Source organism: Camellia sinensis, chromosome 9 (assembly GCF_055761805.1).
Source record: "Camellia sinensis isolate YWXY chromosome 9, ASM5576180v1, whole genome shotgun sequence".
NCBI classification, from domain to species: domain Eukaryota; kingdom Viridiplantae; phylum Streptophyta; class Magnoliopsida; order Ericales; family Theaceae; genus Camellia; species Camellia sinensis.
In genome coordinates, this window is record NC_138969.1 from 106,768,659 (window position 1) to 106,840,747 (window position 72,089).

The window sequence follows — 72,089 nt, forward strand, 5'->3', positions numbered from 1 at the left end:
CAAAGGTTATCTAAAAGACACTGTTGAACTGGGTCTAGCTCAATTCCTGTTAAGGGTCTGAACTTGGTTCTGCCTTCATGAATGGGAAGAGAAAATCCCCCAAAGTTCATGGTCTTGCTGTTCTCCATTATCTGCACAAAAATTAAACTGGTTATCTTCTTTTTCTAAATAAATTTTTCTACTTAACCAGTCCGTTAGTTTATTATCGCTTCCTTTAATATGCTCAAATTCTACTTTATATCCCTGTCCTACTATACAATCTAAAAATTTTGCCCATCTTCTAGTACTTAATTTACGCTCGTTTAGTTTATTATGAAATCTAACTATGGCTTCACAATCTGTCCTTATTGTAAAGGGTTTGTGCAAAAATAATCTAAATTTATTTATTGCGTATACTACTCCTAGTATTTCAAAATCTAGGCTGGTCATAGTTGTATCTTTTTCTTTAAATTTTCCAAAACTGTATCTACAAATGCGTTCTTTATTTTTACTGTCATATTTACTGGGTTTAGCTAATAATATTGTTCCCCATCCTAATTGACTTGCGTCTGTTTCTACAACTACGTATTCAGATTCTAAGGGAAGTTGTAGGTCTGGTAAGTTTTTACAAATGTCTTTTATTTTTCTGACTAGAGGTATATCTTGTTGATTGAAATATTTCTGTCCAGTAGGTGTGGTCTTACTATAAAGGGGTCCTATTATTTTACTGAGGTTAGGAATATACATTCGTGCATAATTTAAAATTCTTAAAAAGGATTGCAGTTGCTTTGTATCTTCTAATTTATCTGGATAGTCTAAGATTTTCTTGACTATATGAGGTTGTAACCTAATTTTTCCATCTCCTAGCTCCATTCCTAAGAATTCTATGTAGGGTTTATTTAATACCATCTTTTTCTTACTGATTATTATTCCATTATTTATGAATTCTTCTAATGTTATATACAAATGATCTATGTGACTACTTTTATCTGGACTGAACACTAATATGTCATCTATATATACCAGTATAAAACTATATTTATTAAATATACTATACATTTTGCGCTGAAATATGGAAGGTGCATTTTTTAATCCAAAGGGCATAACTAGCCACTCATAATGTCCTTGAGGGCAACAGAAGGCTGTCCATGGTATGCTTTCCTTTTCCATTTTTATCTGCCAAAATCCTGACTTACAATCAAATTTGCTAAATATCTTTGCTGTCTATATTCTATTTATGAGTTGGTCTTTATCTGGTATATTATATTTATCATCTTCTGTATTATCATTTAATCTTTTATAATTTATCACCATTCTAGCTTTTCCTCTTTTTATCTCTGCATGATTTCTAACCATAAATGCTGCACTCCTATGCGGGCTATTGCTGGGTCTAATTACTCCTAGATCTAGTAATTCCTTAATCTGTGTTCTAAATTCTTCTATGTCTGCTGGTGTATGATCTATTTGTGCTAAGGTAATCCTATAATCTTTGTTTTTTATATCTAGACTAGCTAAAATTTTATTTCTCTCCCAATATTTCATGGGCTGTTCTCCTAAAATTTCTGTTGTTTCAGCTAATCTTATTATCTCATCTAAATCATTTTCGGTTCTCTTGTATATTGGTTTTTTCTTTATTTGTCCTATTTTTGCAAAAATTAATTCTAAATTAGCTGGTAGCTTAAAATCTTCTAGGTTCCAATAATCTTCCTTATTTTCAAAATCAAATTCTTCTAAATCATAATTTTCTGTATCTAAGTTGTCTAAAGACGTCTTTGCTATCTCATTAGGTATGTATTTTTGGGCTAGGTCGGGAAAAATATTTCTACTTGGAAATAAAAAACTAGCTGGAACGGAATCTACTCCTATGGTACCATTAATTAATAATTAATTAATATTAATTTATACTAATTAATAATTTTAGTATCAATTGATACTAATTAAACCATTAATTGATACTAATTAATATATAATGGAAAAAAATTATAACAAAAATACTTCCATTACATTTTTATCAAATGTAGCAATTTTTATATTAATTGATACTAATTAATACTAATTATATTAACTTTTATTAATGACATAATTTTTTTAAAATTAAAACTGAAAAAATAAAATAAAATAATCATTTTTATATGATATAAAGACAAATAGAATAATCATACAATAAAAAACTACTTTACAACTAACAGCCATCGGCTCAAATCAAATAGAATCCATTTCCCCCACAACCCACATCGTGCTCATCGACAGGCACACATCTCTCCTCTCTCTCGCTCGCTCGCAACACTTTTGAGCAGCAGCGTCATGCAAGCTTTCCAATTCTCCTCCTCGATCCTCAGAGCATCCCCGCTAGACCCATTTCGCAAACATTCCCCACAAATCAGCACCAATGCCAAACCATCCATCACCATCACCACCACCACCACCAAGAAGAAGAAGAAAAAGAAGATCTCATTCATCTCAGCCACCACAGCTTCAGCCCCGAAACGCGAGAAGGATCCGAAGAAGAGGGTAGTAATTACGGGGATGGGATTGGTTTCCGTGTTCGGAAACGACGTTGACACCTACTACAACAAGCTTCTTGGTGGAGAGAGTGGCATCACTCACATTGACCGCTTCGATGCTTCCAAATTCCCCACTCGATTCGGCGGCCAGATCCGTGGTTTCAACTCCCAGGGTTACATTGATGGAAAGAACGATCGACGTCTCGATGATTGCCTTCGCTACTGCATTGTTGCTGGCAAGAAGGCACTTGAACATGCTCATCTCGGCGCTCACTTTCTTGGAGAGGTCTCTTGTCTTTCTCTTCAAATTTTACTTACTGTTCAATTGTTTTCTTCTTTTATATGTCTTTGTTGATTTTCAGCTTCTGGGCATTCATGGATTTGATGGGTTTGGTTTGGGGTTTTACTGGTTGCTTTCAATCTTAGATCTCTATAGCTGGTCATGCATTACCAAATTAAACTTATTTTATTTTGTGTTTTTCCCTCTTCTTCTTGTTTTTTAAAACTAGGAAATTTTTTATTCTCTAATTTGTTTCATGTACATGGAATTCATTTGCAAAGCGTCATTAGTGAATCATGATCTTGAAATGTATAAAAAATAAAGAAAGAAAGAAAGAAAGAAAAGGAAAGAAAAGAAATCAGGATGTATAAATAAAGGTTAAACCTTTTATACTCGAATTATGATATACTGATTAAATTATTTATAAGTTAACTGGTGATTGAGCTTGTGTGTGGTTTCTGCTTGTCTAACTCTTTAGGCTTCCATTGTTGCAAAAATAAAAAAAATGTTTGTATTTGTATGAATTATAATGACTAAAAAGATTTACTTTTATGTACTATAAATTCATTTACATTAACGTAAAAAACTTATATCTGAAACAAAGCCCATAACATATGACCAAGTAATTTAGGTGAAGTATTTATGATAGTTTTGTATATATTGTTTTTAGTAAATAATTTACGTAATCCTTGTTCTATGTACTATGTTTGCTTCTTGCATATGTGTATTAGAAGTTAGATGACATTTTAAAGTTAGAATATTGTATGTTTATGGTATACAAATAATATGAGCTGTTGTTGTTGTTTGATTTTTGTGCAAACAATTAATTTAAATTTATTTTTTTGATACAATTTGTGGAAAAAAAGTTGAACTTGTAAAGCTTCTCGAAGGATTAACCTTATCAAAACTTGAAGAAGGGAGTTGAAGTGTATGAGATGACAAAAAGGTACTAGAAAAATTGGTTGTCACACGGGAAATTTCTTAGTGGTGGTATGATTGCTAATGTTTGAGTACCAGAGATCCGAGTCATATTTAGCACTTTTGCCTCATGCAGACACTTTGAATGGAAAATTTACACTGCTAGACCAGTAACTTGTAACTGGAGACTGCAAAAGATGGACCTATTTCACTTTTGTGGACAAATTGAAATTGCCTTTTGGTGTACTTTTTACAGTTTCACTTTGACCTCTTATTTCCGATATTTAATGTTGAAAATTTATTTCAATGTTAGGACCTATAAGGTAGATTCCTTAGTCGTAGGGGTACCTTATTTACTGAGGTTTCGATTCTACAGCTAGCTCTACTTTTCTAGGTAACTATGAAACCTTTAACTTCTATTCCATTTTTGGTACATGGTAAACTTCTGAACATTGGAATATAGGTATTTGCCTTGGGCTAAGCAGTGGAACTTTGTGGCCGATCTTAAGTTTGGCCATGGTACATTAGATTTTTATGGTCTTTTATTATATTGTGCCTTTCATCTTGGCAATGGCCAATTTGGCAGCATGTCATATTGTGGGTTGGTCCAATTGTTTTAAACACAGATGTACATCAAACTGGGAAATGGTTGCGCTCCTTGTTCCAATGGTTTGACCTTTGGAATCAATGTTCTTTCCTTGATGGAACAAGTGTAATTAACAACCTTAACATAATTAAAAATTGATGTAGAAATCCATGATAAACAATTGAGGTGTTTAGGTTCAATTGCAATTGTGGAAGGTAGGAGCTTGAGGTGGCCGAAGAGGAGGATCTAAGAAGATGATAGGCACTTAGCTAGCAAGAGACCGCTAGAGGTTGTGTCTATAAGCTTGCCAAAGGAGATGGATTTGGCTGGTTTTTGTGTGCACAGTAATATCCTTTGTTATAGAAGGGTTGAATCAAGGGAACTAACTTAGCTATGAACGGGTGGCTTAACCCCCTTGGTTTGACCACCCAATGATTTCCAACTATCCACTGTTCAGTCTGTGCCCATGGTCGAACTTTAAGTAAGTATCATGGGGCTGCGGTGGTTAGCTATGATAAGCCTTAGAGATTTTATTGTAATCCTGAAGTGGTAGGTATAAGATGATGTTTGAGATGTTAAGAGTCTTAGTTAAACTCTCTCTCTCTCTCTCTCAAATTAGTCAAGGTGGACCCCAATGGGTGGGTTGAGCGACCTTGATGATCCCATGACACTAACCCCCTTCAGTGGTCTTGATTGGAGATTGTAGACCTTGTTTCCAATCTAGGTTAATTTGGTAGCATTGTCCGAAATCAAGTATAAGCTGGAAGTTGTGATCATGATGGATCTCTCTTATAGACTGTACATTCAATTAATAGATGCTGAGTTGGGTAGTCAAAGAGTTGTTTGATTGATAGGTGGAAATTTAGTGAAAAAGTTGAATTCTTTCAATCGGTTGTTGAACATTGAGTGGGGGATACTGAGCGGTCACTTGATCGATTTTTGGAGGTCAAGTGATGAAGCTGAACTCGATTGACCAGAGGATCGCTACAGTGGAAATCTCTTGGCCAGACCAAGGACTGTTCCAAGCAAATACCAAGTGTACCTTACTCTTCTGAGACTGTTGGCTTGTCCCAAAGTTGGGCACATGGAAGTATACTATTGGCCCACGAGTTGCCTCACCAGACTGACTCATGGCACCGGTTAACCCATGCATGGATTAGATGGCCTTGTCACCTAATGGGGATGGACGCTTTACCTGCATCCATCTAGTGAAGAAACATTAGAATTATACTTGGTCATCTCTAAGATTTTAAACAATGCTAAGATTTTACTATTCTAATGAAATTAGAAACATGATTACATTGAGAACGTGGGTCTCAACATCAGGTCTGTGATAAGTGTTCAGAAAATTTGTTTGTTTTATTTGTGTTACTTATGTGCTTAGTAAGTAGCAACTTTGAGGTGATGTTGCAGCTGCCTACTAATTTCACATTTTCTTGGTATCTATTTATCGAGCAATTTATCCTGGTGTTCCAGTTTTAGTTACTAAACTAGTAATTGAAGATATTTCTTTTTGTAACATGTCCAAGATGTGCATACAATAAAAAAAGCTATTGCATTTAGAAGAAGTATAAAAAATGGCTTGGTCTAGTAATGCAATTGTAAATCTGAAGAAATTTCTTTTTTGGAGTGATCTCTTTTATATATTCCCTTGTTTCAAGATTGAAACGCTATCTAGACCTAGACAAAGTGTATTGCAAAGTTGTTAATGTCATACTATACCAGCCGCTAAGGTCAGAAGCTTACTGTTTTGACAAAAAAATACAAAATAATAAACAGAAACAAATCTACTTCTGTTTCATCTTGGTCTTTTTTTCCACTTGCTTCGGTCATTCCGTCCATTTCCTGCTTTGAGCATTCCGTTTCTTTCCTGCTGCTATAGATGAAATAAACGCATTATGTTATGTACAGATTTTGACATGAAGCTGATGGTAACAGATCATAGTAATAATATATTGTGGCGGTGGAGATGGGTGACATGGGTCAGATGTGGGGTGTGTGTTGTATACTTGTATGCTTTTTATTAAATTAAAAAATGGTTTGTAGATTACTTTAGTGTGCAAACTATATCACACTCAACACTTTACAATTCATTTTTTAATTTAAAATCTATTATAAGATCTCTACTGATTCTTGATTGTTTAAATTACACCTAAAATTAAAAAAAAAAAAAAAAACCCTAGGTTTGAGCCTGCCAAAGTTTTTAAAGGCAAATGCGTAATGCAAGACGTTTTACCCGTCATGAGGCAAGGCGTAAGCATTTCAAATTCTGAAATTTTATATTTAGTAAATAATTCAAATATTTTAAAACAATAAATAGATACATCAAAATTAAATATAAATGTGTAAATACTTTTCTGCTCAAGGTTCACTGCAAAGAAGGAAGCTTTGCTCTTTTGAAAGTGTAATTGGTATTCTTAGCCTTAGTGATTAAGTTTCTCACTGAGCATTAACTTTGTGTTTTTTCTTAATTGGTCATTTACTTATTTTTTCCTATAGAATATAGTTGCAAAAGGATTTTTTATTTTTTATTTTTTTAATGTTTAAACCATCTACTAGACTAAGTTTAACAAGAACCTAATACAAATTCTTCATATGCGTACTCCTCACATGCTTGTGCGTAAAAGGCGTACAAGATGTACCTAAGGCGCATGTCTCGGACTGTGTGCAAGCCTTTGGGGAGTAAAGCCTAAAAATCAAAACCTTGAGGCGTTTTGCCTTAGCCTTGCCTCAAGGCGAGCATCAAGGTGAGCCTTAGTAAAGCCATTTAAAACTTTGGAACCTGGTAAATAAACCCTGAGTTTTTAATTTTGTCAACTTAAACCCTAATCTTTTAATTTTTTTTAATCTAAACCATTTGCCTATTTTGTTAAGTAAAATTGATGGAAAACTGGTATTTTAGTCGTTAAGCTCAATTAACAAAAATAAACAAATGGTTTAGATTGAAAACAAATCAAAAGATTTGAGTTTAAATTGATGAAATTAACAATTCAAGGTTTATTTTGTTACCAGGCTCAAATCCTGGGTTTTGTTTTGCTTTGTTCTTTTTTTTTTTCTTTTTGTAATTTCCCCTTAAAATTAAAAGGATAAATTAGACCTAAATATTTTAATAAAAGAATGCCATACTACTAAACAAAAGCAAACCAAGTCTTGTGTCCCAATTAAGTGTAGTCGGCTACATGAGTAGATTAAATTTTTTGGAGTAAATATAAATATTATGAATAAATATGTAATGTTTATAGCAATAACTCTGAAATTGTACGCCATAATGCACTGGTATTGATATGTAACATACCAATGAATAAAACTGTACACTGTCTGGTGCGTTATTAACAACATTAGGTATACTGGAATCATTTTACACAATTTTTTCTTTCGTATCTTTTGCTCCATGATTTTTTAGACCATGAGGTCAGATGTCTTTAACAGGTGTAGGAGCAGTCAAGCCAAGCTTAATTGGGAGAAAAACACACACACACGTCTCACCACCAGATCTTGTCCAATTGAGTCCAAACCTGTAAGTATAATCTAGACTTCCCTAGATATTGTCAAATGATTTGTCTAGCTGTCCCCAACTAATTACGGCTTTGTTTATTTGAGATTTATTGTAAATGTAGGCACCAAGTTATTGAGAGTTCATAGCAAAGTAGACAAAGCATGAAGTATTTTGGGCAAAAAATAGGTTTAACTGGATTTCCTTTGTTAAAATTTACCATCACCTACCACCACCTACTCCTCACCTACTACACTCACCCTCTCCTATATAATGAGCCACTCACCATTTGTAATACACAATATCAATATATCAATCAATAATACATCAATTTTAACATGATATCAGAGCTAGATTAAGAAGCTAGTAATTTTGCTTCACCGGCGGGCGGCCGCCCGCCCGCCGGACCTCTCCAAACCTTCCATCTGAAGTTGTCTGCATAAGCTCTAACCTTCAACAGTGGCGTCTGGTGCTTCTTAACCGTGAATTCCCAACCATGTTTCTCAGCAAATGCTTTGGCAGCTTCTTCACTGTCAAAACTAAGTGCAGCATCGCCAACATTGGCATATGGGTCCCCTGTGGATGTCCAACCCATCAATGGATTTTCCCATTTCTGTGTTACATAAAATTGATCTTCCAGCTTCCAACTTTTCCTGAACCCTGTTGTGTGGCAGTCCGAGCAGGAGAAAGGATTACAACCCTCCTCCACGGTGTCCTAACCTTAAGGTCATCGACAATGGCGAACTCTCTGCAACGTCTCTTGAATCCAGCTCGTCGTGTATATGGATCCACTTTGGCTCCATTATCTAGACCGTTCTCTACAGACTCCTTGGTTGAGATCAAACCAGGAGAGATCGGCATCAGCTGCGACCCTACGACCGGCCGAGTCGTCGAGATCTCCCTCCGCGGCGAGTCCGAAGACCCCATCTTCGAAAAAGCCGGCCGGACAGGGTTCATGACCGGTTCAAGCTCCTCTTCCATCTGCGCTCTCGACCGCCTCACCACCCTCATCGTCGCCGACTGGAAAGGCATCACTGGCGAGATTCCGAAGTGCATCACTTCTCTCTCCCATCTCCGGATCCTTGACGTCATTGGAAACAAAATCTCCGGCAAACTTCCGGCCGATATCGGTCGACTGAGTCGACTCACTGTTCTCAACGTCGCCGACAATGTCATCTCCAGAGCCTTATGCACCTCGACCTCCATGTCTCCAGAGCCATATTCATCTCTCCCGAAGGGCTGAATGTGGTGAGAGAGAGAGCACCACTTTTTCTTTTACTACTTTGTTTATTTATTTATTTATTTATTTTATCTCTTTTTTTTAAAAAAAAAAAAAAAAAAAAAAACATAATCATCTCTCCCACATGCACTTTATGATCCAAACTTTTTCTTAATCAACCCACTCCCTCTCTCTCAGGTTACTTTTTCTCTCCACCAGACCCACGTTAATCATATCTACCACCATTCTTTTCTTTATCACACCTATCTTTATCTCTTTTCTATAACTCTCACCCACGCCTATGCTTTCTACCTTAATATATTTTTATTTAAAATTATTATTATTATTATTATTAAAAAAAAAAAAAAAAAAAAAAAACCAAACCGATTGCAGGTTTTCACACAACCGTGGGCCATGAAACTTTTTTTTATTATTATTATTTCTTTGCACAAAAAAAAAAAAAAAAAAAGAAAGAAGAAGACAAACTGCACACCAAACTCATTTTATTCATGTCGGGGCTCACCCCGATCACCATTTTACACCACAAAAAAAAAAAAAAAAAAAAAAAAAAAAAAAAAAAAAAAAACCAAACAACCACACCCACAGTGGGATTTTTCTTCTCTACTCTGCCGCTGGTCTTTTCTTCTTGCCTCCGTCCTGAGCGGCCCTTGACGGTGTTGCCTCCGTGTTTCCTAGACCACCAAGCACGTTCACTCCCCCATACTCCTCCACTGCCGCATATGGCGGACCTCCGAATCGGAACATCACGGTGGCCTTCCGCTTCAGCTCCTTGTTTTCTGCCTTTAGCACACTTATCTCTGCTCGCGCATCCTTATACATGCGTTGGAGCAGAGCCAGCTGGGAGTTTAACTGTTGCACCTCATTTGTCCTGCTCTGCAGCCGGTGCGACAAATTTGTGACCGCAGTCATGGTTTCCACGCATGACTTCAGAGTATACTGATTGGCCTCAATATCAGTTTGCACCGCCATTTTTTGCTCCACCGACCGCATCGGAAAGTTCAACGGAGCAAACACAGAGGTGTTTGGTTGAGGTTCACTGGCCACCGCACTAGTTATTTCTCTTGTGGACTCGTTCAGTTCTGGAAAGAGCGTGAGCAGACCACGGGAAGAGGAGGCCATGTTCTGGGTAGCTGGACGGGAAGAAGAGGCCATGTTGCTGAGTGTTTCAGAGACGGGTTGGTTACAGAGTATTACAGAGTTTCTCTCTCAGAAAACGCAGAGTTTTTCAGAGGTCTCTCTCAGTTTTTTTGTCTCAGCTTCTGCCTCAGCCTCAGCATCAACCTTGGTTAAATAGCCAAGGCAGACACGCGCATCGCGCGCCTCTTGACGCCAGATGACAAAACGGGTGCGCCAGCCAAGGCGCTCACGTGCCTCGCCATCATGTCCGGCACACCTTTTGATGAATTGGGCACGCCTTTTGATGGCACGCCTTTTGAAAAATTGGGCACCTTTTGAGGGTGCAACTTTTCCAGGGGTCCGACAAGACTCTGTAAACTGTCCCGACATTGATTCCGGTTAGCTCCTTCATCGGTCCGACATGACCCTATAAACTGTCTCGACATTTGATTCCGATTAGTCTTTTACAACGGTCCGACATGACCCTATAAACTGTCCCGACATTTGATTCCGGTTAGCATACAGTGTCCTCTACAACGTTATGACACCACCATACAGTGTCCTCTACCACGTTATGACACCCCCATACAGTGTCCTCTACAACGTTATGACACCACCATACAGTGTCCTCTACCACGTTATGACACCCCCATACAGTGTCCTCTACAACGTTATGACACCACCATCCAGTGTCTTCACCAACGGTCTGACACAACCATACAGTGTCTCCTATCCTCTTTTATTTTTATGTATTTTCTTGTTTTGTTACTCTCTCCAAACTCAAGTTGGTTAGTTTCTATCCTCCTTGAGTTTGCGGGGGCTGTTAAAATTTACCATCACCTACCACCACCTACTCCTCACCTACTCCTCACCTACTACACTCACCCTCTCCTATATAATGAGCCACTCACCATTTGTAATACACAATATCAATATATCAATCAATAATACATCAATTTTAACATCCTTTCTTCCTGACGCTTCCAGAAAGCCAAATTGCAATGTGAACACAGGGAAACCTCAGCATTACTCAATAAGTTTGACAGGTAGAGTTAAATAGAATAGGAAAACTGACTGCAGAGGATCAGTACTAGAGATGAAATTTATATGGTGGGCACACATTAAAACTACTAAAAGTTTCAATGTTTTCAAGACCCCTCCTGTCACGACGTCATCCCGCCCCAAACAGGATAGTAGCCATGACCGGCTAGTAGTGTTTGACTACCCAAGGCCTGACAAGATGAGACGAGACTGAACTATAATCTTGGGGCTTATGTGGAATAATCTGTTCATTATATTATTCAAATTCCATTCAGAGCATGTGCATAAGTAAGATGGAAACAAAACAAGCATCCTTCTTATTTATTTACTTTAGTATTTACATGTCTAAATAACAAAAGAAAAGGATACAACGTCAAAAGATGTCCTTACAAAAATACAAACCGTATAGGCAACATCTAGTTCCACAGTTACAACTTTTCAAAAGACAAAACAAAAGAAAAAGGGTTCTAGGGTGACTACTCTTCGTGTCTTTGTTCCTCATCTTCACCTACATACATATATGGGAGAGGGGTGAGTCATTGCCTAGTGAATAGTAATAAAGTAAGGCGGTAAATGAATGAACATTGAAAACTTTAAACATTCTTTCAAAATAAGTTTGAACAAGACAAAACATAGCTTGGCTTGCAAACAAGATACATAATAACCGGCCCGGGTACCGCCTAAATGTAACAAGATGAGTTCGGCCATAATACATGATTGGATATTCCGTCAATTGTGGGACATGATCCAAGAATGCCATCTAAGTACATGATAAAAAAGTATAAATTCATGACAAGATATATCAAGTTTGTAAACATAATCAAGATTTGTATCGAAAGCATATTTAATTAAACATAGAGTTATTAAATTACTATTCACAAATAGCTCGGTTTGGCAAGGGTTGTCTTCTTCCAAGGCTTAACTTATACAAAACAATAATAAAACATTGAAGTACGGAAAATCTTTAAGCTTCTTGTAGTAATTTATCATGCAATAGGTCTTTAATCTTCTTTTCTATTAAACATGTTTCAAATGATATCTAATTGTACTACTCTTGTATCTAGGTCTAAACCATACCTAAAAGTGTCCAAGTAAAGGAAGAAATAAGAGCAAAAATCAAGTTTTCAACTTTCTAAAACTGGTCAGTCCGCTCGAGCGGTTTCTTCACCGCTCGAGCGGTGAATAGGTACCTCCCAGAAGTTTAGGCTTGCAAAAGAGATGCTGAGAGTGTCCAAAGTGCGCTCGAGTGATTCTTTAACTGCTCGAGCGGTGATCTGCAGAACAGAATTCTGTAGTTCACGAATCTGCTCTTTTCTTGGCTGTTCTAAGGGCTGCCAAACTCATTTTTCAAGCTTTCAAATCCCAAAACTTGATCTATAACATCCTAATATGCATATGAATGATAGAAGACTAATAAAAACTTATGACTATGCATTGATTTGAAGGTTAAACAAGTAACAGATAGTTTAATCCAAGTTCTCAAACTTTTCCAACTCCTCTTTTGTCCAAAGCTTCCAATCCTTCAAAACCAAGTTCTAATGCTTCCTAGTCACAAATAAATGGCATTAGTTTATAGCATAACAATTGTCTTGCTCAAATTTTACATAAAATTAATTCAAAACGTGGTTTCCTATGAATTCCTCAAACTCTTTTCTAGTTTCTGAACTTTCTTATTTTCTTTCTATTTCAATCTCCAAAAACTTATTCCTAATCAATTTTTGGCTAAGTTTTAATATGAAATAATGGAAGAAGATTGAGTTTCTTACCTCGTAGAGTTTTTCTTAGAATTTCTAGGCTCGAATCCTTAGCTCTTTCGAATTTTCTTTCCTTTTCTCCCTTTTCCTCTCTTTTTCCTATTTTCTTCTTCTTTTCTTCCTCTTCTCCCGATTGTCCTTGAATTCCTCTAGCAACTCTCTTTTTGTGGTTTTGGGAAACATGAGATTTTATAAGGTGTGATTGGGGCAAAAGTATAAGTTTTCTTTGATTAGCTAAACTCCTTGCTTTGGCTTAATTAACTAAGTTTGAAACTAAATAATCTAATATTATCCTAATCATACTTATCCTAATTAATCCTGTTTAACAATTTGGCAAATAGCATGACATGTACAAGTACATCAGACCAAGGTCCTTAAGCTCTTCAATTAAGGTTAAAGCATTTCCTATGGTTTTGAAATCAAGTTCTAAGGTATCCCCTAAAGCATAGAACATGCATTATTTTCTAACTTAGGTTTTCGAGCTAACTTCTCCTTCTCGTATGCTCTCATCAAGTTCTAATTTAAACAAGTGAGCACTTGACATGAGATTAACATACATGAATGACATGATATGCATATGCATGAAGTGTTGGTTGTCACACCTCCCCACCCCCAACCTTAAAAAGAAAAGCCATCTATTGTCTAGTAGCGTTGTTCATGGGTTGAGTTGATTCAGTTTTGTTGCCGAACCGTCACTTGACCAGACCACTTCAGGTATATTAAAATGTCACCTAATTTTGACCAATCACTCATCGAAACTGTGAAGCATCGGTTCTCTTTTAATCGTGATTTTCGGCTCAGATGAGCAATATCCATCATCAATCTAATCTTCATTCTTTACCAACCATAACCAAAAAAAATAAAAAAATTGCATAGGCAAGGGGATTAAGAGACATAGTTTCAGGGAGTAAGGGAGGCTAAGGAGGGTGAGGGGGTGAAGGACGTTGAGGATTGAGGAAAGGGGGCTTCGGGATGTTGGGTATAAGATTATATTGTCAAAGATATTAGAAGATATGAAAGATATCATAATACAAGGAAATCCCATGATTTGTGCTTATTATGATTGTTTGGCCATCCACCTGATAGAGTGACTGTCGGGTGAACCAGGGCATTTGGCCTAGTGGTTGTGTAGCACTGTTTGTGGTGTGAGGACTCGGGTTCAGCTCCTATGGAGAGAGTGAGAATGTAAAATGGAGAAATTAGGGTTGAAAGTTAGGAGGAAGAAGAAGAAGAGAGAACTTTGTATATATTAAAAACCAATTAATTCCCTTAACTGTACATCACTCAAATATATATAAAAAACCTAAAGTAGCAATATGACCATCGTACCCCAACTTAAGTAAATATTAACAAGAGAACAAAAATAACTAAAAGAACTATTCTAACACTCCCCCTCAAGCTGGAGCATAGAGATCGAACATGCCCAGCTTGGCAGACAAACGAAGAAATGAAGGCCGAGCCAAAGGTTTGGTGAGAGTATCACCCAATTGATCCTCAGAACGAACATAAGGAGTCACCAGTTGCTTGCGGAGTAAGAGATCACGAATAAAATGGCAATCAACTTCGATATGTTTGGTGCGTTCATGAAACACAGGGTTATTGGCAATGAAGATAGCAGCCTGATTGTCACAAAACATGCGCATAGGAGTGGAAACAGAAAAGCCAAAATCTTGGAGAAGAGACTGAACCCAGAGCATCTCAGAAGCAGTATGAGCCATGGCGCGATATTCAGCCTCGGCACTAGAACGAGCAACGACGGTCTGTTTCTTGCTACGCCAAGTGACAAGATTACCACCAACAAAAGTACAATAGCCTGAGGTGGAACGGCGGTCAGTCGTATTACCAGCCCAATCAGCATCACTGAAGCCAGCGACAGACAAGGAGGAAGAGGGGCGATAGAGCAACCCCCGACCTGGAGCACGCTTTAAGTATTGCAAGATACGACATACAGCCACAAAATGGGGTTGGCGGGGAGCATGCATAAACTGACTGACCACACCCACAGCATAGGTAATATCTGGACGAGTGACAGTGAGATATATTAACTTGCCAACCAACCGACGATAACGACCAACATCAGGAAAGAAGTCGCCAGTGTCACCAGCAAGCTTGACACTAGAATCCATGGGAGTATCACTGGGGCGAGTGCCTAAGAGACCAGTCTCAGTAAGAAGATCAAGAACATACTTCCGTTGAGAAAGAAACAAGCCCTGAGAAGAACGGGCAACTTCAATCCCAAGAAAATACCGAAGATGGCCCAAGTCTTTGGTGTGAAATTGTTGTCCCAAATACTGCTTTAAAGCAGCAATAACATTGGAGTCACTCCCTGAAATGATGATGTCATCCACATAGACAATAAGAACAATACTCCCAGTAGACGAGTGGCGAACAAAAACAGAGTGATCAAAAGTGGAACGGTGAAAGCCATAGGCAAGCACAACAGCACTGAAGCGATCAAACCAGGCACGAGGGGACTGCTTAAGACCATACAAGGCCTTCCTCAATCGACAAACAAGATGCTCTTGGCCGGGAACAACATAGCCAGGGGGCTGATCCATATAGACCTCCTCGTGGAGATCACCATGGAGAAAAACATTCTTGATATCCAGTTGATATAAAGGCCAAGACTGATTAACTGCAACAGAGAGAAGAATCCGAACAGAGTTAAGACGGGCCACAGGAGAAAAAGTCTCCAAGTAATCAACACCATAGGTTTGGGTGTAGCCTTTAGCTACCAGGCGAGCCTTAAGGCGCTCAACAGTTTCATCAGGAAGATACTTAACAGTATAAATCCAACGACAACCCACAATAGATTTGCCAGAGGGCAGAGGGGTAAGGTCCCAGGTCTGATTTTGATGAAGAGCATGCATTTCCTCATCCATGGCAAACTTCCAACTAGAGATGGACATAGCCTCAAGATAGGTGCGAGGAATGGAAATACTCGACAAGCTACAAGCAAAAGAGTGAAGACCAGGAGAGAGGCGATCATAAGAAACGAAATGAGCAATAGGATGTTGAGTGCAAGTGCGTTTACCTTTGCGGAGGGCAATAGGAAGGTCATCAGATGGTAGAGCAGCAGGTGGAACAGGGGCCTCAGACGAAGGAGATGAACTGGCCGGGCCATAAGACACAATGCGACGAGCTTGAGACCGTTGATAAACCTGCAAAGGAGGGGTAGAAGTGAGAGGAGAGAGAGAGGACAGAGGAGTGGATGTGGAAGGAGCATAAGAGGGAAGAGTAGGAGCGAGAGAGGCTGGCTCCCCCTCACGAGAAGAGAGAAGATCAGGAGATAACTGTTGCCCAGAGGAAGAAAAAAACGGAGTAGACTCAAAAAACGTTACATCAGCACTGACAAAGTAGCGACGAGACTCAAGATGATAACACCGGTACCCTTTTTGAGTGCGAGAATAACCTAAGAACACACACTTGCGTGCACGAGGAGATAACTTATCCAACCCAGGGTCAAGAACATGGACAAAGGCCACACACCCGAAAATGCGAGGAGGCAAGGGAAAAGGAGATGTGGTGGGATATAGCAGAGAATAAGGAGATGTGTGTACAACACTAGAGGGCATGCGATTGATAAGCAAACAAGCAGTGAGAACAGCATCGCCCCAAAACTGTTTGGGGACATGCATATTAAACATCAGGGTGCGAGCAACATCTAGCAAATGGCGGTGTTTCCGTTCTGCAACACCATTTTGTGGGGATGTATGAGGACAACTAGTTTGATGAATAATACCATGAGCATCACAAAAGGTAGTTACAATAGATTGCACATATTCTAAGGCATTATCAGGCCGAAATATCTTAATACATTTGCCAAATTGAGTAAAGATTTCATTATAAAACTTAGAGATGATGGAAGGCAAATCAGATCTTTGTTTCATTAAAAACAACCAAGTCATCCGAGAGTAATCATCCACAAAAATAACAAAATAAAAGAACCCATTAACAGTAGGAGTTCTAGAAGGACCCCAAATATCTGTATGGACAAGAGCAAAAGACTCAGACACACGACTAACACTACGACGAGGAAAAGAACTACGATGATGCTTCCCAAATTGACAGGCTTCACACTCAATCTGAGAAACATGACTCAAACCCGGAACAGCTAACTTGAGCTTGGCCAAGGAGGGATGACCCAAGCGAAAATGCCACTGAAGAGGAGATACACTAGCACTCAACACAGCAGATGAAGGAGGAGACGTCTCAGCGTCCAAAAAGTATAAGCCATCCTTCTCATGCCCCGAACCAATCATCCTCTTGGTCTGGAGGTCCTGCAAAACACATGAAGTAGGAGAAAAGGTTATTGAACAATGGAGAGCTTGAGTCAATTGGCTAACAGAAAGCAAATTAAATGGAAATTTAGGAACATAAAGACCAGAAGGTAAGGACATGGATGGAGTGGGATGAAGAGGACCTTGACCACAGACAGGCCGAGAAGATCCATCAGCAAGTATAATGGTATGATCAACAGGTCTAAGAGTATCAAAAAGAGAGGAATTACCAGAGACATGAGAACTAGCACCAGAGTCTAGGAGCCAAGGCTGAGAGGACTTAGCCACACATGCAATATTACCTGAACTAGCCATGGTAGTAGAGGAAGAAGGTAGACTAGGCCGGAGAGACTGGACAAGGGCAGTAAGCTCACTAATTTGAGTAGTGAGTGTCTCATGCGAAGTAACAGGAGAAGCATCCGAGCCAGTGGACAACAAGGAAGACTGTGAGGAGGGGACATCCATAACCTGATGGACATGATCAGGTCTGCCATGCTTTGGCCAACACCAAGGTTCAGTATGACCTTGGGAACCACAATGAGTACACTTGCGATCACCACGTGTACGAGAACCAAGTCCACTACTACTGCCACCACGGAAACCACCACGTGAGCCACCACTACGAGAACCACCTCCACGAGAGCCCCGGAAACCAGAAGAAGAGCTCCGGGAACCAAAAGAACTATGAAAATCCCCGCGAGTAGACCCATGATCACTACTACTGGAAACCAATGCAGAAGATGATAAAGAAGACCCAACAGTGGATTGTGCTTGTCCCAATGAAGAGCGCAACAGCCTAGAATAGGCATTGGCAGCCGAAGGTAGAGTGTCACTGGCAAGAATCTGATCTTTGAACCCTCGCAACTCAGGATCTAAGCCAGAAAGTAAAGAAGCCATCATAAACTCCTCCCAATGTTGTTTCTGGGTGGTCACATCACTTGTGAAAGGTCGATGCTGCAGTAACTGATCCCACAAAGTCTTGAGACTACTATAATAATCAGGAAGAGACCAGCCAGATTGACGCATAGCAAAAATCTGTTCATATAACTCGTAGACTCGAGAGACATTACTTTGAGTTGAAAAAGACTCAGCAAGGGAGTCCCAAATGGCCTTAGAGGTATCACAAAATTCCACGGTAGTAGCAACCTGTGGTTCCAGACTATGCCAAATCCAACCCATCACACAAGAATCCTCACAACACCAATCATCATAATCCTTATCCTCAGTAGAAGGAGGGAGTTCACTAAGATAGCGGGACTTCTTCTTACCTCGTAAGAAAATCTTGACAGCATGGGCCCAAGCCAAATAATTAGCACCATTCAATTTCTTTGTAGTGATAGATTTAGGCATATCATCATCTTTACCCATAGTTATAGCCTTAGCCTCAATCTCAACCATAATGATCAACCAGACTTGCAAACAGTCAATACCCACAATCACACCTATAAACACAGAACTAGCTCAACAACCAAGTTTGGACCCAAATGAGACCAACACATCAACTCAACAGTAGCAATCAATAAAGAGAGGACAAATATCCCTTGCTAGAAGGGTGTCAGCCCTTAGAGGGGTGATTTTCGTCTCCAGAAACAGCCACAAATTGAACAGAATATCAACCCCACAGGAGTAAAACAACAAATTAAGATCACGGACCCTTAGAGGGGTGATTTTCGGCTCCTAGGGAAGTGAGCCCAGCAAGAAAAACCAGAAAAAAATAGTCCCAAAGGCAGATTCAAAAAAACAGTCCCAAAAACACGAAATAGTTTCAAAAATCGAAAACTCACATCAGGGATGATCAAAAAATTTCACAAAAATCACCATAAATCTCAGGAGGCAATTTCGAATCTAGGGGTGAAGGACCCGTCCGTACACTGCTGACGTCATGCTGACGTTATCGTACGGCTGATGACATCAGCACGTCTCGGTCACCTCAGATCGATCTTTAGAATCTGTAGAACCCTTTCTAATGAAGAAGAGATAGCTCTGATACCAAGTGAGAATGTAAAATGGAGAAATTAGGGTTGAAAGTTAGGAGGAAGAAGAAGAAGAGAGAACTTTGTATATATTAAAAACCAATTAATTCCCTTAACTGTACATCACTCAAATATATATAAAAAACCTAAAGTAGCAATATGACCATCGTACCCTCAACTTAAGTAAATATTAACAAGAGAACAAAAATAACTAAAAGAACTATTCTAACAGAGAGGAGTTTGATACCTTTTGGGGTGTTTAGTTTATTTCTCTTCCATTATGGAGTTGTACTTAGTGGTGTTAGGGAATTGGAGAGCCCACAAGCATGCAACAATACCGGTCCAATCCATCGAGGAGAAACTCTTGATCCACACACCTAACACCAGGGCTCAATATACATTGTTTGGGACTCATACGCACTTAAAATCTTAAGTTAAGCCTATAAGTGGAGAGTCCATCTAATGTATATTAAGACTCATCACTTTTACTCTTTATGTGATGTGGGACTCTACCCCTTCACATATGCTCTAACAATCTCCCCCTCATGTGTTAACCAAACATCGGGCCTCGCCTTGCTCCTCAAGTATGATCTATCATTAGCAGGTTCATCATAGATCGTATGTGCCCCTCTCTTGATCTATAAGACTTCAACATCGAGTCCAACTTGAGCCACCCACACACACATCGTGATACTCCATTGAGAGTCACCTTGCTGCGGTCCAACCTTGGCACATGCACCAGGAATTGGCTCTGATACTAGTTGTTAGGGAATTGGTGAGCCCACAAGCACGCATCAATTGGCTCTGATACCAGTTGTTAGGGAATTGGTGAGCTCACAAGCACGCAGCAACACCGGTCCAATCCGTCAGGGAGAAACTCTAGATCCACATACCTAACAGTAGGGCCCAATATACATTGTTTGGAACTCATACCCACTTAAAAGCTTAAGTCTATAAGTGGAGAGTCCATCTAATGTATATTAAGACTCATCTCGTTTACTCTTTGTCCGATGTGAGACTCTACCTTCACATATGCTCTAACAAATGGTTGTTAGGTTATTTCTCCCCCATTGAAAAAAAAAAAAAATGTTAAGAATTAATCCCACATCACCAATCTAAGCCACCCAAGCTTGGTTAATATAATGTAAGGGCGTCTCCACTCATTGCCAATTGATTTTGAGTTGGATGCTTTAACATGGGAAGGGAGGCAAATCAGATAAGGAGATGAAGAAGGGGTTTTGTGGAGTAGAGGAAGGGGATTACGAGGAGGGTGATGTGATCAGAGACAGAGAGGAAGAGTTGGATGCCATTATGGCTTATCTTGTTCACCTTGAAACTGTTTGTAGAGAGACAGAGGAAGGGTTGGAGAGAGAGAGAGAGAAGGTGGAGGGTTGATAGTTTGAAACTTAGTTGTAGGAATCGTGCAACTAGGTGGCGATTCTGCGAAAGAATCGCGATTCCGCGTTTCCTAGAAAGAAACGTGTAAGAATTGCGTTTTTGTGGAGAGAGAAACGCGATTCAGTCCAAGATGGGATCGTAAAGGAGAGCGAGAGAGAGAGAGAGAGAGAGAGAGAGAGAAACCCTAGCCTTCAACGTCGACATGAGAGGAGAAAGAAGAAGGGTTGTTGAGAGAAACTTACAGTGGACCAGTGGTAGCAGCTTTGTAGTTGGATTAGATTAGGGCTGAGATTAGGGCTTTGATTACTTTCGTCACTCTCTTCTCTCACTATCGATCACGATCGTCTTCGTCTCTGAGGGCTTCGATCATCTTCGTCACTCTCTCGATCGTCTTCGTCTCTCTCGCTTCGTCTTTGTGCTTCTCTCTCTCTCCCTCTTCGTCTCTGCTTCTCTCCCTCTTCATCTCTCAATTTGTTTGTTGTTCTCTCTCTATCTTCATCTCTATGTTTTAATTGATCATATATATTATATATAATATATCATATATAATATATGTAATAAAATTTATAAATTATAATTTTTATCATATATAATAAAATTTCTAATTGTTATTTCTTAAAATTTCATATATAATAATAATTTTTGTAAATTATTATTTCTTAACTTTTTAACATATAATAAATAAAACAAATCATCTAATTATTTTTAAAAAAATCTAATTAAATCATATATAATAAAAAAAATTATACAATAAAATATCTAACATTTCTTTTTATTTATTTTAACATAATTTATTATTCCTTATTTATTATAATTTTTTATTTGTAATATATATATCAATTAAAATAAAAAAAAATAAATTAACAATAACACATTATTTAAAAAATATGATAAATAAACAAAATAATTAATGTGTATTAAAATGAAAATATTTATAAAAAAAATTCTAATGTGTATTAAAATATATATATATATATATATTACCGCTCTCTAAGGCGCTCCCAACCTAAAAAATGCTCACGCTTCCTTGCTTCCGCTCCCGCTCCCGCCCCCGCTTCGTGTAACTAAGGTTTGAACTTGGTTCTGTTTGTGAAGAGAGGCATGGATGATTTGATTGATATGATAGGATCACGAGGGTTGTTTTAGATTCTTACTAACTTCTACATGGAATGATAAGGATATAGTACAAGTGTAGACCAATAGAAAAGTGCCAGCTATGTTAAGTGATAAGGTTCAATAATATGGCACTATTTATTCAAATATATACCTTGGTCGGTTTGGTTTACGTGATTTTTTTTCTTGGATCTGTTGACCAACTAACAATCAATAATTTCAAAGAGTTCGGAGCCATTGCCGACTGTATATGGTGATGAAGCCCATCGTGACAAATCAGTTCAATTCGGATCGGATGGGTTGATTTGGCAAATTGGTTTTTTGAACATCCCTACTGTCTAGGCAATACATTTGTGGTGATGTTGATTACTCTATGCAAATCTATTGAGGATGAATGGGGGACTTCACTAAGATAGAAATAAATACCTGTTGTTGTCATTGACTATGTTTAAATGTATTATCATTGATTCTTTTTTGATGTGATTCTATGAACTTTTATGTCAATTTGTTTGGCTTCAGTATTGAAGAATTGTCCTTCAGAAAATTCTACTTACACCACAATTTTATCTCTTTACATATTTTCTCATTACACCATTAAGAAAAAATTGAAATTCTCATTACACCCTTTATAATACAAAAACTAACTCTAAATTAAACATTTCCCAAAACCCCTATAGATATGTCTCATTACACTTATTGCTTTTGAATTACTTTGGTGTCATGTTACCGAACAAACTATATTTATCCAACCATCTGTTGCCACACGTTTACAAATTCACTTTCCTTAAAACATCATTTTTTTTTCCTTCTAAATTTATGATGGGTCTGTTCGGTTATACATTGCCAAACAATTTGGATTATTCTGGTGTCATGTTGCTGAACAAACTAGATTTGTTCAGCCATCTGTTGCCACACATTTACAGATATACTTTCCTTAAAACATCAAGCATCCATAAAATCATCCATAAAATATGTCAATACAAATATCTTCAAACTTGTGAATACAAACATCTATATAAACATGCTGAGCTATTATCACAATCCATTTATGTCGATAGTTTCAATAGTTACTACATTAGGACTGACAAGCGTACATAATTGATCAATATGGGTAGTATATGCTTTCTCCCATCTATTAACACACAGGTGATGCAAGCAAATCAAATTACTTTCTATCAGAAGTACTAGATGACTAGGAAGCAGATAAATCTAACAAACATCATCTGTAATGAATTCATGACTATATTCCATTAACAATGCACTACTAGCCTGATTACAATGAGTTGAAGTATAATCCTTCAAAGCAAAAAAAAAAAAAAAAAAAAATGAAACTGAAAATGTTTGGTAGTGAATTACTGGATATGTACTTTTTGTTCTGCAGTAGGTTACTGAACAAGTATTTCTTGTTCAACAATGGATTACCAGATATGTATTTTTTATTCGGCAGTGTGATTCCAAGCTATTTGATTTTGTTTGGTTTTGGTACACTGAACAAAAGTCGAACAACCCTTTTAAAAAATGAAACAAAAACGCAAAAAAAAAAAAAAAAAAAATCACCATTTCATTTTTTTGTTGGTTCTTCACTACCATTTATTCGTTCATTGCTTTCTTTTATGATCAAAACATTATGATTCTCACTTTTGAAAGTAGATGTATAGTAGACAAGAAAAAAATGAGAAAGGAAGAAAAGAAATAGAGATTGAAGTGTAATGGGTGTAAAGAGATAATCAAATCTATTTAATTTTTGTCTTTTGTCCTTAAAGGTAATTTCACTCATGAGTAAAATTGGGAAAGAAAACATCTCAAATAGAGGGTGTAAAGAGGTAAATGTGTTGTGTAGGTAGAATTTCCCTTGTCCTTCTTGGAACTTCTTTTGTTTTGTTTTTTATTTTTCCCCTCCAAGTGTTCCTTGAAGTTTGTGTTGCCATTAGTTATATGATAATTTTGGTGTTCTTTTATTATTTTGAACCAAGAAACATATCTCATTGAGTTAATTGCTTTTATATTCTTTGCAGATTGACAAGGAGCGAGCTGGTGTGCTTGTTGGAACAGGGATGGGTGGTCTTACAGTGTTTTCTGACGGTGTTCAGGCTCTCATAGAGAGAGGTTACAGGAAAATCACCCCATTTTTCATACCTTATGCTATAACAAATATGGGCTCAGCCTTGCTTGCAATTGAGCTTGGTTTTATGGGACCAAATTATTCAATATCAACCGCTTGTGCTACCTCCAATTATTGCTTCTATGCTGCTGCCAATCACATTCGTCGAGGTGAAGCCGACTTAATGATTGCTGGTGGAACTGAAGCTGCCATTATTCCCATTGGCCTGGGTGGTTTTGTTGCATGTAGAGCTTTGTCTCAGAGAAATGATGATCCACAAACTGCTTCTAGGCCATGGGATAAAGATCGAGATGGCTTTGTCATGGGTGAAGGTGCTGGTGTATTGGTAAGTTTGCTAGTCATATGCTAGGTGAAGAATTACTCTTACATTATTGTATTTGTTTGTTGGTTTTTAGTTTATGTAGGCTCTTCCTTTTCCAGTTCATGGGACAAAAACAAAAGACATGCACAATGAGTTCCGAAAAGTTCCATTGTCATGCCTAAAAGCATGATTTTATACTTTCTGAAGGGAAGTGCTTGCAGAACCTGTACATGGATTTTGTCTATATGACCTTTGGACTAAGAAGCAGAGACATTTCTAAGAAGGTGGTGTATCCGTGTCGTGTCCATCGTTGGACACTTTCTGACACGTGTCCGACACTCGTTAAAACGTGTCCTATTTTTTAAAAAGTTATTTTAGATCCGGACACTCTTCATACACTATGTCCATTGCTTGAATACACATGTCCACTAATTAGACATGCATGATGAAACTAATTATAAGTTTAAACTAATTAACTTAGCATACAATAATGGAAGAAAAAACAATTTAAATTTATAAAATAAGTGTTATGTTACATTTTTTTTATTATCTTTGAATGATATATTCATATATATGATATATAATAAATATATAAAATTATATATTTTGTGCATGTCTCCTACAAGTCGTGTCCTGCAATTTTTTAAAATTGGCGTGTCGGCGTGTCCGTGTCCGTGTCTTGTTGTGTGTCTGTGTCCATGCTTCTTAGCTTTTGGAGCTGAGATTTGCTATCAATTACAGTTACTTGGAAGTAGCACAAAGTGCTCCCTTTAAAATTTATTTGTTGACTCATTTGTTCCTGGATTACTTTTGAATCTCATAACCTTGCTTTGACTTTAGCTAATATCGGAGGATGCATACACAGAATACACTACTTTCCTCCTTTCCCTCCTCCCCGTCACTAGATTTTCAACTAGATAAACTATTTCTGGTTCTAATCGCATATGTTTCTATTGACTGGTTCGTAGGATATGTGTTTGTATACAATGCTTTAAGTTTGTGATGATTTACTATGTCCTTGGTAGGTGATGGAGAGCTTGGAACATGCAATGAAACGAGGTGCACCAATTATTGCAGAATACTTGGGAGGTGCAGTAAATTGTGATGCTCATCATATGACTGATCCAAGAGCTGATGGACTAGGTGTCTCTTCATGCATTGAGAGAAGCCTTGAAGACGCTGGTGTGTCACCAGAAGAGGTATTTATGTGTTTTCCTCAAGTCAGGTTGCTTGAACTATATGCTGGATGATTTATTTTTTACTTTTGAATGAGGATACTTTCCAATTAGTTCAGTCCACTTCAAAATTTACTCTCATGGTTTCCCGTTCTTCGTAAATTAGCATATTATCTGTCAAGCACTTTTACTCATTATTGTGTACATGATGACGCATTACATTTCATCTCAAATCTGAAGGTCAATATTCATTATTATCCTCATTTATTACTATATCAGATTAAAATCTTCTTTGTACAAATGTATGAGCAGTGAGCGGTGCTCAAGATTTATAAAGTTCAATGGTTATTAAAATTATTGTTCTGATTGTAGCATATAATACACAATAAAATATTTTATTTAAATTAAGTATACAAATTTGGTGTATGGAAGATAGAGAAACTGTGTAAAGAAATTGGAAAGGATTCCTTTATGGTAAGTAAATTTCTAATTCAAAAGTTTCTGTTTCCAAATTTTGATTTTAAAAATCGAGGGTGAGATTTAAGATAACAAAAACTTTTGTTATTCTTTTCTGTTATATGGTAATCAAAATGAATTGCATTTGACTCTAGCTACATCTAAAAAAAAAGATTAGTCATATTACAAAATCAGAAAATGAGAATAAAGAGGGCTGTGGGTTGGGGAAGGGAGGAGTGCCATGTACGAGGGAGAACGCTAACTATTTATGAGATTTTAGGATTGATTGTTTGGAGGCTTTTAGAAGACTGTTACATTGCTATATATAGATATGAGTTGGATTTAGGAGTACTGAAAGGAGAGAAGAAAATAGAGGAAAAGGAAGACAACTTCGTTGTGCGATAATGAAAAGAGATAATATAAGATAAACGTTCTCCAAAATTATTGTAACATTTATATAAAACAAGTCCAAATGATGTGTCCAAATTAGGAAATGGATTTCATTAGAGAGAGAAAATGCCTAAAATGGGATACAAGAGCACTAAGCTCTAAAATATAATCTTTAGATATCATAGAAATGAATACTAGAGGGGCCTAACCACCTATTTATAGGATAAAAGACAACTAACTCTTATGGTTACTAAAAACATAACAACCATGGTAATTCTAACTACATCATATTCGCCCTCTAAAGAAAACAAATTTTCCTCAAGGTGGGACTACAACAAAATGACTCGAGACTGCAAAATGACTCATGGAAGCATAATGGATTCCACCGATGAATAAGACCTATGTGGTTGTAAGTCCTTATTCCAAAATGCACCATAACAAATACCCCTCATTGAAAGTGAGTTTTCGTTTATGCGCATCCACCAAAGCCATATTCAAATGTGAGTAGACCACCCATATAGCATGCCACTTGTGAAGCAAAACATCACCAAAGTAGCTCTTCACACATGCTATCAAAAGGTGCCAAGCACCATGCTTATTAAACAAAGTGGGTTTGAGTATCAAGTCTACACCAACTAGACTAACTTGCGTTGAACGTAGTATGAGAGGCACTTCTTGAAAGCAAACATTATCAAATCCCCATGGAACTTCAATAACTTTGTGACTCTCCTCCATAATTTCCTTGGCATCTAGAAAAGGGATGGAAGGTTGAGTTTTAACCACTTCTTCCCTAAGAAGCAATGTAAAAGAAAAGTCAATATTGCCCCCACCATATTCAACAAGCTCATCATCATCATAGTGATCAAAGATTCGAACACTGTCAAAATCACAACCATCAACTTCTTCACAATTCAATTCCCACTCCTCACTTGTTGGTTCATCGAAAATGGAAACTTCGTGTTCATCACCTTGTTCCATGTCTTCATCAAAGATGGGAATATCTTCATAAAAGATGGGAAGATCTTGATCACAATCTCGTTTTTTGTCACAACTTTCTTTCACATCTTCTTCATCAAAGATATAAAATTGACCATCATCTTAGCTTGGTGCTAAAACCTCCTGACTAAAGAGTTCTAGATGACGTCCATCTTCAAAACACTTGATCTTTTCAACACTAGTTGAGTAATCCTCTTGGATATAGGTGTAGAATGGATGTCTAGCTTCAAAGATGCCTTGGTGATGATGCTCAGATTTGAAAGCACACTTCTTTTGTTGCTTGTCTCCCAACAAAGATTGTTAAGAATGAAAGGTAAGAATTACTTGAAGAGCTTCTTTCTCATCTTCTTCCACACAACTTTTTCTTTGCCTTTTCTTTGTCTACGAAACTGTATTTATTTTCACCAATTGAAGGCATGACTTTTTAGGCTTTGAGAGACCAATTTCACCTTCTTTTCTTTTGACACCTCATAACATGCCAAAAGACTCTCAATTATTGTTTAACCATTAACACATTCGGGATATAGCTTCTATGAAATTCGGGAAGCACAAAATCCTTGACAGTACTCTCTCGTGTATAATCGAAACCATGTGAACACGCTCTATGCCAACGCGGAGCACCGAAAGAATCATGAAGTTGATGATCCTTGGAACCATTTCTACCTACGAAAAGAAGTTGCAACCATTGCACTCACCCAATCAAGGTAGAAACTTATTCACTCAACTCTTCAATCTTACTCCTTTGATTTTGGTTCTCATTATTTCTTTCAATTGAGAAACTCATCTTGGTTTCTTCACCCAAATTCGCTGCATAAGCTCTTCCTCGGCTGACAAGCACCTCTTTGAGCCCCTCCCTCTTTGAGCCATGAAATTCTAATCAACTTCAAACCGTGCCAACTTCTACTCTGAGGTACAACAAAAAGAAAAGAAAAAGAGAAGGAAGTGAATATGTGGCATAGTACTATACAAACCCTCTTGAATATAGGTCGACAGTTCAGACTCCTTCAAAAATCATTCCAAATCCACATCGAAGATGCCATCACTTATGAAACTCAGATCTACATAGTACGATCTCAAAACAACTACCAAGCTCGACCAAGTCAAACACAAATCACAGATGCTGTAAATTGAAATCAAGAAGCTGGATGAAGGTTGATTGCAATGCAAGAGAACTAATTGAAGCAAAAACTCAGCAATCCAAAATCATTCAACAGGTTCACACTTAAGAGGGTTCAAGTCAGTTTTTGACCCAAGGCGCTACAAGTTTCTTCAATTTTTCTTTGCAATTCAACAAGGTGGTGGAGTTATTTTAGGCACACTCTAATCCCATGGCTAGAATGCTTCAACAAATGTGCCTTGGACCCTAAAGTATGACCCCTTATACTCATTTTGACAATAATCGCATTTAAATTTTGTATTGCCACCTCCTTCACCCATTTTTTCAACTTCTATAACATAACTCCACAGAGGAGCATGATCATCTTCATTCATTGGTGTACCACTTCCACTTGTTGAACCAAAACTTCTCAAACCAGAACTCATTTTCCTAAAATTATAAATTTGATAAAGAAATACTAACATTAAATTTCATGCCTTCTACTTAAAATTAAACTTTCATCACACAAGACAACCACACTTTGAAAAGTAAAATTAATATAATATTACTATTTCTATTTGGGAACAAAGTGCATTTATGTAAAATCCAAAGGCTTCAACTTCACTTAAAAAATATAGAAAGTTAAAATTTAGGAAAATACGTCAAAGAGTCTATTGCCAACATAAGCATGGAGCTTGTAGATGAAAGAGAGTCGAAAAAAAGAGAGGAGAAATATTGAAACCAAAAAATAAATAGAAACCAAAGAGAGAAAGGAGGGAAAAAAAAAAAACGAAATCAGAAAAGAAAGAGAAACCAAAAAGTGAGAGAGAAACTTGTTGTTGAGTGGTCGATTGAGAGAGTGAGCGAGCGAGCAAGTCCTATTGCTAAACAAGACAAAGTGAGTGAATTGTTTGTTCAATCGTTGAATTTAGGTTCCTTGCCTTTGCTTCAATGCTTTGCCAATTTGTAAATTTGAGATTTTTTTTTTTTTTTTTGTCCTTACGTCGTATGATTTTAGAAGGGTAATGGAAGTGTGAGTTGTCTGATTTCTATTATTTTCCATTCAATTTTACTATTTTTACAGTTTGACTCGAAAAAGGTTTTAAAAATTGTGTTTATGCCCCACAGCATCCCAAAAGTATTATGTACGTGTTCTACATGTATCCATGTGTACCCGAAATGTATTTGAAATTCACAAAAAAAAAAAAAAATAATAATAAAAAATAAATAAAGCGGATACTCTTTTGCTGCATTTGATTTGTATCTTGCCCTATCGGACTCGTATTCGTATATAATACGTATTCGATATTCGTATCCGAGCTATTTTGGAATAAGAATAGAAAAAGAGTTGAAATTGTGTCTAATTTAAACATTCAGAGTTTTATTTGAAAAAATTAAAATTCAAGGTTATTTTTTACAAGGGGCAAACTTTGGGGTTATTTTTGTTAGTATTTGACCAATTTGGGTACCATTCATCAAACTTCATGTACTGATACACTTGCCCAAAATGGTCAAGCTGAGCATAAACTCCATCATTTCCTTGAGACAGTTAGGTCTCTTATTCTCTCTGCCTCTATTCCGGCTCTGTTGTGGGGTGAGGCAATTCTGACTGCTACTTTTCTTCTCAACTATATGCCTACTCTCCTCTCTGGTTGGTCTTCTTATGAGGCTCTACTTTCTCAACTTTCCAATTACTGTCTCCTTCGTGTGTTTAGGTTTGCTTGTTTTGTAGTGCTCGGTCTGTCCTGTGTGCCTTTTTGTGTTACAGTCTTACTTAGAAAGGCTATCGTTGTTACGACTCTGTTTCTCGTCGTCTTTATATCTCCTACCATGTTTCTTTGCTCGAATGTTTGTCTTATTTTCAACTTCCTTATATCATTGTCCCGGTTTTCAAAGAGGATTTGGTTCACATTGATTCATTTCCTTCTGAGGTGCCTCTTGATGAGTTTATCTCTACTGTACCACATGAGTTTGTTCCCTCTTCTCCTCCTACCACCCCTCTAGCTGAGTCTCTCTCTACTGTCCTCCTGTGAGTCTGTTCTCTCTTCTCCTCCACCTTCCCCTCATGCTTCTTCTCCTCCGTTGTTAATCTATTCTCGTCGCAAGGCTTTACCTCCACCGGTTGTCTCTTCCCCTGCTGTTGATCTTCCTGCTTGTGACGACTCTGATCTTACTAACCTTAAGTGTCCCCTTCACAACCGTAAACAAGTTGTCAAACTTAGTTTTGCTAAAATATGTTTTTCTCCTTCATACTGTACCTTTTTGTCTGCTATTTATTATTTTTCAAAACATCAGCCTTACAAGGAGGCCCGTTAGGATCCTAATTGGGTTCGAGTTATGGAGGATGAGTCGTCTGCATTGCAGAAGACTGCTACTTGGGAGTTGATTCCTTTGCTTGTTGTCAAGAATCTGGTTGGTTGCAAATGGGTTTATGAAATCAAGATTTATTTTGATGGTTCTCTTGGGCGCTACAAAGCTCGCCTGGTTGCCAAAGGTTTCTTACAGGAGTATAATATTGATTTTGAGGAGACCTTTGCCCCTTTTGCCAAAATAACTATTATCCGTACTTTGATTTTTGTTGTTGCTGTTCATCATTGGCTTTTCCATTAGGTGGATGTTAAGAATACTTTTCTTAATGGCCATTTCGCTGAGGAGATCTACATGCGTTCTTCCCATGGTTTTCCTCATTCTTTTGGATAAGTGTGTCATCTTCGCCGTGCTCTTTATGGTTTGAAGCAGTCTCCTCATGCTTGGTATGACCGTTTTCAGATAGCAATTGCTCAGTTTGCGTTTCTCGCTTGTACCCGGAATTCTACTTTGTTTCTCTCTCAACATATATGCAAAATATATACTACCATATATAGAGATACACTAATATTCTCACAATTTTTTGTAATTTTTTCTAAATACTTATATCGGAAGCATCTTTGAATTATTAATCTATAATCTGAAGAAGTTTATGCATATTTCCTAAATGAATTATATTTCATATGCATACTAATATTTATGGTTAATGCACAAAAACCATACATTCTAACCATGGTTATTAAAATTGCAATCTGGATCGTAGGATCCGACATTGCTAAAACGATCCAGATCATTATAGGGTCGATGTTATAATAGGATCGCAAGTAGGATCGTATGGGATCATGCAGGATCGTAAGTAGGATCGTAGATTGTGATTTTTCACCTTATTTTTAATATGTATCATTCAAATTTATATTTTTATCTTTTTTTTAATAGAAAGTAGGATTTTACGATCCTCGATCCAATCCTACGATCTGATCCACAAGACCCTCTCATCGATCCTACCTAGGATCCCAATTTTAACGACCTCGATTCTAACGGCATTGGAGCTTAAGAAATATAGTGGATGAGTGCTCTTCTCTCATGCTTTCTTTTCGTACTCTTTAGAGAGTGAAAATTTACCTTCTCATTATAGCTTGGATAAGCACTATCCAATTTATTCCAGGAACTTTGGTATGCCCATTTGTGTTGGAGATCCATATATTCTGATATCTTTCATATCTTCTAATATCTTTTTTTTTGACAATATAATCTTATCTCCAACAATTTGGTCCATTTTTTCTTCGATATTCTTGCTTCCAACTGCTTCTTCAGCTTTTCGCATCTGATTTCTCCAAATAATATATGAAATGCTTACCTGATAGTTCTTTGGAGTGTGATTGTATCTTTTCCATTTCTTAAGTGAACTGCATGTCATAATATCTGAATGTATTTTATTTCTTGATTTTATATACAATCTATGTATATCACTATTTTTTCAATTGCTGCTATTAATTGCTGTTATTGTTGTTATTTAACTTCTATCCTAATGAGCTCCAAAATAGGTTTAAATGAAGGAAATATGACTGAATTAATTTAGACATGTTACGCGTTTACCATGAATTATTGAATGCAAAATCCCGGTGTCAATATAAGATATCACATATCACCATCTTCATGGTTTGGGTGGTAGTGAGCAGTGGGCATTTTGCAGCAACAATGCAACTCTCCTCATAGCATTCTGTTTGTGCCAAAGCCATTGTACCATGGGAGTAAGATTCTGGCATCTAGATAGAGGGATGGAGTTGAGTTTCAATTCTAATCATCTGTCATGAAATCCTGGCCAGAAAATGATGTGCATGCACTTGCAGTGGTTCTGTTTATACATACCTCTCACCCAAAACCTTATTGGATTATTTGGTGAAGAATTAAAATTCTTCATAGAATCCCATCTTTTGGCTTGTTGGGAGGGCGAGAAACTACAGTTTTTGTGTATATCCACTACTTATTCACGGTTTGTCCTTCTATTGTAAAGCTTTTTCTTCACTTAAGTTTAAAAGTGTGGTTTGATTTCTGCTACGCAAGCAGACTGCATCTAAGAATTGAAATTACTGAAACCCAAAAACTAATGAATCAAAATTCACTCTCTTTTTTCAGGTTAACTACATAAATGCACATGCAACTTCCACTCCAGCTGGTGACGTAGCTGAGGTGAATGCCATAAAGAAGGTATTCAAAAACACTTCAGAGATCAAAATGAATTCAACCAAGGTAAACTCTTTTTCTATCTCTCACTGGTGTTTGCTAGTGCATCATTTATCTGGTACTCACAGGGCCAAAGCAGGTAACATAACCCATGATGCTGCTGCTTGCAGTTTTCAGACATATGTTTTTCTTCTAATTTTTCCCCTTTCTTTTCTGTTTCCATATCAGTCTATGATAGGTCACTGTCTTGGTGCTGCTGGGGGTTTGGAAGCCATTGCTACAGTAAAAGCCATCAACACAGGGTGGTTGCATCCTACCATAAATCAATTTGTATGTACTGCTATCTACATAGCACTTCCCTTTTACTTTTGTCCATATTTGATGTTCTAGAAGTTGACGTGAGCTGTTGTTTAACAGTTGGTATTATTTGCCCACTTCTTTTTGATGGATAGTCAACCTCATATTTTAAAGCTTAAATGTTAGAGAAACTTTGTTACGGCAACCCGAGTAAGTGTTTCTGAGTATGGTTGTGCCTCTAGATTTCTGGGCTTCCAAAATATTAGGATGTGGGGAATTTGTTTTAGACGTGTCAAAAATTTGGGAATAGTAGATGAACACGTCTTGCACATTCAACAATATTTTACAAATATTTCATTGCATGAAGTTATTAGTTAAGTATATTGTTGAACGGAGCTTTATTAAATGATGATATGTTGTGGAAAAGGAGTTTCTATAAATCTGTCAATCCATATGAGAAGCAAGAAACCCTTTCTTTGCCACCAAATATGAGTTCCTGTTCTTCAATCTTTGAATGTAATGGATCAGTGTTAAATAGCTTGTGCTTTATTAAGAATTGGAGAGGGATTTGATGTGGGGGCCTGTTTTGATGAATGTATCCCCTTCTGGTTCTTTTGATATTGGGAGAACGTTAAGGTAGGGAGATCCTCTTTCTCCTTTGCTATATATTCTTTCTTTGGGGACATTCACCATGTTAAAGATGGTGCAGGGTTACTTTTTTATTTTATTTTATTGGTTTCTTAAAAGGCTATGAGGGAGGGATCTTCCATCCCTGTTTATTATCTGTTGTATGCTGATCGAGCTATTGTTGATGGGTAGATGAAGGTTATTGAGTTTAGTGCTTTTATGCTTTAAGGCAATTTTGGGATTACGGGTGAGTTTGGCTAAATTGGAGTCATTACAATTGGAGGGGTATGTGCTTTGATGTATATTTTTGTTGTAGACAAGGATCAAAATTTTGATTCGGTTAGCATGGAAACAGAAATGTTTTGGAAATGCAAGGGAAATGAGAAAAAATATTGAAAAGGTTAGGAAATAAACTAAAACCTATATAAATGTTAATACATGTACATCCTCAATAATAAAAAAAATGAACATGTTGAGGTCTATGAATATAGAATCTCATAAATAAAAGGTTTAAAGTTGGGGAATATGTTTGCCATTGTATGAAAAACATTAAAAAAAAAAAAAAAATAATAATAATAAAAAAATTCTATAATTGCAAGGATGAAAAAAAAGAGAGAAAAAGTACTTTGCGGTACAAAGAAGGAGAATAAGTGAATTAATCATGCTTGTTTTATGTTCTCTTTTTAGTCTCTCTTCTTTTGCTTTCTAGTTTTTCAAATTCTCTAATAAATTTAATATATTTTTATTATTCTCATATATTTTCTTTTGACAGAATGAGGCAAAAATAAATGAGTATTGTTAAATATTCTTAATAGTTGTCGGAACAATAAGTTGTTTCTGTACGTTTCGATATGTTTTGGTAGAAACATTGAAATTTCGGTATTCTACCAATGTTTCATTTCAGTTTTCTAGAAAAATGAAACATTTCAGCTGTGAAAATGAAACATTTGGCCGTTTCGATGGAAAAGACATGAAATTTTGTTCATTGGTTGCAGAGTGGATTCCTTGTCCACCATGCGTTTAGGTTGCTTGTTGGTTCTTCCTTTGAGGCCAAAGGAGTTTGGCAATTGGTACTGGAGAGGTTTTGAGGAGGTTGGTGGGGGTGAAAGTTTCAATACTTAAAAAAAGGAGGTTTTGAGGAGGTTTTGAGGCCAAAGGAGTTTGGCAATTGGTACTGGAGAGGTTTTGAGGAGGCTGGTGGGGGTGAAAGTTTCAATAATTAAAAAAAAGGAGGTAGAATATTTTGTCTAGTCTTTCTTTTCTATCCATTTCCACATTTTCAATTGTATGGTTTTTTTTGGGGTGGTATGATAGATGAGCTTAAGCATCATTTGGTGGATTAGGATATTATGTGCTCTCAAATGCCAATAGATTGTCTAGGTATTAGGAGGTTTGGATTGTTTAAGCAAGTTTTACTAGGTAAATGATTATGAACATTTGCTTAAAAACATATTTTTTATGATGGCAAAGACCACTAGTTTCATGAACCAGTGGTGTATAACTATCTTATTGTGAGTTCGTGGAAATGCATTAGGAGAGGATGGAAGAGCTCTAGAGGTATATTCTAATAAGCATGGACATGAAATAGAGACGCAACGTCGATACGGACACAAAAGGAATACAACAAAAGTATATATTTTTAAATAAATTCTAGAGGTATATTCTAATAAGCATGGGCATGGGATAGAGATGCGACACAGATACGGATACGGACACAATAGGAATACAAATATATGTTTTAATAAATTCTTATTTGTTATGCATATGAATATGGCATCCACAAACCTCTAAATTCCAAAGTATGAAAAAATAACACATTCAAAATGAAAAACACCATTCGATCCATAATCTTGAAAAGGTGGAGGCAAGCTCTAATTAATTACCAATTAAATTTTATCCATTGGATTATTTAAATTAATTCAGTTAACCAATTCTAATATCTCATTTATGCATAACTATCCACACCCCGCTATGTCCTGAATGTGTCCAAACCCAAAATTAAAGAAAAAATGGACACAACTGATGTCATGACATGCATCTAACTATGTTCAAAGCCTATTTGCATCTGATATTTTCCGGACGCAGCCATGACAGACATTTTGGTGTCTCTGCTTCATATGGTGGACATAGTGTGAGCTATGCACATTGCTCCAGTGAGCTTTTGGCTTATGCAAGGATGCTTGCATGGTGATCTTTTTTCCAATCTATATAGGATTCTTGCCTCAAATGATGTTTTAGTGGATGATTGTATTAGATTGAAGGTTGATAGGCTGGTGTTGGATGTTCCTTAGCTTAAGGTGGTTATGCAGAGTTCTTTGAGATCTTTTACACTATCAGTAGAGTTGGAGAAGAGGATGAGATTGGATTGATTGCTTCCAACACCGAAGATTCAGGTTAAACCATATCTCATCGGTTGCTAATTGGTACCTCAGACACAGTGTTTCCTCAGAAGGAGATTTGGAGTGTCAAGAGTTCCCTCAAAGGTTGCCATTTTTTGTTTAGGTAAGCAGCTCAACCAAAGACATACAATTGGTGATTTCATTTCAACAAGAAAAGTCAAAATGAAATTACTATACTCAGTGGAATTGTGAATCATCTTCTCATACACCATAGAGTGGCTAGCAAGGTATGGTCCTGTTGCTGATGATGACATTTGGAATATCTGTTTGTTCCTAAACTCAGTGGCTAATGCAGTTTTCAAACAGGGGGAATGTGTGGTCACATGGCCCTCTGTTTAATGTGGTGTTTTTGGGGAGAACAGAATTGTCTCCTTCAGTGGCGGAGGAGTCATTCTTAATCTGAGGATCAAGGAGAAGTTTTTCCTCGAAAAACAATATGTAGAATTTAGGGGTTGAGCACATTGGAGTGGCTTCTTGGTGCTTCTTAATCAGAATTATCTGAGTCTAGATTTCTAAAATAGATCTCAACTTCAAGGTGAAGTTGACCCGTTATCGGACTAACTTGGACTCAATTCAGTGATCTAAACTGTTCATCTTATACAACTAACTGAGAATATTATCCATGCAAAAAATTAAGTTGATCCAACATCGATTGTCATATTATTAGATCATTTTTATCTCTATGGTCTACATGTTTTTTAAGAATAAGCCGTCCATTTGTTATAATATGTATGTGATTTGATCATGTAATTACTTATGTTTGATCGACCTAATTTTTTGCATACATGTTCTCCTCAATTTGTCATATGAGATGCACGGTTTAGATTATTGACATCAGTACAGTAATCTCGCATTAACAATGCACCAACTTCACCTATGAAGTTGAGATCTTCAACTTTAGCAAATCTAAACTTGAATTATCTTAACCTAACAATAAGAGAGAGAGAAAAAAAAAAAAATGCGTCAACATACTAATTTTGCAAATGGCCAAAGTATGACTAAGCATTAGAATGTTAGTTGTGAAACAAATAGCTAGCTAGTAAAACTCAAAAGGGTTCTTATTTCCAAGTATGTTCTATTTTGCCATCAAAATCCTTGGTGAAAAAAAGAGGAACTTTCGAATCTTAGTGCTATGATTTCCAACCCATGGTGACAAAAAATAAAATAAAAAAAATAAAATCAATTCTTTGTATCTATATCAATGTGTTGAATACTGTACCAGCTATAGTATTATTTTTATTACTGGTACGGTACGTATTGATACCAGTACTTTTCGGATACTGTTTCAGATTTATCAATGTGTGATATATTTGTCAAAATATTATATTTGTTTATAAAATTTGATGAATAGACATTATTTAGTTTATTGGACTGTTCTTTAAATTTCAGGAGTATAGTGAATAAAAAAATGAATTCTATATTCCTACGGTTGCAGTAAATTTAAAATTAAAAACTAATTTGCACCTTTGTCGTTAAAGATGAAACCCACCTTGCATTTCAAAATAAAATAAAGTTAAAGGAATTGGTGTATGTTTCCAAAAGTTCAAAACCCGTCTCTCTCCATTACCTGTTCAAAGACTCCAAAGCATCCCAATTTTATTTTCAACACTGGCCAAGTACAGTTTGTACATGGATGGAGATAGAAGAGTTGTGGAGCAATGTCCAGTGGGGGAGATGGTTTTGCTCTAGTTGTTAAAGATGGAGAGATTGAGCAGCTGAAAAAGCCTTCCCAATCTGACAAATGAAATACCAACCATGTCGTTAATTCACCTTTGTTCAAGTCTGAAATATTTTGCTTCTCATTTTTCTTTTTATTTGTAACCGTTAACACTCTCAGAGGTTGATATGGCAGGAGAAAAAGCAAAACTTTTCAGTATTCCTCAAATGGTCCGCGATAGGCCTGGAAATTTTTTAAAACAGAACTGATAGTATAGGGTTTATTTGATAAACTGGGTTGTACCTTCTGGTACAATACGGTATTTACAACTTTGATCTGTATCCATTGCTTAATTTTCTGTTGAGAAAACCAGGCACAAGAACAGAAGATACAATGAGACTTGTACGTAGCTGATAGTCGAAGAGACTTTAAATTTTTTTCACTTCCTTTTTGTGGTATTTACTGCATTCTGTGTGAATATGAGTGGGCCTACTTTTAATTTCATAATCTAATGGTTCTTAACTATTTATGTTGTCTGTTATGATTATTGATACCGTTCCTTTCGGATAAATGCAGAACTTAGAGCCTTGTGTTGAATTTGACACCGTTGCAGACAAAAAGCAGCAGCATGAAGTCAACGTTGGTAAGATGTTCCGCATGCTTCACCACCCTCTTCTCATCTTCTTCCTAAATAACCTTAGCTAGCTTAAAAACCAGAAAAAGGATAAGGAAAACCCTGCAGCATCTTTGCTCAATTGCTTTAGCTGGGCATTGTTGGGGTTTAGCAGACATGAACTTTTATCATATGCTATGCAGGCATTTCAAATTCATTTGGCTTTGGTGGACACAACTCCGTCGTGGCCTTTTCTGCATTTAAACCCTGATCGAGCTTTGCCCAACCAATCTTCACTTGTTCGAGGATTAATACAAGTATTAGAGGCTGTTTCACCTTCTTTATGCAAGCTGCTGCAAATGCACTTGAGACCTGATCGAGCTTTGCCCAACCAATCTTCACTTGTTCGAGGATTAATACAAGTATTAGAGGCTGTTTTCTTTATGCAAGCTGCTGCAAATGCACTTGAGCGTTCATAGTTATTTATGTAATAATTTTGAGTTGGAAGTCTAGCTTCTGTACTCTTGTAATTTTATTTTTGAATCTGTTGTTTTTGTTATCTTTTGGTACATGTCTTTTGTTAGCTGTTAGACGTGACACAGAAATTGTCACATATATGTTCCCAAGTTAATCTATTTCAAAACACTCACAATTGTTAACAATGGTTAAATCATATGAGAATTTCTATGAGAATTTGAGGTACCAATATCTCAAAAATGATTCTACTGTTGTGAATTTTTAGCAAAAAAAGTGTTCAGTTAGAAGAAGGATAGCTTTGTGATTTTAGATTTATTAGCCTTGAATATAAATATGTTGGGTAAGAGAGGAAAAAGCTAATTGTGGTTTTATTGCCTCTCCTACAAGTCTCTCTCTGGTCTTCTCCTCTCCTCTCTTAATCTTTGATTAATTTTAACTTGATATCAGAACTACCATGTAATCTTCTTCCTCCTGTTCTATCTTTCATCTTCTTTTTTTTTTTTCTTTTTTTGGCTTGATGACGAAAAAAAAAAAAAAAAAAAAAAATCTATGATGCTTGCCTATGGCAGGAGTGTCTGAAAAAATTTCAAAATTTTTGGATTTTTTTTTTGTTGCCCAATTATTGAATTTTTCTTTATTAAAAAAAGAAATGGGCATTTTTTTTGATTTCTGATTTCATGCTATTTTTTGTTCAATTTTTTCCATGGGTTCACTTCTTAGGTGCTGACTAGGGTGTTTCTGTGCCTCCTTGGCTATGATTGTCCCTTCTAGCTCGTGTTTGGTTGTTGTTTGCTCGATTTTTGGTCTTTGGCTTTGTAAACACTCAATTTTGACTGGTTGTAAAATTTGAGTACCTCTTGGAACCCAATGATGAAAACAAAAATACGTAACTTCAATTATCTTTAGTTTGAAAACCGTGGATGAAAAGAGATCCGAATCCTATACTTGTTTTAGCCGAAATAATTTTAGACCCTTAAAAAACTATTTTCGAAATGTTTTTGGACTTGCTAAATCCAAGCGTTCTACGATGTTCAAAGCTCATATTTCAATCAAAACTTTGTTTTCTTCCGAAAAAGGAACGAGAATAGAGTAGCAATGAATGAAAAGGAGGAAAATCCTTTAGAAATACAATGATTGCCCAAAATTGACCCTAGCCATATACCTTTACCCCAATCGTATGATTTTGTTGCACACCTGTAGCTTTATGCAACGGTCGTACAATAAACAGATGACCGGATAAAAGTTGGCCGATGACAAACAGAGCAGTTTTTAGAAGATGGTCCGCCATTTTCATGACCCCATCTCGCCCTTAAAGATGATGGCATTGTGACCATCTAGTAGTGCTCAACTACCATCTGCCTAACAAGACAAGATAAGTTTGGACTAACGATAATTGGGGCATAAGCGGAAGTTTTAATCCATTAAGTCCATTCAAAGCATGTGCATAAGTTATACAAAAATGAAACAAGCTTACTTCTTAGATTGATATCTTGATTATTTAGAAAGTCCAAACAACAAAAACAAAGGAGATTATATCATCTTTTATACAAGCTTACAAACCATAACACATACAAAACTGTCTTCTTAGGAGTAACATCTCTCAAGGAACAAAAACAAAAGAAAAAAACTATCAAACTGACTTCTCTTCAGAACCGTGTTCTTCTTCATCACCTACATACATATAAGGGAGAATGGTGAGCCTTTGATCAGTGAGTAGTAATATAGCAAGCGGTAAATGAATGAATATTGATGATCTTTAATAAAACATAGCATAAAATCATAGTTTGAATTTAGCATAACTTGATTTTGATTATAAAAATGCTTATCTTGCAAACATTTACATAGTGATGAACATTTTAAGGACTTCGAGAACATCAAGACCCACACCAAGGTGGCAAGAGGAGCTCAGTTAGCAAGAGATTATTGGCATGATTTCCCAATAATAAAGACATATTCCAAGGTGACAACACATAATACAAGAATATATGATGTTCATTCATAGCAAAATAATAGCATAGGTTTTCATTTGAACATAGCTTATTAAATATTACTTTACTACTCACAAATGGCTCCTTGAACAAAGGGTATACTCTTCCGAAGCTTAACCTACACAAAGCAAGAATAAAGCATTGAAATACCTAATTTAACTTGCATGAACATAGCAAACCGATTGCTTAAACTTAGTGTTTTCCGAAACTTCACACTAGTGTCAAGTGCTATTCTAATAATTCAAGTCTAATCCAAGTGTTAATGTCATGACCCCAACTTGCCCCTAAAGGTTAGAGTGGTGACCGACCAGTAATTATAGATTACCTATGGCCTTCTAAACTAATCACAAAATATTTAATATATATTGGGGCCTGAAGTGAAGGCAAAAACAGAAATAACGTTGTCCATTGAGCTGTGCATAAATTATATGAGCCGAAACATTCAAAACATTACATAACATACCTTATAATAATATTTACATGAAGTAAAAACATTTATCTTATACATCATAAGTTTGCATACATGATTGGCAAAATTAAAACAAAAACTAAAGCCTCGCCATGGAGGTATATCTTCGGATGGCTTCACCAATTGGGTTAACTCCCATGCAAACTCTACACCTGATCATCTTGATGCTCACCTACATGTATATAGGAGAAGGGGCTGAACTAGAAGCCCAATGACTAACATCAATGTAAAGGGTTTAATTGAGTTCCAACATTCTTAAAACATTTTTGAATCATAATCATAACACATGTAAGGAACACATAACAAATCTTTATTGAGTTACACATATATGTGGTACATCCATTAGAACTAAGCACATTGACTACTCGGGTCCACAACGAAACTAACAACCACATAGGGTCGATAACAAAGCTAACAACCCCATTGGGTTGAATCTAACAGAGATCTCCGAAACTAAGACATTTCAATATCTCCCATTATTAGGACTAACTAAGGGATGCAACAGTAGATAACCAAAAAGGAAATCTCATTCATTCATAACAAAATATAATTTCAAGAAGCTTATCACATCACACATTTCGGAAAATACTTTAAGAAAATATCTTTAAAAAGATATTATTCATAGGGACTTGGTTCAAAAGCTGCTCCTCAGTGGCTCGACCTACATGACACACACAAACATGGATAATACACTTCGTTCAATCAAATTCTTATTTTTGTTTCTTAGCCAATCAATTTTTGTTGGTTCCTAACTTAATTAATCCTCAATGAGGCTTAATTTATGCCTAAGGATGCCCAGAAACAAATAACGAAGAAAATATAAACAAAATGACGTATTTCAAAACTTTTCCGAAACAGGGCAGTTTGCTTGAGCAGTCCCTTCAGCACTCGAGCGGTGAATTGCAGGGCCTTAGTATTTTTGCAAACAAAACAAAATGCTAGATGCCATGAAAGTTTGCTCGAGTAGTAACAAGACTGTTCGAGCGGTCTGCGAAAACTCTAGTTTCAAAAGGTTTCCAAACAAAATTTCAAAGTTAAAGCTGATGCATGGCTTGTCCAAAATCATGAAAAGACTTTAGAAAACATATAAACATGATCAATTTCCAATCAATTGCTCAAATCTTCCCTCAATTTGTCAAAACATGAGCTAAAGCTCCATGCAATGTTATGTTTCCAAAACTTTTTTTCCTTTGATGCTCAAAACATGAAATTAAAAGCATAACATCATGAATATCTTAAAATTTACAAGTTAAAAACCTCCATGCATGCAATTATGAACTCATTTTAGTGCAAGATAACAAGAATTCAACTCAAAAAAATAAACCAATTTCTAAATTAACTCTATAATCCATGATTTAAGCTCAATTCATCATCTTTATCTTATATTCAAGCTAATTATGAGCAATCAACTCCAATTCTTATTCAATTCATGATATATGAAGGATTATCTACAAGATTAAATGTTCAATTCTTACCTAAAGCCCCAAATTCTTGAGCTACTAGGTGAAATTGAGCCTATATTCTTCCTCTTCTCAAATTTCCTCTTCAATTCCTTGAATTCTACCTCTCAAGCTTTAATTTACAGCACAAGTCTTGAGCTCTCACTCTGCTTCACTCTTGTTTTCTCTGCTAAAGGTTGAAATCATTACATCTTTCTCAACATAGCACATATATATACATATATATATATATATATAAAGTGTAAGAATTTATGTATTATTGATTGATGTATTACAAGATTGATTTTTTGTATTACAAATCAGAGTGGCATTATATAGGAGAGGGTTTGGGTAGTAGGTGAGGAGTAGTGGAGTGTAGTAGGTGAGTGTGAGTAGTGGAGTGTAGTAGGTGAGTGTGTAGTAGGTGAGTGTGAGTAGTGGAGTGTAGTAGGTGAGTGTGAATGGTAAATTCTAACAGCCCCCCGCAAACTCAAGGAGGATAGAAACTAACCAACTTGAGTTTGAAGAGAGGAACAAAATAATAAAATACATAAAAAATAAAAAAGGATAGGAGACACTGTATGGTCGTGTCAGACCGTTGGTGAAGACACTGTATGGGGTGTCATAACGTTGTAGAGGACACTGTATGGTGGTGTCAGACCGATGTAGAAGACAGTTTATGGGGTCATGTCGGACCGTTGTAGAAGACAGTTTATGGGGTCATGTCGGACCGTTGTAGAAGACAGTTTATGGGGTCATGTCGGACCGTTGTAGCAGGCAATGCTGTGACAGTTGTTGTGACAGTTTACGGAGTCTTGCTGGACCCTTGTAGAAACTAACCGGAATCAATGTCAGGACAGTTTACAGAGTCTTGTCGGACCCATGAAGGAGCTAACCGGAATCAATGTCGGGACAGTTGACAGAGTCTTGTCGGACCCATAAAGGAGCTAACCGGAATCAATGTCGGGACAGTTTATAGAGTCTTGTCGGACCCTTAAAAAGTCGCACCCTCAAAAGGTGTGCCCAATTTTGTCAAAAGGCGTGCCCTCAAAAGGCGTGCCCAATTCATCAAAAGGCGTGCCATCAAAAGGCGTGCCATCAAAAGGCGTGTCCACTTTATCAAAAGATGTGCCATGAAAAGGCGTGCCAGTTTGTCGGGCGGCAAGAGGCGCGCGATACGCGTGGCTGCCTCGGCTATTTAACCAAGACGAAGGCTGAGGCTGAGGCATACCATTCTGAAACCTCTGAAACCAACCCTTCGCTGAAAAACTCTACCTCTGCGGAGAGAGTAACTGTGGAACACTTTGTTGCCATTCTGTCACCAACCCTTCCGAACATTACCAGTCTGAAAGTGCTATTTCGCTGAAACACTTAGCAACCCAAAAACATGGCCTCTTCTTCCCGTCCAGCTACCCAGAACCTGCTCACGCTCTTTCCAGAACTGAACGAGCCCACAAGAGAAATAACTGGTGCGGTGGCCAGTGAACCTCAACCAAACACCTCTGGTTTTGCTCCATTGAACTTTCCGATGCGGTCGGTGGAGCAAAAAATGGCGGTGCAAACTGATATTGAGGCTAATCAGTATACTCTGAAGTCATGCGTGGAAACCATGACGGCGGTCACAAATTTGTCGAACCGGCTGCAGAGTAGGACAAATGAGGTGCAGCATTTAAATTCCCAGCTGGCTCTGCTCCAACGCATGTATAAGGATGCGCGAGCAGAGATAAGCGTGCTAAGGGCAGAAAACAAGGAGCTGAAGCGGAAGGCTACCGTGATGTTCCGATTTGGAGGGCCACCATATGCTGCAGTGGAGGAGTATGGAGGAGGCAACTTGCTTGGTGGTCTAGGAAACACGGAGGCAACACCGGCAAGGGCCGTCCAAGACGGAGGCAAGAAGAAGAGACTGGCGGCAGAGTAGAGAAGAAAAATCCCACTGTGGGTGTGATTGTTGTGGTTGTGGGTTTTTGTTGTATTTTTTTTTTTTTTTTTTTTGATGTAAAATGGTGAATGGGGTGAGCCCCGACATGAATAAAAGGAATTTGGGGTGCAAAATTGTAAAGTTTGTATTTTTATTTATTATTATTATTATTTTTTTTTTTATGGAGATGCAAAGCTGTAGAGAAAAGTAAAATAAAAAGAAACGAAAAAGAAATAAAAAGAAAGAAATAAAATGAATGGCTTTGGGTGGAGAATAATTTAAAATAAAAAAAAAAATTATATAATATATTTACCTCTTTGAAACTATATGCTTATTTTGATCAAAACAGTGGGCCAAATTACCACCCACGTGAGTTCAAACTGGCAAAAGGAAAAGAGAGAGGTAAAGTGTGGTAGCAGTGACGTTAAAGGCAATCACATCACAACAGAAGGCTATGCAAGCTGTAAGGAAGCTCAGCAATGATCTGACGGAGCTGAAGATGTTAAGGATGGAAAGGGAGGAATTGATGGAGAATTAGAAAATTTGGGTTTGTCCGGCGGACGGCCAAGGCGAGGCTGCCGTCCGCCGGTGAAGCGGAATCACTAAGTTCTTAACCTTGCTCTGATACCATGTAAGAATTTATGTATTATTGATTGATGTATTACAAGATTGATTTTTTGTATTACAAATCAGAGTGGCATTATATAGGAGAGGGTTTGGGTAGTAGGTGAGGAGTAGTGGAGTGTAGTAGGTGAGTGTGAGTAGTGGAGTGTAGTAGGTGAGTGTGTAGTAGGTGAGTGTGAGTAGTGGAGTGTAGTAGGTGAGTGTGTAGTAGGTGAGTGTGAGTAGTGGAGTGTAGTAGGTGAGTGTGAATGGTAAATTCTAACATAAAGAATTGAATTTCATTAGGATTAATTAAGGCTCTAATCACATTAGTAAAATTAAACACTACTTAACCCACTTAATTATGATTAGCTCTCAAATTAATTATAACCTAATCTTAATTGAATCAATCTTAAGTAGTACGAATCTCACTTAAAATTTTAATTGAATTCCTATTAGGCTTTACACATTAAGTTTATTCAAATTACAATCTCTTAACAAATAAATCACACACAATCTCATACACATAAAATGCAATTAAGATTAAAATTCCTACAATCAAATGAATGCAAAAAGGATATGCATGGTGTGATTATCACAATCTCTCCCCCTTAAGAAGTTTGGTCCTTCAAACTTGGTTACCTCTTAGCAGAAACAAATGTGGATATCTTTGTCACATCTTATCTTCCTTTTCCCAAGTGGCTTCTTTTCCATAGTGTTCTTTCCACTCAACCTTTACCATAGGAATCAATCGATTTCTCAATTGCTTAACTTGCCAGTTGATAATTTGAATTGGTTTTTCTTCATAGTCCATAGCATCATCAAGTGCTATCTGGTGGTAGTCAATGACATGAAAAGGATCTCGAAGATAGCCCTATAACATTGAAACATGAAACACATTGTGCATTTGCTACATTCTTGATAGTAATGCTAACCAATAAGCCACTGGATCCAATGTTTCCAAAATCTGAAATGACCCTATGTAACGAGGTGAGAACTTACCCTTCTTCCCAAACCTAGTTTGCCCATTCATCGGAGTTACTTTTACAAAAACGTGATCACTAACTTCAAATTCCAAATCTATTCTTCTTTGATCGGCATAATTCTTTTGATGGCTTTGAGCAGTCATGAGCCATTATTGAATGATCATTAAATTTTTGGTAGTTACTTGCACAATTTCTAGCCCAAGAAATGCTTTATCCCTAACTTTTGTCCAACAAACTGGAGAACTACATTTTCTTCCATACAATGCTCCATATGATGCTATGCCAATACTATCTGGAAACTGTTGTTATAAGCAAATTACACCAACAGTAAGTAGGTTTCCCAACTTCCCTGAAAATCCAAAACACACATTCGAAGCATATCTTCCAAGGTTTGTATTGTTTCTTCCGATTGACCATCTATTTGCTGATGGAAAGCGGTACTGAATCTCAACTCTATTCCCATTGCTTTATTTAGGCTTTCCCAAAATCTAGACACAAACTTAGGATCCCTATTTGGCACAATTGAAACTGGTATGCCATGTAAACGAACAATCTCATTTATATAGATAATAGCAAGCCTATCTGCATTAGAAAAAGATCTCACAAGTAGAAAATGAGCAGACTTAATCAATCTACCCATAATAATCCAAATAGAATTCATACCTTTAGGTGTTTAAGGTAATCCAACAACAAAATCCATGGTTATATGTTCCCATTTCCATTATGGAATAAGGAGAGGTTGAAGTAGTCCCGCTGGTCTCTGATGTTCCGCTATAACTTGTTGACATTGAAGACACTTAGAAATAAATTCAACAATTTCTTTCTTCATGTTAGACCACTAATAGATTTGTTTGAGATCTTAATATATTTTGTGTTCCTCAGATGCATTGCAAACTTTGATTTGTGAGCTTCTTTCATGACTCTTCTTTTGATTTTTGGAATATTTAGAACACACAATCTACCTTGAAGCTTCAATACTTGATCTTCTAAAGTAAACCCTGGTCTTGGCTTTGATTCTATTTCTTCACACAATTTTTTGAAGAGCTTATCTTCTATTTGCTTTTGCTTTATTTCTTCAATGATTGCCGGTTGTGCTAAAATTGCGTTTAACACACTACCTTGTTCGCGATGTATAACTTCTACTTCAAACCTTTCCAAGTCTTCTAACAACTCTCTTTGCCCCGTAAGCAAACACGCCAAATTTCCCATATTTTTCCTGCTAAGCGCGTCAGCCACAGTATTAGCTTTGCCCGAATGATATTGAATTTGCAAATCATAGTCTTTAATCAATTCTAACCATCTTTTTTGATGCATATTCAGCTCATTTTGAGTAAAGAAATATTTTAAACTTTTGTGGTTGGTGTAGACTTCACAAGTTGCTCCATAAAGATAGTGACGACATATTTTCAATGTAAAGACAACGACAACTAGCTCCAAGTCATGAGTCGGATAATTCTTTTCATGTGGTTTTAGTTGTTGTGATGCATAAGTGACCACTTTACCATTCTACATTAAAACACAACCCAAACCTTTGTATGAAGCATCACTGAAAATAACAAATCCTTTTGTATTTGCAGGTAACGTAAGAATCAGTCAAAAGTTAATCTTGTTTTCAATTCTTGAAAAGCTGACTCCTTTTGGTTTGTCCATTCAAAAGGCACTCCTTTCTGAGTTAATTGAGTAAGTGACACAACAATCTTTGAGAAATCTTCTATAATAACCTGCTAAACCCATAAAACTTCAAACTTTTGTTACATTAATTGGTGTAGGCCCATTCATAATAGCCTCAATCTTTTGCAGATCAACTGAAATTCTATCCTTATTAATTACATGACCCAAAAATACAACTTCATCTAACCAAAACTCACATTTCTTCAGTTTAGCATATAATTTCTTCTCTCTAAATGTTTGAAGAATTACTTTCAAATGTTGTTCATGCTTTTCTTTACTTGTTGAATAAATCAAAATATCATCGATAAAACAATCACAAACTCATCCAAATATGACTTAAAAATTCTATTCATTAAATCATAAAGGGTACAAGCACATTTATGACTCCAAACGGCATAACCAAAAATTCATAGTGCCCATACCTTATTTGGAATGCGGTTTTCTCCACATCTTTAGCATTAACTTTCAGTTGATGATATCTGAATCTTAAATCAATCTTGAAAAACACTTGTGCTCCCTCTAACTGATCAAATAAATTATCAATGCAAGGTGGAGGATACTTATTCTTTACCGTTTGCTTGTTTAATTCCCAGAATTCAATGCATAACTGAAGTATTCCATATTTGTTCTTCAGAAACAAAACTGGTGCACCCCACGATGATGTACTGAGCCGAATAAACCCCTTATCAAGCAATTCTTGCAACTGAACTTTCAATTCTTTCATCTCTATTGTTGACATTCTAGATTGAGTCTTTGAAATAGGTTGAGTGCCTAGTACAACTTCAATAGCAAATTCAATTTCCTAATCTATCAATTCTCCTGGCAAATCTTCTGGAAAACATCCAAAAATTCCTGAACCACTGGAATGCTGTCTAAGGTCGTATCTGTTGACTGTACACTCAAAACACTACATAAATAACCTTGACATCCCTTCTTAAGCAATTTACAAGCATTCATAGCTAAAATTAAATTGGGTGGAAAAACTACACCATTACCCTAAAAAGAAAATTCATTTTGTCTATGAGATTGAAATAAAACTTGTTTAGATTTGCAACCAATTGTTGCATAATAGTTGGTTAACCATTCCATACTCAATAGTCTATTGAAATGATTCATGTCAAGAGGCATCAAATCCACATATAATGTAGCATTTCTAACTAAAATTTCACATGCAGGATACATAGATGCACATAAATAGATCCCCCCAATGGTGAAGATACACATAGCACATAATCTAATGATTCCAATAGTTTATTCAATTTATTAGCAAAGAATGTGGAAACAAAGGAATGTGTAGAATCTGAATCTATTAACACATAGGCATCTCGATTGCAAATAGAAAGAGTACCTAAGAAAACAACTTCGGTACTTTAGGTGTCTCCTGGGACGAGTGCAAAAACTCTCCCTTGCTTGCCATTTTCTCTGGTAGTAGTAGGTCTTGTAGTAGTTCTTGATACTGGAACTGAACCAATTGAATTTGCAATAGGTCTACTAACACTTTGCTCGGCTTGAGGACAATGTTTAATCATATGACCCATCTTACTACACTTAAAACAAGCTCCATAAACTCGATAATAGATCCCCTGATGCTTTCTTCCACAATTTGTATAGTTTGGTGTTGAATTCTTTTTTTGACTAAAGTTGCTAGATGTCCCCAAATTTGGCTTCTTATTCATTGAGCGTGCTGATCCTTTGTTTACACTGAAACTTTGCCACTTCCCTTTCCATTCTGAAAATTGATTATCTGTAGCCATATTAGATTCCGACATCAAAGCCCTATCTAACACATCAACATACTTCGGTAATTTCAAGACATTGATTCTCTATTGAATGGAATCTCGGAGTCCTTCAAATTTTCTTACTTTCTTGTAATCAGTATCCACCATATGCGGTGAAAACTTTGCCAACTTGGTAAATTGTGCTTCATATTTTGCCACTGTCTTGTTTCCCTGCCTTAGCCTTTCAAATTCAGAAACTTTTTGATCTTGGATACCTGTGGAAATTACTTCTCATAAAAGATCTCTAAGAACCGTGCCCAATTGATTCTTCTGTTTTCATTTTTGATCAACATCCACCATCTACAAGCTTCACCTTCCAAAGTAAATGCGGCTAATAAAACTTTTTATGCATCAGTGCACAGAAAAATTTCAAATAATTTCTCAATTTTGAGAACCCATGTCTCGTCTTTCAAAGGAACAACTCCTCCCCAAAATTCCGATGGTTTCATCTTCTCACTTGATTATCTTCAAATGGTGGTGGAATAGGTTGTGGTGGCGGTGGTTATTGTTGTTGTTGTTGTTGCGTTAAAGTTTTGACCATTGCTTCAATCGTCCTTTCCAATCTGTCAACCTGGGCGGAGGAAGATTCCCCTTCTTCATCTGCTCTTGTTCTCACCATGATCGATATGAACTTGTATTATGATAAACATAAAAATATGCACACATATACACACTTACAGATGCACAACCTAGATCATACTTATACATGAATGCATCACGAATGCAACTCTTAATTTCGTTCTACAAACTCTTAATGCTCAATTGGACAAGTGCGTGGGTGATTAACTCGTGCTCTGATATCACTCTATCATGAACCCAACCCGTCCTTAAAGGTTAGAGTGGTGACTGGCTAGTAATCATATATTACCTACAACTTTCTAAACAAATCCTGAAATATTTAATAGATGTTAGGGCCTAAAGCAAAAGCAAAAACAAAAACAGAAACAATATTGTCCAGTGAGCTGTGCATAAATGATATGAACCGAAACATTCAAAACATTACATAACATACCTTATAATAATATTTACATGAACTAAAATCATTTGTCTTACACATCACAAGTTTACATACATGACTTAACAAAACAAAGGTTAGCAAAACTAAAACAAAAAGAAAAGCCTCACCATGGAGGTACTTCTTCGGATGGCTTCACAAAATGGGTAGACTTCCATGCAAACTCTACAGTCGATCATCTAAATGCTCACCTACATATATATAGGGGAAGGGGGTGAGCTAGAAGCCCAATGAATAACATCAATGTAAAGGGTTTAATGAATGAGTTCCAACATTCTTCAAACATTTTCGAATCATAATCATAACACATTTAAGAAATACATAACAAATCTTTATTGAATTAGACATATGTGGTACATCCATTAGAACTAAGCACATTGACTACTTTGGTCCACAACAAAACTAACAACCACATAGGGTCGATAACAAAGCAAACAACCCCATTGGGTTGAATCTAACAGAGATCTCCAAAACTAAGACATTTCAACATCTCCCATTATTGGGACTAACTAAAGGATGCCCCAGTAGATAACCAAAAAGGAAAGCTCATTCATTCATAATGAAATATAATTTCAGAAAGCTTATCACATCAAGCATTTCGGAAAATACATTAAGAAAATATCTTTACAAAGATATTATTTAGAGAGACTTGGTTCAAAAGTTACTCTATAACGTTCCAAAATAAATAGGCCTTCTACACCATCATATTATCAATAGAACACGCGGTAACTCACTATTGACATGTATTTATACAACCTTCCATTCTATAATAGGAATTATGAAACATGCTTAAAACGAAATAAGATTTGATTTAAACAAGTTGATGCCTTAAAGGCTACAAATTTCTAGGGCTTTGCCCAATTACAACCAATGAGTGGTAACTCAATACAAAGAAGCCCTTGGCTTAAATTACAACAAAATAAACAAAGAAAACAATTCATACAAGGCTCAAGCTCCAAGATTGTCCCAAGTCATTGCCTTGATGGAGGCACACTAGTCCACCTGAAAATGGTTTCCCTCGTAAGGTGAGCATAAAGCTCAATAGAAATAATCCTAATAACATGTATGATGTTTAACAAAGTCATAAAGTGAATGCATATGAAATGCCATGATAAAACATGCATTTCTCTCGTACAATGCTATGCAAGCATTCCAAAAGTGCATTTCCATGACTTCTTTTAAAAACAACACAATGGTAAATCTCTAGGGCTAGTGATCAAAGATAGCAGCTATACAAGCTAACTATGCCATTTTGCAAGGATTATCCGAATGGAATCGGAACCTACCGCATGGATTTTTGGTCTTACACCAAGGACACACAAGCCAAATTAATTACCACGCCCTTACAGCTTTACCATTTAATTACCATTTTCAATAACACAATACATGTGTTTCCAAACAACATTTTTCAAATCATGAAAACTCCAGTTTATAAATCCATGATATGCACAATACGATGTAAGATTTGTATACATCTTCAATCCCTAATCCACATGCAATTTCTACAACAATCAATCCAACCCTCCATCTGTTGCCAAAACAATTATCTTTAATGCCATTATTAAAAGATAAAAGTAATAATAACAATAGGAATAACATCAATATCTAAAATAATATCAAAATCGGAATCCCAATGATTTATACAAAATCCCATGCTCCCCGAAACCACATTCGCACTCCTTATGAGTCTTGTGAATCTCAACGAAAATACCTAAAGTTTTCCAAAACTGTTCATATGGTTTTCTAACAAAACCACCATTTCAAAAACGTAACAACACTCGGTATTTTCCAATGATTCAAAAACATTTCTCAACCAAACCTTATTTCAACCAAAATCCCACAACAATTCCAATTCCTTTCGATTCCATGAAAACACCTAAAACCCTAGTTTTGATTAACTTTTAGGGAACCTTTTCAAAACCCAATTTTTTTTTCCAAAAACTCACAACACAACAACCACTAGCTTACCAATTCCAAACCATAACCGAAAACAAGAGTTTTCCCCCAAACTATGCATTAATCCAAATATAATCCAAAATCTAACTTTTTAAAAAACCCACAATTAACAACAATAGCAAATGACAAAGCTAAATAACACACTCGTAGTTAACAAATCCCTACCTTGACTCTAGAAGAGAAGAAAGCCAACAGCTCAAAATTTGACGACAATGAAAACTCAAACTTTTTAGATTAAAACAAAGCCCTCAACCTCCTCTACATTAAAGAGATTAAATCAAGGTTTAGAGCTCAAAAAGCTAAAAAATGGCGAAATAGAAGAGAGAGAGAGAGAGAAAAAAAGATGAGACCAAAACAAATGTTTCAGCTATTCAAGGGTATTTATAAAATGACCCAATCATGGGCGCGGACCCAAGATCACGGCCGCGACTTGCCTAGGTGGCAACATCGCCGGTGCAACCATGTTGGTCGCGGCCCCTTTCGGCCCATGCACCCTTGCTCCCATACATTGGACGTGAGGATGCGTTTTGGTAGCGGCCTGGATGTAGCCCATCCATAGGCACGACCTCCAATACATCCATTCGCTAGCGCGATCGGCCTAACCCAGCAATAATGGAGTAACCAACCTGAAGCACTTCCAAGGTCCACACCCACCAGAGAAGACCAAAAACATTGAACAACCACGTGTCCCAACCAAAAACTAAAATGAATAGGGTTTTTCCATCCCAGGCCACTACAATCTCTCCCACTTAGGAAATTTTTTCCCCGAAATTAAATAATGCCGCAACAGCCATACACACAACCACAACCACAATAATACCCACACTAGCAACAACACCACAAATCACCCAACCTAGACCATCTCGTTCTCAATGATAACCCAACATAGATAAACAAAACCCAAGCTTAGACAACCACACAGAAAAAATCCACACACCATAAGGTATAAATAAAATTCAAATAAGGAACTTCAAACAGACACCGCACCCGGTTATCCCAAATTCAAAACCCCCCAAACACATCTATAAACTCAGGAAGTTTTATTCAACCAAAATTTTCATCGTTTCCTTATTCCAATTACACCCTCCCATGAGTGACCTTTCACAAAACAAAATTGCAGATTCATATTAGTTCAACCACGCCATTTGGAAACACTGAAAAACCCACACTCACCAAAAGAGAGTAAAAGCTCCCCCTGGAAACAAAAAGAAAAAACACACTCACCAAAACAAAGTAAAAACTCACCCAGCACCCACTTTGTATTCTAAGATATGACTTTTATTGTTTAGACAAAATTGTTACTACAAGTACACCTTCAAATAGACATCAATGAAAAATCCCTACTTTATTTTTGGAAAAAAAAATAATAATAAGCCACAGTAAGATATATTGATTTTTTTTTTCTTTCCACCATAAAACTGATACCATTGTTATGTCACAACCCAAACCACACTTACCCATCTGATGACTCATGAAATCAACGTCGAACAGCCCACACACACAAATCAAAATCTCTCTTTACTTAAGGTGTGATTACCAAAAATCAAATATTTATTTTGAAACAACTAAATTTCCAACTATAAAATAAATAAATAATTTTTTTTTTATCCCAATTGCTTCCTCAAAATACCCCAACTGCAACCTCCTAACCATCACCTCAACGGCAACCCAACCATTCAAAGGAATAAAATCACCACCCAATTATAAAATGCTAAGAAGACATGCTAGATACAATAACAAGAAATCAAATAGTATAAGAAAGCAAGTTACACCACTCAACTCAAAAATCACATGCCACTACTATGCCATTAATCACCACTTACTACCAACTTTCGGTTATAAAAATGAATTATCATAACCACTCACATATAGAGCATAACGTTTACGGCTTTAAACTCTTCTACTAAATACCTGGATAACATCTTGAATAAATGATCTTAAGACACACACAAGACTTACAAAGATTAAGAAATAGTCGAACACTAACTTACCCCAGTTCACAAGAATACAATAAAAGATAAGGCTCGCTACACCACTTACAGAATTTTCACCCACAATATCGGTTACGACTTTGACCTCCCTGATTAATAACACAATTAAAACTCTAATCATCCACTATCTCCATTCACCGCCTTCCCATTAGATACCAAACCTTAGAGACTTACCTTGTGAGTCCAATACTCACACTCCCAACTTAACTACACATTGAGGGTCCTAAACAACCTAGATATGACCCAACCGTTCACATGCTTCTCAATAAGGAAAAAATAATTCAACCTAAGCCAATGAAGACAATTGCAACCAATCTAGAGCTTATGAAAGACCTTGTAAACTCAGGATAGAAGGTCACCCCTAACACACACTCATGTCCTAAATCACTCTAAAATCTTCCCTCAAATTCACCTACAATAGTCACCCCTAACACACACTCATGTCCTAAATCACTCTAAAATCTTTCCTCAAATTCACCCACCATCTCATTGGCACCCTACCCTAAGCATATCACAAAACGAATCGCTCTACCTCGAATCAACATACCAGCCAATCCTAACTAGACAAGGGATCAACATCTCGGGTTCACAACCCTCACTACACCAATACAAAATACCTCTATTCCAAGAATACAAAAGCCGCACGATTAACCCTATTTCCAATACATGAAGTGTCCCACACACCCCACAACCCAAATTAACCCACTCTTCAAAACAAAAAGTTAAGCCATAATCAAGGATAACTAAAAAATGAAACTAACTATCCATAATGGATCGAGAATAAATTTCCATAAAAGAAAAAAAACTCAAGTCACCGATACACCAATCACTCTTACACTTCCCAAATGCCAACACCGTCAACTTCTAAAATTCCAACCAGAAATCCTGATAGGTTCAGTAAGGACACCGATTCATCTAACTTATCTCTTGATATCACAATCAGATTACTTACTCAACACTGACCCATTAACCTCAAACACCTCACCCATTCAACACTCTCCTCCTTTAAAATCAAACACCACAACACTCCATCACCAATCACCCCGATATGGGGCTCCACATGTTCCTTTGAGTCCAAAGTGGACTTCTCGAGATTAAAACCCACAACTCCTATTCACAAAACGATACACCATACACAATACCCAACGTAACACCGAAAGCTGATAGAGTTCATCATAGACGTGCTATCCACCCCACTTCGATACAGATGACCACAACTATAACACTACTTCCCTCATTACAGAACACACCATCACACTTCCTCAAGGAGCCTTCAGAACAATAAACCAAAACTCACACCTCTAACATAAGACCCCCAATAACAACCCAACCAGACATACTAACTGGTATAACTCCACCTTCACAATGTTCAAACTAGTAATAATGACCCTTAAGGTACCCATGAACTCCATTGTCTAATTAGTTCAAAACCAAGCACAACTAAACCCAAATTACCTAACACAACAAACAATTCCAATTCAAACTAAGGCTCACCAGCTATCACATTCCCAAGTCAAAACACAATAGTACATAACCATTAATATCACAATTTTCTTTTAATTCCATAACAACTTATCACATGAATAAAACTTAACAGTCACTACATGCTTAGCTCATGGAGATAAACAAACAAATAAAAAAATAAGCATATATATACAAAACAATTAATCACAATGTCTTAACATCCCTCAACACAAGGACAATTGATGTGTCCTAACTAGTCACCCCTAAAATAAACTAGCTCACTCTTAGACTAAAAATACAACCCTTCACAGGCACTTGAAGTCTGGCTTGTTTGGTTTTGGTGTCGGTATTGTTCCTATTCAGAAGAATAAAATCATGTTTGACTTGATTTTGGAACACCCAAATGAGTCCCCCCACACTGGACACAAGATGCCAGGTATGGCCCGACTAGTTACATATATAACCAATAGACAGTCTCCTATTATGTAGCTGGTTCAAAGTTTTAACATATAAAGGTTTTGACGACTGCTTCCTAGTGAGCACCCGGCCGCCCTAAACCCTGGTTGACTAAATGGTTCCGGTGATATAGGTATTGGCTAAATAAAAAACCTCACCTTCCTCTTTTGACACCTACTAGGTCTTCCACGACCTCGAACTGGAGGAGTTTACCGAAATGGCCTCCTTCCCACTCTGTCCCAAGGCTAAAACCACGGCCTCTACATGAGTCGCCGCTTCTACAAGTGCACTACAACATTTATTACAAAGCTCAACAACTCTTCTCCGAATAACATCACAACCCCTCTCTTACCATCCAAGCTTATCCCAACTCCAAACAACGGAGCTCTTCAGTTTCCACCAACTCAGGAGTGCACCACGACGGACCAATAAACCACTCCTCAAACTACGCCAAAGGTGTAGTACCTTAGCACAACTCCAAAAATTGTTTCCTCAACACTTCCCGTGTGGAAGGAGAAAAATCACCACAACCTCACCTAAACATTCTAAGTAAAGCCACACAACAGACTAGACACCAAGACACACATCCATAACGGAATCTTATAACTCAAACAATAACAACCGACATGATATGTCATTCCATGAAAGCATTTAATCACATAATCACATATGAATTATGCCCTTAAGATAAAATTTGTTCCACGAAACGTCGAGAATACTTATTAGAACGAACATTCATCAAGTGCTCTACTAATAAGACTTCTAAGTTTTCTATAAACCCAAATAACATCCTAAGGATCAAATTCCATACCAATTAGGCACGTAAACATGTTATCATTTGGCATACCAAGCATACAACATCTCTATCAAGTGAGACAAACCCATTGTGGTATGAACCACTGCTCACGTAACCAAAGCATTCAAACTCGGTACGCTTTGATACCAAGTTATAACACCCCAAAATAAATAGACCTTCTACACCATCATATTTGTAGCGCTCTAGAATTTTTTTTCTCTTTTATCATCGCTCTGCTTGGGTTTGTGCCTCAAAGTAAAAAACCCTTATTTATGCCCAACCCTAGTTGTGGAATTTATTTTTGAGATGAGGAATGTTTCAATTGACAATAGATTCATGAAATTAAGTTTATGTTTGGTTAAGAGGAGTATTAATGATGGTAATTAGTGACTGTGAACATGATCATGGTATGTGATGGTTATGTTAAAGAAATTAATATTGGAAATTAAATCAATAAATCTTGGGTAATGTGTGATAATTATTGTGTTGTGTAATTGAATATAAAGACTTAATGATAATGTAGAGAAGTAAAGAAATAAATGGAACACAAGAATTGCGATTGTTTCTAAAGATAAACCTTCATGCTTATGGTGGATGTGTTGTTAGCTAAATGTGTAATGGAAGTAATGAATGATGTCGTGGGTTTTGTCAAAATTGTAATACAGAATAACATAATGAATTGATGGATGGTGACATTAGAATAAGAGTATGTTTCCTTTCAACTTGACCGGTAAAGCGTGGCACTTAATAGAGGTTCCGCCTTCTTTCGGGAGTAGCGCCCGGTAAAGCATGTGTTCTGTTGAGAAATGTTAAGGTTCCGCTTTCCTTCCGACCTGTGACCGGTAAAGTGTGAGGTTCTGCATTCTTTCCGGCTCCTAATCGGTAAAGCATGGCGCTTAACAGAGGTTCCATATTCCTTCCAATGTAGTGCCTAGAAAAACATGTGGTGTGATTGATATGACTGGGTATTAGAGCTGATTGCTATTGGATTTTTGTGAAATGATTTTAATGAGATCTATACATGTGATTGTGATAATTGGAAATGAATAATTTAATTGTGTAAAGTGGAACAGAGTGAGTTGAGTTGAACCATTTTATGTGTGCTAGCTTGGGGTGATGGTTTGTTGAGAATTATAGTAGGATGAATGGTTTCTATATTTAGACCCCAAGGTGATATGAATACCAGATTCTTGAGAAGATTTTTATTTTTATTTTTTCAAAACTATACTAGAATGATACAGAAATAAAAGAATGAGTTTTCTTGAAAAGTTTTCATGGATATTTTTTTATGAGAAAGGTATTATCAATATGTATTGTATTTTGAGTTTGAAAATTAGACACTAATTATATATGTATCATTCTTTAGCATTCATGATCACACATATATATATATATATATAGATCTTATTGATGAGAATCATTGGAGATTCCCATTGGACATGTTTGTTCACCCCATGTGTTTTAACCATTTCAAGGACAAAGTCAGAAAGATCGGATTTGATGATGTGAGGAGTCCATTTGCCTTTATGTGTGTTTATTGTACAAAGTGTAAATGAGAGGTGCTACTTGTGTTGTAAAAGTTATGAGTGTTATGTTATGTAATTAATTATTATGTGTATTTCAATGTAAATCTTGTTATGTAATATTGTGGTATTCATTTGAGAGAGAACACTTTTCTTTTACTCAAGTGTAATAGTCACATGTATATATAGATGTACTGGGTAAACAGGACTTGAATTAAAGATTTTGGTAATGTTTCTGGGTAATAAAAATTGGGGCGTGACGACTTGGTTATCAGAGCTACTTGGTTTTAAAAACCTTGAGCTCATGGGAAATAGTTTTTACCCCAATGGGTTGACTTACGCTTAGTGAGGACGTTTGCATGTAGGACGCATAGGGCATGGGAAATGCTTTGAGATCTATGCATGTTGAGAGATGTTGCATTGTGTGAGCATGAGTTTAGTTTCAGGGATAGTGCTTGAAGCTGGCTAACTTGCTTTCAGATCTCATTGGAAATGCATCTGATCAACGTGGTTTCCAGTGGGAGTTCCTTGAAAGGTTCGAGACAAGTGGTCATTCTTGTAGACTTGACTCAATTATGTGAAGTTGGTTTCATGTCTTGATAGAAAGAGTAACTGTCTCAAGAAAGGAATAGAATTCGGTTGATTTATGTTTGATGTTGTCATTGATAGGATGTCGGGGCAAGCTAGTCGAGGTCGTGTTGGAACTAGGAACACCGGTAGGGGCATAACAGTTCCAGTAGTACCCACACCTGCAGTATTGGCTGTAGACGAGAAGATCGCATGTGAGATAGTGTGAGCTGTGTGAGAGGCTTTAACATGGAATGAGGGAGACGAGTCTCGAGCCCTCAAGACCACTAAGGAGTCCTTTCGCTTTAACCCACCAGAGTTTATAGGAGGGTCAGAACCACTAGAGGCTAAAAGTTGGTTAGAGCAGGTCACTAAGACTCTTGATATGCTCTGAGTCACAGATGAGGGGTTGAGAGTAGCATTAGCAAGTTTTCTTCTAAAGGGAGATACCGGGCATTGGTGGAAGTAAGCCCTATTGTAGGCACCAACTGGGCGGTATTTACTGAGGCCTTTTTGGCCAAGTATTTTCCTCCTTCCGCTCAGGAAAGATTGAGGAAACAATTTGTGGAGTTGTGCTAAGGTACTACACCTCTGGTATAGTTTGAGGCGAGGTTCACCAGTTTGTCTAGATTTGCTCTAGAATTGGTAACAACGAATGAGCGACGTTGTATTAAGTTTGAAGAAAGGTTATGCAATGATATTTGATGGATGGTAGTGTGGTGCATGCATATGAACTATGACACACTAGTAGAAGCGGCGACTTATGTAGAAGCCATCAATCTTGAGGCTAGTCAGTATAAAGGAGAAATGGCCATATTGGCGAGTTCTTTGGTTAGAGACTTAGTAGGAGACATAGGAGAGCTGAATCTCAATCGCCATCCCAGTCACAGTCTCAATCTAGTTTTACCTCATCAGGTTCTTTTGTCGGGGGATCCATCTAGACTCAGGTTTTCTCAAGTCGGTCACAGAGTAGAGGACCACCTTTTTGCTCCAAGTGTGGACAGTTAGGCCATGTTAGGCATCATTGCCCTTCGCGTAGGTAGGGTTTGTCTTAGTAATCCAGGTAGGTATGATAGTGATGTTACGTCTTGGTGAAGATTTTTGTGCTTTGGCATTGTGATGTAGTTTCTTTTGTATGTAAGGCCTTGTGCCTGTAGATGTTATGTATGTATATGTATGTGTGTTCTCGGAACCCAACTATGTGGTAATGTAATTAAACCTTGGAAAACTTGTTTATGTCGCGAAGTGCTAGAAGAAGTTGTAATCTTTGTATTTTGTTGTGCAACTATTTCTATTCCTTGAATGAAGTATGTATTGGCTTATGAGCCTAAAGTTGAATTAAAGTGTGTGTGGTAATGTAATTAAACCTTGGAACTTGTTTATGTTGGGAAGTGCTATAAGAAGTTGTAATCTTAGTATTTTGTTGTGTAACTGTTTCTATTCCTTGAATGAAGTATGTATTGGCTTATGAGCGTAAAGTTGAATTAAAGTGTTTGTGGAAAGTAGGAGTCGTATGGTTCGAAAGAGATGTAAATGGGATGGGGCAAAGCCCTAGGATGGTATGAGGTTGGTTTGAGTTACTTAGAAGATTGTAAATGTGTTAGGAAGGGGTGTGGGAATTATGTTTTGTAGTGATGAGATTAGTGTTGGTGTAATATTGTTATAAGTTAGTAGTTGTGTGTGGGTGTAAAGCGTTTGCGGTGTTCAAGTAGTAAGTGACATAGTCAAGGCTTGTATAGGGTTCAAGAGTATGAAGGGAACTTAATAGCTAGATGCTAGAAGTGGTTCTTGGGAGGAAGTACGGGTTATGTTTTCGAGTAACGAGCAGAGTGTAGACGACGATTGTTTGTGTGGTTCAAAATAGATGGAGTGTCATTGAACTCATAGGTCTTGTTTCATGCAAAAAGGGAAGGGTGTTACCCTATCGGCATAAGAGTGATGGGATTATTGGAAGTAGTGTTAATGCGATGTATATTAGAGAAATCCAGTGAGATTGTAGAAACATGTAGAAGGGTGTATGGAGCTTCATCTCGGAGTAAATAGTGTGAGGCTCGAATGGAGCTTGTTTTGAGTTGATGGAAACTCCTCCGGTTGGGGGTGAAGCATAGTGAACTTCTCGGCCTTATCTATGTTTTGAGCCTTGTGTGAATGATATATGACGAAGATGATTACAAGTTATGGGATTATAAGCTTAGGAAATTGAACTTAGATTCTGGTGTGATGTCGGTATGTCGGACCCTAGGTAAGGCCAATTGGTGTTGGTTAGCATGTCTCTATCTGAACTGTGAGAGTGGATAATTGGTGAGTTGGAGTAAGTTGTGTAGAGAAGATGGATCCTTGTAGTCACTTCCTTTTTACGGGATTTAACGATTGGTTTCGTTTGGTTTGGTCCATTTCAGTTTGGTTGGAAACCGGTGGTGTCGATGAGTGGTATTCGAAATTAAAACTTAGTCAGTTTGGGAAATTGTTTTGGTTCGAATAAATAGTGGTGCGGTTGAGTGGTACTTTAGGTGGTACTTGAGGACATGAAGCTTTGCTTGCATATGTATGTTATTGGTGTGAATTTGCGGAATTCCTCGAGCTGGAATAACGTGTTATAATCTAGATTGTTACAAGCACACTTGTGCTAATGTGTATTATTGATTATCCATGTTGATGTTCCTAATGATTGAGACCTTCCAATTTGTGGGAGGTTGTATGTGTTGTGTTGCCTCTCAGATGCACTATGATTGTTTTTATTCATTGTTATTACTAATGTGTGGGTTAAGTGTGTTGTGATGTCACCGGGTGGGTGATAGAGGTTGTTTGGTGATGGTTGGGATTCACCGGGTGAGTGTTGAGAATGATGTGGAAAATGAAAATTTCTTTTCCTTGTGTTGTGGCCTAGGATAACACGGTTAAACTAAATGCTAAAGATTTAATCTATGTTGTATTAATGAATAGCTTGTTGATTGAGTGGAACCAAAATATGAACGAGTCATGCGGATGTAATTGGTTTAGTATTCTAAATAAAACTTTTTGTTTCGGATTTTTTTTATTTATTTATGAAAAGTATGGATTGCAATGTGTTTTGATGGTAAACGGTATAAGTTAGAATACCTTTTGAGAAAGAAAACTACATATACACATGAATGATTATCACTATTTTACCTTTAAATGCCAGGTTGTATAAAGAATCGGTAATGATGCTAAGTGTGATGCTATCTGGAATTGTTGTATTGGACTGTGCAAGTGTCAACTAGGTTTTGGTTTTATGGTTGTTTCCTTTCCCCTTCGAAATTTGGGTTTTGGTCATTTGGTGGTCGTTGTGTGCGCGATGGTCGATTGGGGAGTTGTTGTTGTACCTTGTCTCTTGTAGCTCAATGAGTATGTAGGTTGAAAGAGCATTTGTTATCTCTTCTTTGTAATTCTTCTTGTTCATGTGTCTTTGGGCCACCAAGGTCCTAAACCAGAATTCGAGAACTTATCTTGAGTATGAGTCTAGCTTTTGGTTGGTGGTGATGTCTTACCCCTAGGATTAAGTAGCTTTTGTTTTGGCTTACTTTATTTTGGAAATATATCCCAAGTGTGTTAAGTTAGGGGTTGTGTTTCTGTCTGTATTGGATTGCTTTTCGTTTCAGTTATTCCCTAATTTTGGGGACGAAATTTCTTAAGGTGGGTAACTTGTAGCACTCCAGAATTCTTTTCTCTCTCTTCTCATCGCTCGAGCAATGGAATGATCGCTCAAGTAGTCTCGTGAAGCTCCTAGTACTTTAACAGGTTTGAGATTCTGAGCATTGTCGATAGGATTGGTAGCTTGAGCAGTTTGCCTTATCTGGTCTGAACTGCTAGGAGTTTGTATTGTCCGCTCGAATGAACGATTGGTTGCTCGAGTGAAGTGTCGGAATTCATATTTAAAAGTCACTTTTGGTCCACTTTTTCTTTATTCTCTCTGGTCCCTTGTCTCTTTTCTTCCTCTTTTTTCTACCATTGTTGTGGATTTCAAGTTTTTAAGCTTGGGTTTTTATCTATTTTCTTTCATTTTCTACCCCATGTTCCTTATATAAAAATGAAGAGTACGCCGAGGGCTTTCTATCCATCCAAGCAGATCGCATCTTTGTTGGAGTTGGACTTTCGGGTTTCTTCCTCTTCTTGCTTGAGATAGGGATTTTCTTTGCTTCTCTTCAATATTTTCTTATAGATAGATGGGTGGTAGATTTCTATTGCATAAAACCTTATCTTGAAGAGATTTTCACAAAAGCATGTAAAGAAAGTTAGGGTTCCCAAAATAGGGAACTTAAGTGTGAGATTAAAGTGGATTAAGGAAGTTTTAAGTAGTTAGAACTTGGGTTCGTGCCTCAAAGTAAAGCGCTAATTTATACCCAACCCTAGTTGTGGAATTTATTTTTGAGATGAGGAATGTTTCAATTGACAATATATTCATGAAATTAAATTTATGTTTGGTTAAGAAGAGTATTAATGATGGTAATTAGTGATTGTGAACATGATCATGGTATGTGAGGGTTATGTTAAGGAAATTAATATTGGAAACAAAATTAATATATCTTGGGTAATGTGTGATAATGATTGTGTTGTGTAATTGAATATAAAGACTTAATGATAATGTAGAGAAGTAAGGAATTAAATGGAACACAAGAATTGTGATTGTTTCTAAAGATAAACCTTTATGTTTATGGTGGATGTGTTGTTAGGTAAATGTGTAATGGAAGTAATGAATGATGTCGTGGGTTCTATCGAAATTGTAACAAGGAATAACATGATGAATTGATGGATGGTGACATTGGAATAAGGGTCCGTTTCCTTCCAGCTCGTGACTGATAAAGCGTGGCGCTTAATAGAGATTCCACCTTCCTTTTGGAGTAGTGCCCGATAAAGTGTGTGGTCTGTTGAGAGATGTTGAGATTCTGCTTTCCTTCCAGCCTATGACCGGTAAAGTGTGAGGTTCGCATTCCTTTCGACTCATGATTGGTAAAGCGTGGCACTTAATAGAGGTTTTGCATTCCTTCCAGAGTAGTGCTTGGAAAACCGTTTGGTGTGATTAATATGGCTGGATATTCGAGCTTGTTGCTATTTGGATTTTTGTGAAATGATTTTAATGAGATCTACACATGTGATTGTGATAATTGGAAATGAATAGTTTAATTGTGTAAAGTTGAACAGATGGAGTTGAGTTAAACCATTTTATGTGGACTAGCTTGGGGTGATGGTTTGTTGAGAATTATAGTAGGATGAATGGTTTCTATACTTAGACCCCAAGGTGATATTAATACCGGATTCTTGAGACGTTTTTTTTTTTTTTTTTTTAAATATATATATATATATATACTAGAATGATACAAAAATAAAAGAACGAGTTTCCTTGAAAAGTTTTGATGGATGTATTTTATTTTTATTTTTATTTATTTATTTTGTGGGAGAAAGGTATTATCAAAATGTATTGTATTTTGAGTTTGAAAATTACACACTTATTATATATGTATCATTCTTTAGCATTCATGATCACATATATCTATAGATCTTGTTGTTGAGAATCATTGAATATTCCTACTGGACATGTTTGTTCACACCATGTGTTTTAACAATTTCAAGGACAAAGTTAGGAAGATCGGATTTGATGATGTGAGGAGCCCATCTGCCTTTATGTGTGTTTATTCTACAAAGTGTAAATGAGAGGTGCTACTTGTGCTGGAGAAGTTAAGAGTGTTTTCTTATGTAATTAATTATTATGAGTATTTCAATGAGAGTCTTGGTATGTAATATCGTGGTAAACATTATTATATATATTTGAGTGTAAATCTTGGTATGCAATATGGTATTCATTCGAGAGAGAACACTTTTCTTCTACTCAAGTGTAATGGTCACATGTATATATAGATGTACTAGGTGAAAAGGATTTGAATTAAAGATTTTAGTAATGTTTCCGGGTAATAAAATTTTAGACGTGACAATATTATCAATAGAACACACAATAACTCACTATTGACATTCATTTATACAACCTTCTATTCTATGACAGGAATTATGAAACATGCTTAAAACAAAATAAGATTTGATTTAAATAAGTTGATGCCTTAAAGGCTACAAATTTCCAAGGCCTTGGCCGATTACAACCAATGAGTAACAACTCAATACAAAGAAGCCCTTGGCTTAAATTACAAAAAAAATAAACAAAGAAAACAATCCATACGAGCCTCAAGCTTCAAGATCCTCCCAAGTCATCGCCTTAACGGAGGCACACCAGTCCACCTGAAAATGGTTTCCCTCGTAGGGTGAGAATAAAGCCCAGTAAAAATAATCCCAATGACGTGTGATGCTTAACAATGTCATAAGGTGAATGCATATGAAATGCTATGATAAAACATGCATGTTTCTCATTTGAAACAATATTGTGCAAGCGTTCCAAAATCACATTTCCATGACTTTTTTAAAAAAACAACACAATGGTAAATCTCTAGGGCTAGTGATCAAAGATAGCAGCTATACAAGCTAATTATGACATTTTATTGGGATTCTCCAAATGGAATGAGCACCTACCTTATGGGTTCCTGGTCCTACACCAAGGATACATTGGCTAAATTAATTATCACACCCCCTTACAGCTTTATCATTTAATTACCATTTTTAATAACACAATACATGTGTTTCAAAACAACATTTTCAAATCATGAAAACTCCATCTTACAAATCCAGGATATGCACAATGCAATGTATGATTTGTAAGCATCTTTAATCCCTAATCCATATCCATTTTCTACAACAATTAATACAATCTTCCACCGATTGCCAAAACAATTATCTCTATTGTCATTATTAAAAGTTTAAAGTAATAATAACAACAATAATAACGTTAATATCCAAAGTAATATCAAAACCGAAATCCCAATGATTTATACAAAATCCCATGATCCTTGAAACCACATTCGCACTCCTTACAAGTCTTGTGAATCTCAACGAAAATACCCAAAGTTTTCCAAAACCGTTCATATTGTTTTCCAACAAAACCACCATTTCAAAAGGGTAACAACACTTGGTATTTTCCATTGATTCAAAAACATTTCTCAACCAAATCTCATTTCAACTGAAATCCCACAATAATTCCAATTCTTTTCTTTTCCGTGAAAACACCCAAAACCCTAGCTTCGATTAACTTTTGGGGCACCTTTCAAAACCCAATTTTCTTCAAAATCTTACAACACAAAAACAACTGAAAACAAGAGTTTTTCTCCAAACTATGCATTTATCCAATATAACCAAAAATCTAACTTTTTTGAAAATCCACAATTAACAAAAATAGCAAACAACAACGCTAAATAACATACTCATTGTTAAGAAATCCCTACCTTGACTCCAAAAGAGGAGAAAGCCAAAACACCAAAATTTGATCACGAAAACCTAAACTTTTCAAATTAAAATGAAGCCTTCAACCTCCTTTACACTAAATTCTAAGGCATTAGGGTGAAGAAATGTGTAAAAGGGGATGAAATCAAGGTTTAGAGCTCAAAAAGATCAAAAATGGCGAAATGAAAGAGATAGAGAGAAGAAGATGAGACCAAAGCAGATATTTTTAGCTTTTCACGAGTATTTATAGCTCAAAAAGCTCAAAAATGGCACAATCATGGGCGCGCACCCAAGATCGCAACTGCGACCTGCCTAGGTGGCACCATCGAGGTTGCGAACACCCTCATCGCGAGTTCGACCATGTTGGTTGCGGTTCTCTTTGCCACCTCTCGTGGCCCACACATCCTTGCTCTCATACATTAGACCTGAGGTTGCGTTCTTGTAACGCCCCAAAAAAATCCAACATAAATTAGGTACATCAACCAACATCCACAAAAGAATGATAGCAACTCTCCAACCTTTACATCATTAATCAATAAGGTTTGTACAAAAAGTCCCACATGCGAATTACACATTCAATGATATAAAATACATGAATCTATAGCATGTAGAACATCGAATCCCAAAGATAAATAAAATGCCCCTTGAGGGCTTACACATTCCAAGGCTTAAGCCCGGTTACACAAAAATGGTCTCTCGGACCCATACATAAATAGCCCTTGGCTTGCAAAAATTATAATCACAACAAAAAGAGCCTTATACTCTTAAAAACATATTTCCACGCCCTAGTTTGGCGGGTTCACCACATCTTTTCCTGCACCAAAATCCCATAAGGGTGAGCATAAAGCCTAGTAGAGAAATCTTAACAAAGTATATGCGTTTATACAAGAATTCCCAATATGAAATGCACAATGCCATGCTATGCCTTAAAAGAAAAAAAAAAAGATTTCGTTTACATCTCTTTGAAAATCACTTTGCACAATGATAACTTGAAATTCTCTACAAATCAGAAATCACAATTTAATTCATTGGGGCTGTAAATATGACTCAGGTAATCCCTAAGTTGGTGTCTGCAAATAGGCATAACTAGCACTACCAAAACCCCGCTTTACCGGTTGCTAACCAAAAGTGAAGTGGTACCTCCTCCGTGCGTGTTTTCGATCTTTCACCCCGGACACTCAGGCCAACTTAAACAATTTCATCTACACTTTCTATCCGGACTTACCAACGTATTTACCCCAAAACATTTCAATAGTTCTCATTTCGCAATAATTCTTTCTCAATGCAAGTTTCAAATCCAAATTCAATATCTATAGCAAGCAATATACTGGAATGTCAATGCCACAATTATCCATGCAGTGCATCAATTAACCATGCCATGTAGTGATTACCCATGCGATGTATCTTCCAACCATTTACATAATTTCCCCACAATTGTTCCATTTGCGATCACAATGTCCACTTCCTTTTTCCAATACATTTAACATGTATAACACATGAACTTTTACATATATCCAGTGTTGCAACATTTCCACATCTCATATGGTCTCAACATTTTGTCATTTCAAGATTAATATACATGTCTCCATAAACAATAGATTCCAACAAAACGTTTACTAATTTCATACATACTAAGAAGTTTGACATTTCATATCCAAAGTCATGAAATTTCCATTTGAACATTCTTTTAACACAAGTAAGGTCATTATTTCTCAACATCCACCAAAACCCCCAATTTCTAGGTTTTTCACCCAAGCAAAGCATTTCTTCATTTCTTGGTAAAATCTCACCAAAAACATCATTTTTATGCCAGTGTGCTTCAACTATTCAAGAAAATTTTTCAATGAAACAAAAGATGAATTTCTTTAACAAACCACTAATTTCTTCAGTCAAAAAAAAAAAAAAACCTTTATAATATCTCTAAGAAGATTTCAAAATCAACATCAACCTTGCATAAACAAGTATATATAACTCAAAGAAGTCCCTACCTCAATCTTGTTGAAGAGACGAGATGAAACCCTAAGATTCAAAGGTGTAGAAATTTGATCTCCACCGCACAAAGCAAAGCCCTCCCTTTGCTCTCCAAGATTTGTGAAAAATGATGGATCAAAACTCAATGGATTACAAGAAATCAAAGGTTTTTGGTGTTTGATGGAGGTTTTTAGAGTGAGAAGGAATTGTTTTAAAAGTGAGTTACACAGCCCAAAAGAAGGGAGAAAAATAGAGTTTTCAGACTCAGCCCGTCTCGCATGTGCGGCACTTGCCCCCCGCATCTTCCCTCCGGACCTACCTTTTAAGCAGAATGAAACCCAGGAACTCCCCAATTTCCCACACGTACGGCCTCACCTCCCGCACGTGCGGCCCAAGGCTCCGCACGTGTGGCTCAACCCCCCAACCCAGAAAAACTCCAGCTCAACCCCGGTCACTGCCGATCCAACCTTCTCCTTCCGAAACACGTGAAACTCGGAGTAGAAATAAATAAGAATAAAAATTTTTGAGAAGGAGTTTTCAAAACAACAATCTAACGGTCAAACTAAAACCTCCCACTAAGATCTGACTCTATAACAATAGTAAATCAAGGTTAAACAAAGGAAAATGGAACGAATAGGACACCTGGTCATCACAGTTCTGGCCATGGCCCAGCAGCCAACTTAAAGCATTTCCATGGTCCATACCCACCAGACAAGACCAAAAACACTGGACACCCACGTGTCCCAACCAGAAACTAAAATGAATGGGGTTTTTCCAACACAAGCCACTACATACTCCTCGATGGCTCAACCTACAAAACACACAAACATCGATAATACACTTTGTTCAATCAAATTCTTACTTTAATTTCTTAGCTAACCAGTTTATGTTGTTTCCTAACTCAATTAATCCTTAATGAGGCTTAATTATGCCTAAAGATGCCCAAAAACAAACAAGGAAGAAAATATGAACAAAACGATGTATTTCAAAAAAAATTCGAAACAGGGTAGTCTGCTTGAACGGTCCCTTCATCGTTTGAGCAGTGAATGCAAGGTCTCAGTATTTTTGCAGACAAAACCAAATATTGGATGCCACGAAAGTTCGCTTGAGTGGTAACATGACCGCTCGAACGGTCTGCCAAAACTTTGGTTTCAAAATTCCGTTTCAAAAAGTTTCCAAACTGTATGGGCAAAGAAAAATCACATACTTGTTAATAAAGAAATCCAACGAAGAAGATGAATCAGCACCACCACGCTATCACTATCTGCAAGACAAAACACTCACAGCCGTAATCGGGGGCCCTCTGACGCCCAAGTCAGTCCTCCAATATTATCAAAATATTTAATGGAGTAATTTATAGAGAGAAATTGCGTACCTCAACCCATAAGGGTGTTGCCTATTTATAATATCCAATGACTTATTTCTCAAGTAATTTGAATGTTCTAGAAATCATATTCCAAACAATCTCTGATTGTTCAGGACTTCTATATCAATAAGATTTCATATCCTGATAAGTTTTGCATAACATAAAACACTAATGCAGTGTTTGATAAGAATTTGATAACTGTCATATACATGATAATCCATAACCATGCCACGTGGCAGTGCATGGACCCACATAATTCTTGTGGTTATTTTTATTCCCTCTCAATTGCCCCCAAGCTTACATTCTCTTTGAACCCAGTTAAAGAGTGGAAGCTTTTTGTTGTTATAATAAAAATAGCCGTGTAATAATGCCTAGCTAAAACCATACATAGGTGCTAGGGCTTATTCCAAAATGTATAACTTTATTAGGACTTATTTCGAAAATGCCTAGCCTTGCTAAAACTTATTCCAAGAATGCCTAACCTCGTTAGGGCTTATTCCGAAAATGCCTAGCCTTGCTAGGACTTATTCCAAGAATGCCTAACCTAGTTAGGATTTATTCCAAAAATGCCTTGTTAGGACTTATTCCAAGAATACCTAACCAAGTTAGGACTTATTCCGAAAATGCCTAATTGGCAAGTAAAACCTGCTCGGCAAAGGAATCCCACTGTTGGACAAGCCACCAACCTGCTCTACAAAAATTTTCAAAGTTGGTCAAACCTGCCAACCTACTTCGCCAAGCAAAACCCGCTCGATAAAGATTTTTTAAGTTGGTCAAACTTGCCAACCTACTTTGCTTGACAAAGATTTTCAAAATTGGTCAAACCTACCAATCTACTTCACCAAGCAACACCCTCTCGACAAAGATTTTTCAAGCTGGTCAAACCTGCCAACCTACTTTGCTGAGCAAAACCCGCCCTACAAAGATTTTCAAAGTTAGTCAAACCTGCTAACCTACTTCACCAAGCAAAACTCGCTCTCGACAAAGATTTTTCAAGTTGGTCAAAACTGCCAACCTACTTTGCTCGACAAAGATTTTCAAAATTGGTCAAACTTGCCAATCTAGTTCACCAAGCAAAATCCGCTCGATAAAGATTTTTCAAATTAGTCAAATCTGCCAACCTACTTTGTTCGACAAAGATTTTCAAAATTGGCCAAACCTGCCAATCTACTTCACCAAGCAAAACTCGCTCAATAAAGATTTTTCAAGTTGGTCAAATCTACCAACTTATCTCTTGCCCAAACTAGTATGGCAAAGAGATAAAATTTGTAACCAAAGAGTAGGGTAATTCATATTGCCTCCATGATCCATAAAGCGCGAATTCCATCTCAGCATATTTGACCTAAATAATAGTCTTCATCCACGTTTGGTATAAAAAATCATATTTTTCAGATAATAAAAATCTGATATAATAATTTGATCTTCCATGTATTCGTGGTTGGGATAATAATGCATAAACTCCGTACTCCATAAATAATCAAAATTCGACATAATGTATTAAATCTATGCTCCGTAGAATAATAATTGATAATAGTACCTCCATATCCAGCATGATAATGCATAAAACCCATATGTCGTAGATAATAAAAATCCGATATAATGCATAAGATTTATGCTCTCAAATAAAATTGGTGATGTTAGGCTATAGTACTGCTCGATGTGACCCAAATTAAATTCAGGGGCAATCAAATTGCATCCACGAAGCTTACGCATTGTCCTACTAGCAAAGCTGCTGCAGCATCATTATGGACATATTGCTTTACATGGCTTGGGAATATGTCCCTTAGCCAATTTAATACTCTTTCGTGATTCGTTGGATGGTTAACACTAGATACATCCAAACAAATAATACCATATGAACAAATCTCTTTCAACTTGAATTTAAAAAGGTTTCTGCCATAACTTGTTCTAATGTATCTCTGGCTGCAGTTTAAAATTAATGTTGATATATCTTAGTGTTGATAACTGTGAATTCATCTTCTTTGTAAGATTTAGTCGATTCCCACAGATGACGCCAATTGT

At 36.8% G+C, this 72,089-nt stretch overlaps 1 protein-coding gene across 1 annotated transcript; it reads left to right on the top strand.

Moving 5' to 3' along the window:
- Positions 1-2,168: 2,168 nt before the first annotated feature.
- Positions 2,169-39,012, top strand: LOC114283210 (3-oxoacyl-[acyl-carrier-protein] synthase I, chloroplastic). The gene is made up of 7 exons (XM_028226036.2): positions 2,169-2,769; positions 23,691-24,122; positions 25,124-25,297; positions 32,655-32,768; positions 32,931-33,032; positions 38,259-38,325; positions 38,499-39,012. Exons 1-7 carry the CDS (start codon positions 2,284-2,286, stop codon positions 38,564-38,566), a joined length of 1,443 nt encoding a protein of 480 aa, XP_028081837.2. The 5' UTR covers positions 2,169-2,283; the 3' UTR covers positions 38,567-39,012.
- The last annotated feature ends 33,077 nt before the right edge of the window (positions 39,013-72,089 follow it).

What these genes read in the sequence shown, in the direction of transcription:
- LOC114283210 (XM_028226036.2), top strand. Translation starts at nt 2,284, where the DNA reads ATGCAAGCTTTCCAATTCTCCTCCTCGATCCTCAGAGCATCCCCGCTA. An exon ending in CTGGTGTGTCACCAGAAGAG is followed by an intron (nt 25,298 to 32,654) that starts GTATTTATGTGT and finishes CTCTTTTTTCAG; the next exon opens with GTTAACTACATAAATGCACA. An exon ending in TCAAAATGAATTCAACCAAG is followed by an intron (nt 32,769 to 32,930) that starts GTAAACTCTTTT and finishes TTTCCATATCAG; the next exon opens with TCTATGATAGGTCACTGTCT.